A 67,733-nucleotide genomic window follows, 5' to 3' on the forward strand; every position below is an offset into this window, starting at 1 on the left:
TGTTAGTTTCCACCGGGCTGCTTTGGTCCAAAATTGGTTCACAGGTCACCCACTTTTCATCGCACTCAATCTCCCCCCCATATTCTCCGTTATTGAATCCTATTGAAGAATTCTTCTCTGCATGGCATTGGAAGGTGTATGATCACCAGCCCCACCAACGCATCCCCCTTTCTACAGGCAGTGGAGGAGGCTTGTGGAGACATCGATCAGGGGTCATGCCAGGCCTGGATATGGCACTGCGGGCGATACTTTTCCACTCTGCCTCGCTCAAGACAACGTCGCATGTGATGTGATGTTGAGTAAGCCTTATGGCCAGACCCACAAAGAAAGCAAGATTTAGCCTAATTGGGCGGCACAGTGGTGCAGTGGTTAGCGCTGTTGCCTCACAGCAAGAGGGTCCTGGGTTTGAACCCTGGGGTTGTCCAACCTTGGGGGTCATCCCAGTTTGTCCTCTGTGTGGAGTTTGCATGTTCTCCCCGCAACATGCGGTTAATACACCTTCCTGTCTGTGCCCCTGACCGAGTCATGGCGAGACCAACCGGAGTTGGTCTCCGGGCGCGGCACGGCGGCTACCCACTGCTCCTAGCTACACAGCTGGGATAGGTTAAATGCGGAGCATAATTTCCCCACAGGGCTCAATAAAGTGTCTCAAAATAAAAAATGTAAAAAAAAAAAAAAAATCTGTCCTATTTTTATCCAACACCAATGTTTTCTACTACACTACTACTACTACTACTACTACCTTGTACTACGCTTTTGGTTTTTTTGAGGAGTGTTAGAACATTTTGAGAAAAAAATAACTTTTCCCCCTTATTTTTATTGATAGTGTATTATGTTCGCATAACACACTATCAATACTTTACGCCTGTGTAAAGTATTGATACTGTGTAAAGTATTTATTGTACACATCCATGCTTTACACCTTTGTGTACGCGTGTTTACTACACGTGCGAAAAAACTTTATTGCAAACTGCTATGCCCTGCACACAGAAAAAGCAAAAGCCACAAGTGTTTTTCATTTGTACTACCAGTGCGTACTTGGTACTATATGTGCTTATTCAAATCACGGTTTGTGTGTACTGACTGTACTGACGCAAAGCACGTTTTTTTTAAAAGAGTTTGGCAAGAATTGTTTGCTTTTGCAAGAGATGTTTAATGTTTTGCTAGTTTGGTGTAAGATTTTGTGGTTAGTGTGTAGTTTCGCAAAAATAGCCTATACAGTTTCAAAGATAGTGCCTGGTCTGGTCTAGTCTGGTCTAGTCTGGTTTGGTCTAGTTTGGTCTGGTCTGGTTTGGTTTGGTCTAGTATGCTCTGGTTTGGTCTGGTCTGGTCCGGTAGGGTGTAGTGTAATGTAGTATGGTGTAGTGTTTATTAACCCTGTTTACGACCCCTGTAAATGAAGTGATTCCACAGGCATGTGAACGTGGGTCGGTGAGCTGTGACAGGAATAATCATTTTTATTTCACATTCTCCTCCTCATGCCGTTGTATGAGACTATGAAGGTGAAAAATACTCCAGTAGAAAACATTTATCACAAATATTAGAGACATGATTCTGTGTTCCCCTATTAGAAATACAGTTTTTAACATCCAACAAATCATGTTACGACCTGCTGAGATCGTCTCATGACCCCTCTGGGGGTCCCAAGAACCACTGCGGTACAGCACGGTACCGTACAGCATTCTTTTCTTTTTCTTTTGGATTTTTTCCTCACTTGTATCTGGCCAATTACTCCACCCTTCCCAGCCGTCCCGGTCACTGCTCCACCCCTCTGCCGATCCGGGGAGGGCTGCAGACTACCACATGCCTCCTCTGATACATGTGGAGTCGCCAGCTGCTTCTTTTCACTTGACAGCGAGGAGTTTCGCCAGGGGGACGTAGCACGTGGGAGGATCACGCTACCCCCCCCCCCCAGTTCCCCCTCCCCCCTGAACAGGCGCCCCAACCAACCAGAACAGGCGCTAATGCAGCAACCAGGAGTCATACCCACATCCGGCTTCCCACCTGCAGACACGGCCGGTTGTATCTGTAGGGACCCACCCGACCAAGCCAGAGGTAACACGGGGATTCGAACCAGCGATCCCCATGTCGGTAAGCAACGGAATAGACCACCACGTCACCCGGACGCTCCAGTATTCTTTACTATACTGTACTCTTCAAAACTCCTTTTCATCTCCAATGTCAGAATTCTCCCCTTGGCTGCTCTGGGCTCCCAAACTCTCACCCACATGTACACATGACACGGCCCCATTACATGTTATGCAATAACGCTACGCTGGCAACCGCTGACACACGACCGCTAACTGCAGTCAACTTGGTGACCCTGGAACCCCTTTCACTGTAAAACCAAGTTAGAACTGACACCTGGCTATAACAGTCAGTCACCTTGTGACCCATGGGGTCCCGGGGACTCACCGAATTATTTCCCCCAAGGCCACTTGTTACTGAGAGCATGGCGGCCATGTTGGCGCAGAACATGTGATTTACACAGTGCTATTTTACCACGCTAACAAAGTCGTCCTCTGAGTCACCCGCTGCGTTCTAAGAAGAATTACAGCCCTTGTGATGATGATGATGATGATGATGATCCAGCTGGGCTCTCCTCGCACGGCCATTATCCTGACGTTATAGCCGCTCCAGGGTCCGCTGCCAATGCCATAATTTTCAAGAGGAAAACGAAGTTTTGCCGGCAGCTTTACACCAGCTGAAATGCATCTGCCCCTGGTAATCACTTGTTATGGCAGCTGTGGCCTGCTCTCCCTCCCTCTTCAGATCCACCTTAAATTGAACATGACAACAGGAATCCTACTGTGTGTGTGTGTGTGTTCAGATATATTTGTTCTTGTTTTGCCCAGTCCTCACTTCTTTGAGTGTCTATTTTAGGGTTAGGATTTGGGTTTAGAGTTAGGGTTAGGATTTGGGTTTAGAGTTAGGGTTAGGGTTAGGATGTGGGTTTAGAGTTAGGGTTAGGGTCAAGATTTGGGTTTAGAGTTAGGGTTAGGATTTGGGTTTAGAGTTAGGGTTAGGATGTGGGTTTAGAGTTAGGGTTAGGGTCAAGATTTGGGTTTAGAGTTAGGGTTAGGATGTGGGTTTAGAGTTAGGGTTAGGATTTGGGTTTAGAGTTAGGGTTAGGATGTGGGTTTAGAGTTAGGGTTAGGGTTAAGATTTGGGTTTAGAGTTAGGGTTAGGGTTAGGATTTGGGTTTAGGGTTAGGGTTAAGATTAGGTTCAGATTAGGGTTGAGGTTAGACAGTTAGACATGTAGCCCTGATGGTTAAGGATTATAGGCAATAAATGTAGTTAATGAAGGTCCTCACAAGTATAGAAAAATAAATGACTGTGTGCATATATGTGTGATACGTTCACCTCTAAGTCTGTGTGTGTGTGTGTGTGTGTGTTGGGGGGTGGAGGTGAGAGGGTGTTGATTGCTCATTTACATAGTTTGTCCTTTCTTCTGAAAATGTGTTTAAGTGTGAATGTGCATAGTGAGGATTAATATAATCCTACAGTCACTTACCAAAGGCACTCCCCCCTCTCTATGTCGCCCTGTCTCTCTCTCTCTCTTTCGCCCTCTCTCTTATTCTCGCTCTCACCCTGTCTCTCTCCTCCTCTCTCGCACTCTCTCCCCCCACTTCTCTCTCTCGCCTTCTCTCCTTCTCTCTCGCCCTCTCTCTCTCTTTCACCCTCTACCCCCCCCTCTGTCTCACCCTCTCTCTCTCTCTCTCTCTGGTGGTTACATTAGCCCAGCAGATGCTTGCTCAACCCAGGCAGCGAGCGGCTGAGCGCAACGTCTCCTTGTGTCAGCAGAAAAAATAACGGACACGGATATTTTTATCACTTAAGGTCCAGACAAGGTCTGCCTCTGCAGACGAGACCAGAAGACATACCCTGGGAGTGAATCACATGATGGGGGTGAGACACTAAACACTGTTCAGGGCTGCAAACAAGTGGTCAGACCAGTGGTTCTCACCTGGTCTGGCCTTGGGACCCATATTTTCCCATGGTCATTAAGTCGCAAGCCACTTTTATGCAACTCAAACCGAGCAAATTTATTTCTCAAAAATGGGCTGCTAAGCACACATACGCAATGTCATCACGACTTTTTTTAACATAAAATAAATATTTTCATCCCTGCATTCAGAGCACATTACTCCAGCAAAAACAAACTGATCCGGATTAATAAACTGATGAGTAGGAACGTCACAACTGCACGCTGCCGATCCTGCCGAATGTGAACAACATGAACTCCATAACTGCACAACACACATGTTGATCATCTCTGCGAGCAGGCCAACTAAACGGGCTGTTTTCACTTACCAGCCATCTGGGGAAGCCGGGGAGATGGTTGGGGATGTGCTTTACTCCTGATAAGAGTTTCGAAGTCTGGGGTGATCACGCTAAGTGTCCAACCTGGTTCTCTGCTTTGACTCGCACCAAATCACACGGTAACGTACGCAGGCCCTTAGAAATACATATTTCTGCAAAACTAAAACTGCAAGAGGCTCCCATCTCCCATGACTTTTCCAAAAATATTTGTGATTTTAAGTGCATGTGTTCTTAAAATTAGGATAGATTTGGGGAGTCCGGGTAGCATGGCGGTCTATTCCGTTGCCTACCAACACAGGTTCGAATCCCCATGTTACCTCCAGCTTGGTCGGGCGTCCCTACAGACACAAATGGCCGTGTCTGCGGATGGTAAGCCGGATGTGGGTGTCCTGGTCGCTGCACTAGCGCCTCCTCTGGTCGGTCAGGATGCCTGTTCAGGGGGGAGGGGGAACTGGGGGGAATAGCGTGATCCTCCCATGCGCTACATCCTCCCTGGTAAAACTCCTCACTGTCAGGTGAAAAGAAGTGGCTGGCGACTCCACATGTATCAGAGGAGGCATGAGGTAGTCTGCAGCCCTCCCCCAGATCAGCAGAGAGGGTGGAGCAGTGACCGGGACGGCTCGGAAGTGTGGGGTAATTGGCCGGAGACAATTGGGGAGAAAACGGGGAGGAAAAAAAATCCGAAGAAAAATTAGGATAGATTGACTTTGACTATTGACAACCACTTCAGCCAGCGAATACGTGAATATGCGCGGTGTTACATCAAAATCTGCGACCCATCAGATTACGTGATCTTGCCCTTAAAACGCTGTATTTCGGCCGTCCCCCAGGATGCTACACCTAATCTTAACCACACCAAACACCAGATGTCTCCAACTCAATACCTTAACTTAACCAGCTTCAACTTTATGCCTAAATTTAACTTTATCTAAACTGCCGTTTCCTGTCTGAAATCGAGTGTTGGAAGGGTCACATAATCTGACGGGTCACATATTTTGGTGCAACACCGGTACCCAAGTGTGAATACGTCTGCTCTCCTCTTTCAGCATACTGTTGAAAAGCCAAATGGCCTCCTCATTCCAAACTGTAAGTGCCAAGTAAACAGCCAGCCACTGAAACTAACTTCATACAAATTATAACTGATATGCCCTTAGAACAATGGTGTCATGAGGATGATAAAGATTGTTCGTGGGAAAATGCATAATTGTGAGTGGAATTACGAAGAGGTAAAGCTCTATGCGCTCACCTAAGATAAGCACGGGACACACTTGGGAGTAAACAATTTGTTGACCAACACTTCGTCGTAGTGACAACAAAATGAATGATTCCACAAAAAGTCCCCATTCTGCTACTAGATTCTGTTGGATTAGCGGTGCAAGATGAGATGAGATGGCGCGAGATGAGATGAGATGGCACGAGACGAGATGAGATGGCGCGAGATGAGATGAGATGGCGCGAGATGAGATGAGATGGCGTGAGACGAGATGAGATGGTGCGAGATGAGATGAGAGGGCAGGAGATGGCATGATTTGGGTTGAACAGACCGTGAGTGAGGGACCAAGTAGGCTGCATTCGCACACTATCCCCCCCCCCTTTCCTCCCGATTGTACTTGGCCAATTACCCGACCCCTCCGAGCCATCACTCTGGCTGCTCCACCCTCTCTGCCAATCCAGGGAGGGTTGCAGACTACCACATGCCTCCTCTGTTACATGTGAAGTCGCCAGCTGCTTCTTTTCACTTGACAGTGAGGAGTTTCGCCAGGGGGAAGTAGCGCGCGGGAAGATCACCCCCCGAACAGGCGCCCCGACTGACCACAGGAGGCGCTAGTGCAGTGACCAGGACATATACCCACACCCGGCTTCCCACCTGCAGACACAACCAATTGTGTCTGTAGGAACGCCCGACCAAGCCGGAGGTAACACGGGGATTCGAACCAGGAACACAAGGATTTGAACTGGCGATCCCCATGTTGGAAGGCAACGGAACAGACCGCCATGCCACTTGGATGCCCGATTCGCATACTATTCTAATGCAGACAGCTCCAACTGATTGTGCCAAAACAAAAATATCCAGTAGGCTCGACAGCTTCCTTTGTTCATTGACATGGACATGCTGACACATGTCAGGGACTGTACTCTGGCCAAGGCGCACAGCGTCTATGTATGAACTAAAAGCTTTCCTTGGAACTGTAGATATTTGGTGGCAGAAACATGAATATTGAGAGTTTCTGGTCAGAGGTTTCTTCAGAGAAACAATAGCAAGGAACCACTTCAAACAAGTCATGAGATTTCTCTGTTTCGACTACAGAGAGGAAAGGCTTGAGTGTCTGACGAGTGGAGCAGCGATTTTAAAAGTGTGGGGATTCTCGGGGTGGGACATGAGTACCACAGCCCCCCCCCCCGCCTTTGGCCCCTGTTCCAGTCTCCACAACATGCCAAATCAAATATGAATGCCATGCATTTCTACATTTTCTTCACCACCATATGCAAATAATATTGAGGTCAAAATGTACAGTGTAGCACCACACCCTTCACTCCAACATACTAAATTCACCAGCATTTACATAGCATAGTATTAAGCAATGACTTTAGACTTGTTCTTCTCCTTCTTTTGGCTGCTCCCGTTAGGGATCACCGCAGCGGATCAGCTGTTTCCATCTCTTCCTGTCCTCTGCATCTTCCTCTGTCAAGCCAACAACCTATCTGCATGTCCTCTCTCACCACATCCATAAACCTCCTCTTTGGCCTTCCTCTTTTCCTCTTGCCTGGCAGCTCCATATTCAGCATCCTTCTCCCAATATACCCAGCATCTCTCCTCCACACATGACCAAGCCACCTCAATCTCGCCTCTCTTGCTTAGTCTCCAAACTGTCCACCCTGAGCTGTCCCTCTAATATACTTATTTCTAATCCCGTCCTTCTTCGTCATTCCCAACGAAAATTTTGCATATTCAACTCTGCCACCTCCAGCTCCGCCTCCTGTTTTTTGGTCAGTGCCACCGTCTCCAAACCATATAACATAGCTGGTTTCGCTACCATCTTGTAAACTCTCCTTTTCACTCTTGCTGGTACCCTTCTGTTGCAAGTTACTCGACACTCTCCTCCACTCCATCCTGCCTGCACTCTCTTCTTAACCTCTCTTCTGCACTCCCTGTTACTTTGAAGAGTCGACCCCAAGTATTCCAACTCATACGCCTTTGTCACCCCTACTCCTTGCATCCTCACCATTCTGCTGTCCTCCCTCTCATTCACACATGTGTATTCCGTCTTGTTCCTACTGACTTTCATTCCTCTTCTCTCCAGTGCATACCTCCACCTCTCCCGGCTCTCCTCAACCTGCTCCCTACTTTCCCTACAGATCACAATGTCATCCGCGAACATCATAGTACACGGAGACTCCTGCCTGATCTTGTCCGTCAACCTGTCTATCCCCATTGCAAACAAGAAAGGGCTCAGAGCCATTCCATGATGTAATCCCACCTCCACTTTGAACCGTTCCATCATTCTTACAGAACACCTCACCACTTGGCATCCTGTCGTATGCATTCTCTAAATCCACAAATACACAATGTAACTCCTTCTCTATACTTCTCCATTAACACTCTCAAAGCAAACATTGCATCAGTAGTGCTCTTTCGTGGCATGAAACCATACTGCTGCCCACTAATTGTCATCTCTCCTCTTAACCTAGCTTCCACTACTCTTTCCCATAACTTCATGCTGTGGCTGATCAACTTTATACCTCTGTAGTTACTACAGTTCTGCCCATCACCCTTATTTTTGAAAAATTGTACCGGTACACTTCTTCTCCACTCCCCAAGAATGGAGTGGAGAACAACACAATTGGTAACACAATCTTGAAAAGTGAGCACTTTCTAAGATTGTGTTAAACAATCTAGTCAATATCTTCACTGCCATCTCTCCTAAACACCTCCATCTACATGCCTCCACAGGTATATCATCTGAATCAACCATCTTTCCACCCCTCTTCCCCTTCATAGCTGCCCTCACTGCATCCTTGCTAATCCACCGCACTTCCTGATTCAAGTCAAGTCAAGTCATGTCATGTCATGTCATGTCAAGTAAAGTCAAGTCAAGTCAATTTTACTTGTATAGCCCAATATCACATATTACAAATTTGCCTTAAGGGGCTTTACAGCAATACAACATCCTGTCCTTAGACCCTCACATCGGATAAAGGAAACAACTCCTTAAAAAAAAAAACCTTTAACAGGGAGAAAAACATGGGAAGAAACCTCAGAGAGAGTAACAGAGGAGGGATCTCTCTCCCAAGAAGGACAATGTGCAATGGATGTTGTGTTTACACAATTTACAGAATACAATATTGAATGAGGATAAAGACTTATAATGGAATTATAAAAATATATGAAGAATATGAGCAGGATGCCAAGCAGTGTCCAGACTATACACTAGCCCCACATCATCCAACCTTCTCTCTCTCGTTTTCTTCATCATCAGCCCCTCAAAGTACTCCTTCCACCTTCTCAACACTCTCCTAGCTTGTCAGCACATTTCCCTCTCTAGTCTTCATCCCCCTAACCTGTTGCACATCCTTCCCAGCTCGCTTCCTCTGTCTAGCCAAAAGGTACAAGTCCTTTTCTCCTTCCGTAGTGTCCAACCTCTCATACAACTTGCCATACGCCTTTTCCTTTGCCTTCGCCACCCTTGCTCTCTTTCACCTTGTACTCCTGTCTTCTTTCTTCATCTCTCTGACTATTCCACTTCTTCTTCGCCAACCTCTTCCTCTGTATGCTATCCTCATTCCACAATCAAGTCTTCTTGTCTTTCTTCCTCTGTCCAGATGATACACCAAGTACCTTCCTAGCTGTCTTCCTTACCATTTCTGCAGTGCTTGCCCAGCAACTCTTCATTAACACTCAGTGCCTGTTTTAGCTCCTCCCTGAACTCCACAAATCAGTTTTCCTTCTTCAACTTCCACCATTTGATCCTTGACTCTGCCTAACTCTCTTCCTCTTCTTCTGACTTTAGACTTTTTAGTGTCTGTTTAAAAACATGCCCCTGGACCCTACTTCTTCAGAAACATCCTACATATAAAGTAAACAAAAAAACACTTATTGACATATTGGAACTCAATGTTAATATTCATGAGCATTTTCTTCCTCCCTCCCTCACCCCCTCTACCTCCTGCTGAATGCCTCTCTACAACAAACACGCTAACATGCAGTGATGTAAATAGGTACGCATTCTGTGTCTCATTAAAATCCAAAAAGACGCAGTAAACTCACCATCGGAGCATCCAGGGGACACACCCTATTTTTTCCCTGGTAATGCCACATTGGGAACAACAAATCCATGCTGAAATCATAGATGCAAGCTTCATAGAAAGTGTTACCAAAATAAGTGAGAGACACCTCGCCGCAGATGAGATCCCATGTTCAATCGCAACATGCTACTTTATGTGCAGCAAACTAGCCGCACAGATTTCATTTCAACAATCAAGGCTACACCTGATATTGGTAAATAATCTCACGTGGCCACTGACAGTCATGTCGATGATGACCGACGATCTAAGGCTTTATGCCATTCAATAGAATTCATTTTGGTGCTATAGACACCATTTTGTTTTTATCTGATACTCAACTGTCTTGTTTGATAATTGATTTTGGTGCTATCGTGTTGCCACAGACACTATTTTGTTTATTTGAATTTTGCAGTATGTCATGATGACATGACATTGTTTTAAAAATAAAGTGTATGATTTGGGATTTTTTTTTTTAATTTTCAGACACATGTTCAACACATACATGAATATAACCATAATTATAACTATACATAACATCAAACCCAAGTTTAACGCTACAATTTGTCGATTTTTTTTTCTTTATTGTGGACCCATTCAATTTCCCTGGGACCCACTCAAATGGCCGACCACCTGTGGGTCCCGCGGACTCACTACAGTGAAAACCTATTTACATCACTGAACATCTCCACAGCATTAACTATAAGATAAGGGCAAACCTTAAAACTAATTTGACTGCTCAGATGTGCAACATTAACGTCATCCTCCCTCATTGAGGTTGATGCTTGATACGATTGCCTATCCTAAACAAGTAATAGGGATGAGTTGATGTAGGGGGGAAAAGGGGGCTGTAAAAATTTTTTTTGGAATAGGCTTTAAGCTCAAACAAATTGTTTATGTAAATGAACACCTACATTAACGCAAGAACAAAATTAATGTACTATAAAATTAATGATTGCAAGCTAGCTTTCTGTTTCTTCCCAAAGCAAAGACCTAGCAAGCCCATGCCACTATAACTCCACTTACAGTGGCTTGCAAAAGTATTCATACCCCTTGAACTTTTCCACATTCTGTCACGTTACGACCACAAACATAAATATATTTTATTGGAATTTTATGTGAAAGACCAACACAAAGTGGCACACAATTGTGTGCCACTTGCAGTGTGCAAAAGTATTCAGCCCCCTTTTCTCTGAGGGCAACCAATTGCCTTCAGAAGTTGCCTGATGATTGCTGAGTGATCGAATGTTGACCTAATGACTAAACAGAGTCAACCTGTGTGTAATCTAATCTCAGTACAAACACAGCTGTTCTGTGACGGCCTCAGAGGCTTGTTAAGAGAATATTGGGGAGCAAACAGCGTCATGAAGTCCAAGGAACACACCAGACAGGTCAGGGATAAAGTTGTGGAGAAGTTTAAAGCAGGGTTAGGCTATAAAAAGATTTCCCAAGCTTTGAACATCTCACGGAACACTGTTCAAAAGGGGGTTCCACAAAGTATTGACTCAGGGGGGCTGAATACTTTTGCACACCGCACTTTTCAGTTTTTTATTTGTAAATTTTTTTTTTTAAATCATGTATAATTTTCTTTGTACTTCACAATTGTGTGCCACTTTGTGTTGGTCTTTCACATAAAATTCCAATAAAATATATTTATGTTTGTGGTCGAAACGTGACAAAATGTGGAAAAGTTCAAGGGGCATGAATACTTTTGCAAGCCACTGTACGTGACTATTGACTTGAAAAAGGACTCAGCCGGGACATCCGGGTAACGTAGAGGTCTATTCCGTTGCCTACCAACATGGGGATCGCCGGTTCGAATCCCCGTGTTACCTCCGGCTTGGTCGGGCGTCCCTACAGACACAATTGCACGTGTCTGGGGGTGGGAAGCCGGATGTGGGTATGTGTCCTGGTCGCTTCTGGCCGGTCGGGGTGCCTGTTCGGGGGGGGAACTGGGATGTTGCGCGTGATCCTCACGCGCAACATCCCCCTGGTGAAACTCCTCACTGTCAAGTGAAAAGAAGCGGCTGGTGACTCCACATGTATCAGAGGAGGCCTGCAGCCCTCCCCGGATCGGGGACGGCTCGGAAGACTGGGGTAATTGGCCAAGTACAATTGGGGAGAAAATAAAAGAGTCAGTCTTCTTCTGCCTTTTCTTCTTGTGTATTTCCTCATATCTTGCATAACAAAAAGAACAATGACATTGTTGAGCAATGTCAAACTCATTAGATGTTGCTTGCAAACGATCCCTAATACTAGCACATACTATCAAGCTAGCCAACACTGGTCTGCTACAGACTGCAGACTGCTAGCTTACTAATTTGCAAATTGCTGAGAAAAGAGACACTTTAAACTGCGGGTGCAAGAGATGTCCGCAAAACAGGGGGGCATTTAAACTTTAACTTGCTATCTAGCTGTGAAAACGCTATCTAGCTAAATAATGGCCGGCAGTCACACCATGTACCCTGGTCCTGTCGAATGATGGAAGCTAAGCAGGTGTGGGCTTGGCTACTGCCTGGATGGGAGACCTCCCGGGAAAATGAGTTGCTGCTGGAAGTGGTGTTGGTGGGCCAGTAAGGGGCAGTCTTTCCTCTGGTCCTAATAAAAACATCAACAAAAAATCCCAGTGCAGTGATGGGGACACTGTGCTGTAGGGCATGCTGTCCTTCGGGTGAGACGTTAAACTGAAGTCCTGACTCACTGTGGTCATTAAAGACCCCATGGAAGAGTAGGAGGTTCCCCGGTGTCCTGGCAAAATTCCCAACCTAGCTCTCTCCATCTGGCGACCTAATCATCCCCCTGTGTAATTGGCTCAATGATTCCTCCCTCTCCACCTCAAGCTGATGTGCAGTGAGTGTTCTGGCACAAAATGGCTGCCGTGCATCACCCAGGTGGGTGCTACACATTGGTGGTGGTTGAGGCGTTACCCCCTTCACTGTGAAGTGCTTTGGGTGTCTGGATAAAGCACTATATAAATGTAATCCATTATCATTAATTTACCACCTGGCTTGCATTTGGAATGATTGAGGTAGCACAACGACTAGGATAACCTATTTTATCTTATGTTCAATGACTCATGTTAGCTGACACATGACATAACAAGACAGTTACAAAAGAAAATTCTACATTACTAACTAGTTAACTAGCCGTTTCATTAGAGCCGGCCCAAGACTTTATGGGGCCCTAAGCAGAATTTGATTTGGGCCCCCCCCCGCCTCACGCTAAACCCACCTCCCACCACCGACAATATTATGTCCATGCTTGATCGTTACCATACCATTGTCATGACTTACTACTGTGCTGGAAAGTCTTAAAATAAACCAGCAGACAACGCATTTACTGAACAAGTTAACTATTTTAATTGCTTTTGAACTGTGTAGAAGTGCAGAACAGTAACTCTTACATAAAATGCAAATGCAAAAACAGACAATATTAAATAAATTAAATAATGACATACAATGAACAGAGGAACCTCTGACATCTAACAATATTTGTTTGACATTTCAAGCGCTCTTGGGGGCCCACTGCTGGCGCGGGAGCCCTAAGCGACCGCTTACTTCGCTTATGCCTTGGGCCGGCTCTGCGTTTCATACCTCTGGATCTGTTACTCACTAATCAGAAGCACCGTTTCTGAATGCACGCACATGTAACTTTACCGTACTTCAACTGTTTACTCTCCCCTGGCCTGGTGGGTTGGTCAAATGGCTGCGATTGGCTGGATGGCTCGTCAATCAATCTAAATTGACCAATAGGTTTTCATGTATCGGGAACTCAGTTTCGTTTCATCAGCGACCACCTCAGGAAAAAGTGTGGGGGGGGGGGTCATATTTCTGTGAATATGCGAGTATCGCAACACCTGTTAACACCCGGGGCTACGACGCGCCTGGTGTCTGTTGGCTCATAAATTATCATACAAACTCGTTTTCTACAACATAAAAGTGTTGACGCTGATTTGGTTGTGTTTTTGTGTTTGAAGAAAATTACCAACAGGATTTATTGATTGCATCTTAAAAGCATGGTGTTTCATACTTTTGCATTAAAAGTAGGTAGTAGATATTATTTTGACAGCAAACATTTGCTGCCAACAGCGCCCCCTGCTGGTAGACAGGGGATGTTTTCGCACACCCAGTTTGCCTGGGCGTTGATGTAGAATTAAAGGGCTGGCTTTTCTTGTGTTAAAATATGTTTGTTTTTGGGTTGTTTTTTTTTTTGGGGGGTTTTTTTACCGTACACACTCATTCAGAACGAGTCCGTGACCCACTTTTGGGTTGCGGCCCACCAGCTGAGAAACGCTGGGTTTGACCATTATGTTACTCCAAAACTCACTGGTACAATTCCAGTAACTTCCACGATGATGTCATATCCTGTGGTTAGTTAAGATATCCATCGTTAGCTGACATGATAGCTCATTTGCACACGTCAGAGGTCATATTGAGAGGTTTAGGGTCTTGAACAAAGAGAGAAAATGGATGCTGACTAACGGATGCTCGGACCATTATCACATCACCACTAACTATAAATGACAATAAGGAAAACAGAAAACAATATGTTTGGGACGTCCTCAGAAGAACTATATCGAACCCTTCCCTGTTTAGTCAATCAGAGATGCTCTGGATAGCTTAAAGCTGAAAACTGGGATTTTTCTCTATTAATATATACTTGTTTCATCCATCTGGATAGAGTCAGGTTGTATAATGCGAACTCATCATTACGACGGTTGGAGACTCTCTCCATAAACTGCTGTTGAAATGTTTGACTGGGTAGGACTAACACTGGTGCAGCGGGAAACACCTTCCTACAGAAAAAGGATTAAAACACGATGATGGTGGTGTGGCGATGCTTCTGTTGGACAGCTAATCTATCAACTCTACAATCAATAGCACAGTACAACAGTGTTCCCATATAGTCTGGTGCAGTTTGTAATACATTAGGCTGTCTGTGTTAACTTTGGCCCCACCATCCATGTTAACAAGGGTGGGAACTTTTTCCTGCTGAGCTGATGGCACACCAGCTACAATGGCTGCCGCACCTGGCTTGTAGTTCTCACTGCCAGAAGGAGAGACAGATGGGAGAAATCATTGACTTCGGCTTTAAGAGACGAAACAATGTAAAAAAAAAACAACCCCAAAACAAACAAACAAAAGACATACAGTGCTGTATCACATTTGGCCTTGAACCCAATCTTGTGTGCCGTCACTATCTCTGTTGAAGAGTTACAACCCAAACTGTTTGGTCAGATATGTGCTGTTCACACTGTGTACACTGTGAGAGTCGGTGATACCGCATACACACTGACCCTGTATCAAACCCCAACAGCACCACGCTAGTGCTAACTGATCCTGGGCTACCACTTGCACTCTCGTCCTTTCGTAATCCATTAGCTCACAGGCAAAACTATATCCTGTCAGTTCTTCGCCATAACCTCCACCGTAGGCCCCGCGGCGCGTTAGAGACGTCGCGTTTTAAAGGGGATGTTATTATGGCGTAGAAATTCAGAAATCACGTTTAGACATCAGATATCGGGGGCGTCCAGGTAGCGTGGCGGTCTTTTCCACTGCATTCCAACACAGGGATCACTGGTTCGAATCCCCTGTTACCTCCGGCTTGGTCAGGCATCCCTACAGACACAATTGGGCCGTGTCTGCGGGTGGGAAGCCGGATGTGGATATGTGTCCTGGTTGCTGCATTAGCACTTCCCTTGTTCAGAAGGGAGGGGGAACTGGGGGGAATAGCATGATCCTCCCACGTTGCTACGTCCCCCTGGTGAAACTCCTCACTGTCAGGTGAAAAGAAGCAGCTGGCGACTCCACATGTATCGGAGGAGGCATGTGGTAGTCTGCATCCCTCCCCGGATCAGCAGAGGGGTCGGACAAGCGACCCGGACAGCTCGGAAGAGTGGGGTTATTGGCCGGATAAAACTGGGGAAAAAACGGGACCGCCCCCCAAAAAAAAGACATCAGATGTCTGATGTCGCCACTCCCTCGCCCACAATTTTAGTCATTTACAAATAAAAACAAGTTGCAGAATGTCTTTTGCCACATTCGAGGTTTTTCGAAATTAAAAGTGAAATCTCGTTACTGATTTCGGTTGACTTTAAATTCATGCACCTCCCAATTATATTACAAGCGGATGATAACAGGCCGCTAGATATAAGTTGCACTGATATCTCACTTGACCCCATGAGATGTCAGCCCAGCTCTCCTTTTGCTCTCGATTCTCCGCCCCCCTTTTTCTCCCCAATTGAACTTGGCCAATTACCCCACTCTTCCGAGCCGTCCCAGTCGCTGCTCCACCCCCTCTGCCGATCCGGGGAGGGCTGCAGACTGCCACATGCCTCCTCCCATACATGTGGAGTCACCAGCCACTTCTTTTCACCTGACTGAGGAGCTCCAGCAGGGGGACGTAGCACGTGGGAGGATCACGCTATTCCCCCCAGTTCCCCCTCCCCCTTGAACAGGTGCCCCAACAGACCAGAGGAGGCGCTAGTGCAGCGACCAGGACACATACCCACATCCGGCTTCCCACCCACAGCCACGGCCATTTGTGTCTGTAGGGACGACCGACTAAGCCGGAGGTAACACGGGGATTCGAACCAGCAGTCCCTGTGTTGGTAGGCAACGGAATAGACCGCTATGCTACCCAGACGCCCATTTTGCCCTCAATTTTCTCTGCTCATTCTTTGCATAGTTCTTCTTTGATACTTGTTCATTTTTTGGTGATATCAAATCCGAGCTACTCTTTCAGTCATTGCAGGCCACGCTTAATAAGAGAGTCATCTGTATGCCTTGAATTGAAAAATGTAATTCATTATGTTTCAGTTCAATGGGTGTGCAAAAATGTGCACGTGTGTGTGTGCACATGTGTATGTTTGTGTGTGTACTGAAGATAGTATATCAGTGTTCGTGCTGTTGTTACACAAAGAAGTGCCCTGAATTGTGTAGAGCGCTGGAATGCAAATGTTATGACAGCGAAAGGGGGCGTTCACTGTCAATAAAAAGGCCTTTCTGGACAGACATGTGAGGTGAGGACGGTGTCTGTCGTTCATCTGTTTATCCCGTTCACACGGACAACCCAATCTGGAAAACAGGGTGAGAGCTCCACAAGTGTCCCTCCTCTCCGCTATCTATAGATATAGATAGATAGTAGAAATTTGGTGCCATCAAAATACGACTTCGCCTCCAAACGTCCAAATACAAAATGAATTTGCATTTGGATGGCGGTTTTCAAACTGCACCAGCCACTCAAAGCGCTTTACAATCAATGAATGCCTCACATTCACCCACACTAGCAAGTTCATCACCTCAGAAAACAAGTCCACCTTCATGCATACTTACATATGCTGTCTGGCTGTCTGTATGTCTGTGTAATATTAACACTATGTTTCTGTCCGTCTGTCTATAACAGTCTGTTCTCTCTCTCTCTCTAGTGTTGGTAGGTGGTCGATCACTGATTGACACAGTGTATTCTGTACTTGTGGTTTTGCATGCCGTGGTTGTATGGAATGTGTTGGAACACTTTACAGCCTCTGGTTCAGCGCTGCTGTGTGTGTGTGTGTGTGTGTGTGTGTGTGTGCGCACGTGCATGCTTAACATGTTAGCGTGTTTTTACCCAATTAGGCAACGTGAGGCCGATCTGGCCCTCTGCTCCAGCCACCGCTCCCCTGCTGCCGTGCTCTCCACAACCCTCACAATGTCATTCCACTGAAGCTTGACCTGCATTTCATTTTCATTATTACTTTTTTAAGTGAACACAGTGGGTTTTGCTTAAACAAGATCAAGAGGATTTTTCCCCAGCTTTGCATCATTTATTAATTAACATGTGGTAAGTGTGCCACTGCAATGAAACAAGTCTAATTTTGAGTGTTCTTAGATGAAAAATAACAATTTCACAATTTCAATTTCCAGCTTTGTGTTTTGACTGTGTGTTCATTATCTTGTTCACCCGACCCCAGAACGCTCTCCAACCAATCCCACCCCCTCCTCTTTTTACGTTTAATCTCATTTCCTCATTCAGAATACACTTTTATACAAAGCAACTTACATTAGAGTCAGCAAATATGGTCTATATTTGGGTGATTCTTCAATTTGGGGCACTTTTGGCTTTTGAAATTTTGAAAAAAAAATCCTTAAAATCAGTTTTTTTTTTCCAAAGGCTCTATTAAGTGGTCTGGAACAAATATCTGCATAGCTTTGACGGTCCTACAAAATAAGCTTGATGTTATGATGATTCTTTCAAAGTTGTAATGGCAAAATGTGATGGTGATGACACGTGATGGTAATAACAACTTTCACGTTTTGGAGAAACAGTTGGCCAAGTCTTAGACTAGCTAAGCTAACTTGTTAGCTAGCACACAATGTACAATGACTATACGTGAATGAAGTGAAACTTCTTATTTCTGAACTAAAATACTCAGTAACTTGTTTGGTAATGACGCCTAATAAACAGGGTCTCAGATCAGGACATACACGTCTTCACATGACATTTGTGGACATGAACAAGTCACGCTTCTGCCACGACTGCTCATGCGTCTCTGGCACTTCTCGTTTCCATGGCAACCACGTTGCCATCGCTCTCTAAAACGCTGGGTGTGATGGTAATGACAGATGTATGAGGGACGGCGATATTTAACTATAAAAATTTTGCAAATTGCACTTACATGAACCATATGAATTTGAAATATGTCTTTTTAAATTATTACGAAAAAAATGCCAAAAGTAAAGCTTGGATGAATCCAACCATTTTTATGACTTTATTATAGAGGGGAAGTTAAATAGTCTGGGCTGGGGAAAAGCCCAAAACGGTGAAATTCTGGCACGTTTGAATTTTCAACATACTGAATGTCATCACTGAGACACAAATCTTGTTTTTTCATAGCTAACACAACCTAACTCTAACAAATACAATAATTGTTTTTTTTTGGAAAAAAATTTTTTTTTCCCCCTGCGACCCTGAGAGCAGGATAAGCGGTTTGGATAACGGATGGATGGATGGGGGTTTTTTTCTTGAAAATCTGGCCTGGGGACCGAAAAAGTCCCTTAATTGAAGAATCATCCATTCACGTGTCGACCTACAGACACCGTGCGGCATTACATAGCAATCATATCACAGCCGAGGGTACATATGATGTCAAGCACAAACAGAGCGAAATAGATAGGTCACCGATAGTGACGTCAATAACAGGGGGTTTATCTGGACAACGCCATGAATCAGCAGTATCACGGACAAACCTCGAGTACGTCCACGGCAGGCTGGAGAAAGTTGTTGGCAGGTTGGAGGCGGGTCTGTTCTGAAAGCTGGATTAAGGTCAGGCGTGTTAAAATGGCGTCCGACAGGAACGGCGCACAGACTGGGAGTCCGCCATTGAAACGGCGGCACGGAATGTAGCCACCCTGTACTGTGGGGAGCGCTGATTGGTCGGAGTCATCGCCTCCCTGCTCTCTGCCAATCACATGAATGCATGGTATGCGAGCCAGTGTGCTTGCCTGTGGTTGGTGGAGCGGATGTGCGTGGTGAGGGGGGGGTGACTCACGGGTTATTACTTCCTGTTCTTCGCTGTTTTTGCGTGAATGGCTTGTTGAGTTAATGGCGAGCCATCCGGCGTGGCTGTGGCCAACAACAGCCGAGAGTAAAGACGTCGTTCGGTTGTACATTCTGCGAGTGTGATCTTTATAGCGGTGAGTGCTGTTTTATTTCAAAGTGGTGCCTGTATACAGGCTGAATTCACCTACATACTGTAGCGAATTCGGGGGGACGACGCAAGAACAGGAACTGCCGCGGCCGGCTAGCGTTACGCTGGCCGGCGGGTCTGACCCTTTAGTCTAGCGGTTAGCGATGCCTCCTACGGTGCGGGCGATACGGGTTCGCTTCCCGGCCGCGGCAGTTCCTGTTCTTGCGTTGTCCCCCCGAATTCGCTGCATTGGTGTCAGAAGTGGGATGGGGCGACCGTAAGGCCATCGGAAGCGTAGGCGTCCTGAGGCGTGAAGGCGCTAATATGCTTAAGCTCGGAGGAGGAGGGTGGGGGTAGTGTAACCTGCATGGATAAGTAGACACGCTGGCCGCTGGTTGGCGGGTCTGACCCTTTAGTCTAGCGGTTAGCGATGTCTCCTGCGGTGCGGGCGACACGGGTTCGCTTCCCGGCCGCGAAAGTTCCTGTTCTTGCGTTGTCCCCCCGAATTCGCTACAATACATGTATTGGAAAATTACTTGTTACCCAGTGCAATATTCTCAACATGGATACTGCCTTATGTGTATATTGCATAGGAGTAGAGCCCCTACCTCATATGTTTCCTCACCATTGCACATTTATTTATTTACTGTTATTCTTTTAAAAGGCAATTAATACTTGCACACGTTTTACTTTGCACTCAAGAGTTCCAACATTTCATGACTCCTGCTAGAACTCCACTGTTGAATACATGTAACTTTATATATTCCTTTTGGTTTTACTTATATTACCGTTACTTTTCTCGTTTTCTTAGGTTTCATGTTGTGTTTCGAGACAGCGAGCAGTGCACCAAGTCGTGTTCCCGGGAATGTGAGAAGTCAGATAAAACTGACTGTAGATGTTTAAAATGCAGAGAAACGCTCAGGTTCTTCGGCCTGTCCTCATATGTACCTAAGGTCACCCGCCCGGCGTGACACAGTTACAGCTGACCCACATTGCCACAGCACAATGTGACGTAACCAGCGCTGGTCCAGGTTTTAACTTTGGAGTATTTGAACGGCGATAATACACAGCCCTGAGGCAATGAAACAGAAATCATGGTGGTAATATGTAATAATAAAATAAAGGCAGTGAAAGTAGGTCATTTTTATAGATTCAAACAAAAACAATGAGACAAATAAATATGCAAACAGAAGGATAGATCGATCAGTCAATTGATAGACACAGATTGATTGATTGATTGATTGATTGATTGATTGATTGAACAGCCCAGATGGCAAAATTCCTGTGGCCCGGACCCGTACAACACCCGACACTTCATCTGGCCCACATACTGCATGGAATACATGGACGGTCTGTTCCTGTTTGCCAGATCTGGGCCAGAACCAAGCCATAGCAATGCCGCATGTGCCACATATTTGCCAAAGGTGGCCCATATTTGTTTTGTGATATTTGGGCCATATTCACCATTTACCACACGGGCCACTTCAGGGTCACATCCAGATTACATGTTGCCGAGAGCACCGCATCTTTGCCAAAAAAGGTCCACGTTTGATTTGGCATATTTTGTCCATATTTGCTATCATGAATGTGGGCCACTTCAGGCTCACATCCATTTTGTCAGGGCCAGAAGAAGGCCATCGGTGCTGCATCATTGCCTGAAGTGATCCACATCCGGATGCTATCTGGGAGGCAGACAAGCCCATGATTCATACATACAGTGCTGCTTGAAAGTTTGTGAACCCTCCAGACATGGTCACTGTTTTTGTAAAAAACATTAAAATAAGCTTATTACACATACATCCAAATCCCAATTTGTAAAGCACACCTTCCAAATAATGGACACACACACAAAAAGAGATATATTTTCATTATTTAATTCAACAAAGGTGGTTTATTTCACAAAAACTGAAAATTTGACATGTGCAAAAGTATGTGAACCCTTGTATTAGTAGCTTGTGGCTCCTCCTTTTGCAGCCATTACTTCAGCCAAACGTCTTCTGTAACCACTAACCAGTCTCTCGCATCTGCTTATGGGGCTTTTTGCCCACTCCTCCTTGCAGAACTCCGCCAGTTGAGAGAGGCTGGAGAGACATCTGGTATGTACCAACTTCTTCAGGTCTCACCACAACATTTAAATTGGATTAAGATCCGGACTTTGACTGGGCCTATCCAGAGTATGAATCCTCTTTCTCCGAAGCCATGCCTTTGTAGTTTTGCTGGAATGCTTTGGGTAATTGTCTTGTTGCATAATTCATTTTCGTCCCAGCTTCAACTCCCTGACTGATGGCAGGAGATTCTGGTCAAGAATTTGTTGATATGCCGGAGAATTCATGGTTCCTTGGATAATGTGGAGTCGTCCAGGTCCAGAAGCAGAAAAGCAGCCCCAGACCTTCACATTTCCGCCACCATACTTCACTGTTGGGAGGAGGTTCTTTTCTTCATAGGCAGTGTTGGCTTTTCTCCAAACATGTTGGTTTTGATTGTGACCAAATATTTCTATTTTGGACTCGTCTGTCCAGAGAATGGACTTCCAGAAGGTCTCTGGTTTGTCCAAGTGCTCTCTGGCAAAGTTGAAATGGGCAGCTTTGTTCTTTTTTGAGAGCAGAGGCTTCCTTCTAGCAACCCTCCCATGAATGTCATGGCTATTCAATTTTCGTCTGATTGTAGACGCGTGCACATTTGTCCCAGATGCTACCAGAGAGGTCTGCAACTCTCTAGAGGTGATGTGTGGGTTGGCCTTTACCTGATTTATTATTTTTCTGGTGCTTCTGGGTGATAGTTTTGATGGGCGTCCACTTCTAGGCAGAGTTGCTGTCATGTTGAAGGCCCTCCATTTGTAAATTATTTGTCTTACAGTGGATGGATGGAGCTGGAATCTTTTGGAGATGGTCTTATATCCCTCCCCAGACTGATGGGCTGTCACTACCCTCTTCTTCATGTCCTCCGATATCTCCTTTGCTCTCGGCATTGTTGATTTGTATGGGACCACAGTGGTTTGGTTGGTTTCCTCTCTCTTTTAATTAGTGCAGGCCAAACCCTTTCCCAAGGATGTCTCATTTCATTGGTCTGCTTAAATGATTAATTAAGCACCCAAATGTGTTTCACCACAGTCTGTTACCTGCTTGACTTAACCAATGCAGCTGGGGGTTCACTTACTTTTGCACATACACTAATTCCATGTTTCATGTAGTTTTTGGGCTACTTAAACAAGTCCCACTAAATGAGTACATGAAATTGATAAACATATATCTGACATTTCGTACATAAAAACTGGTGACGATAAAATAAGAAAATCATGGTAAAACAACAGAAACATCTAAACTGCTCAAGGGGTTCACATACTTTCAAGCAGCACTGTAGATGATAGCTACTCATCGGCGGTCACTCAGGGTCAAGTATGGCTGTTCTTCAGGTCACCTGTGCGTGACAGCTTTTTACATAGAGTGGCTGATGCGCCTGCAGCCACCACGCGGTCCTTGACACGGGGTGGCCAGAGTCCAATGGCATGGGGAACCAAGACAATTGGGGACCACCCTCTGTTGCAGCCTTCACCCGCCTTCATTGCCATCGGGATCTGAAGACATCTTCCGCCAGTTCCACCATTGAGGTCTTTGTTGGATCGCGCTTCGTCTGGAACCTCCCTCTTGACCGCTCTGCCTTGGGTGACCCTGCCAGGAGCCAAGCTCCGGGTGGCATAGCTCTTGGGGATCATTAATACACGCAAGCTTCTCCACCACAGCAAGGTGGCAATCCAGGAGCAAGATGATAGATACTAAACGGACAGACACAGACAGGTAGACATGGATAGACAGACAGACACATAGATGTCGATATATAGATGGATGGATGGATGATAGCTAGATGGACAAATAAAATCGAATACTCAGAGGAAGTGAGTGGAATAATGAGTTAACTGTGTGTGTGTGCACGTTGGTCCATGCAGGTATGTACATGATACTTGCCACGTCTCACAGATGCCCCTCGTTCGTAGTTGGTACAGATGACGACAGCAACAACAGCAGCTGCTCTTCGTACTAAACTGGGGTTTGACGAGTCTGATGCATTGCATCAGAATTTAACCGTTGAGGCTTCCAGCTGTGTGCTGTGTGTCCTGGGTCTAAGCCGCGCCAATGGGCTATAGTACGTGACTGGGGGCTGCCCCCGTGGTAGAACCAATGGCATACGTGCTCCGCTACCCAGTCCCCCGGTGACATCTGACCCTGATTACTGCATTGATGTCAATCCTAAATTGCACAAGCAGTAGTTTCATCACATCCTGTGCATTGCTGAGTGGCGATATAGCGACCTTGAGGATGACTGTACAGTTTCCCAATATTACGTGAAGAGTTGTTATTCCAGCTAGCAAAAAAATAATACCAGATGGATTTTTTTTATCAATTATTAAAACTCTCTTCCGCCCCTTCCTCATGCCACTGCATCTACCAATCATCTGCAGGCTGTGTTGTATATTTCTGACCAGCCCCCCCCCCCCCACACTGTCGGCTCTATTGCATATTTCTGACCAGCCCCCCCTCCCCACCACTGTCACTCATTAACGCTGACCAGTCACGAGACCTGCCCCACTAACGCAGGTCCTGGATCATGTCCTCTACAAATCGTTTACAGTCATTTCACCCTTCTTTTTTCCTGTTATGCCACCTGTTAGGTTTGGCATTCAAGGACTTGTAATGATTAACACGTAAGGGGACCGTTGGGGGCAACCCGTGTTGCTGAAGAGCACCACCCCACCAGGGGTGGTGACCATCACGCCAGCAACACGGCGCTGTGAGGAACGGGTGGCCGCAGTTCTTCTCAAACACTGAATATTTGTTTTGTTTTCTGGAACCTTGAATCAAAGCTGAAATCTGTGATTTACCCATTCTGTCCTTCAGTCTGTCAGTGAGAAACTCCAAACCGGGTGCAGCAGCCGTTGTGGCCGGTGTGCCGGCAGCTCAGCAGGAAACAGTTCCCACCCTTGTTAACGTGGATCCTGGGACCAAAGCTAACTCAGGTTTATCTAATGTATCACAAACTACGTCAAACTGCATGGCAACACTGATGTACTGTAATATTGAATGTCGAATATGCAGATTAGCTGTCCAACAGAAGCATCGCCGCGCTGTCGTCGTCACGTTTCAATTCTGTTTCCTGTTTCAGTAGGAACGTGCTCACCGCTGCACCAGCATTCGTCCTACCCGGTCAAACATTTCAACAGCAGTGTATGGAGACAGTCTCCAACCATGGTTAAGACGACAGTATTGTAACGACCACGGGCTGTGCGGACTCGCTAGCCGGTTGGCTAACGGGTCGGGCCCTTTAGTCGGCGGTCACTCAGGGTCGAGTATGGCTGTTCTTCAGGACACCTGTGCGTGACAGCTTTTTACATAGAGTGGCTGATGCGCCTGCAGCCACCACGCGGTCCTTGGCACGGGGTGGCCAGAGTCCAATGGCATGGGGAACCAAGACAATTGGGGACCACCCTCCGTTGTCGGGTCGGGCCCTTTAGTCGACTGGTTAACGTAGTCGCTCGTGGTGCGGTCGACCCGGGTTCGCGTCCCAGCTGCGGTAGTTCCCGGCTGCCCCCCCCCCTGAATTCACTACAATACAAATGAAATGTACTCTGCATTAATGCACTCGAACTGTGTAGCTAGGAGAGGTGGAGCACCCGGGGACCAACTCCAGTTGTTTCTTCCCATTGCCTTGCTCAGGGGCACAGGCAGGAGTATTAACCCTAACATGCATGTCTTTTTGAGGTGGGAGGAAACCGGCGCACACCCGAGGAGAACATGCAAACTCCACACAGGAAGGGCCTGGGACGGCCTGGGGTTCGAATCCAGGACCGTCTTGCCGTGAGGCAACAGCGCTAACCACTGGGCCACCGTGTCAGCAATGGTAGCTACCTGTGACATGTCTCACGCATATACACGCGCACACATACACACACAAAAACACAGCCTCACAGTGAGACAGACACACACACTCATAGACTGACAGATAGACAGACACACACACACACACATAGACTCAGACAGACAGACACACATACACACAGACAGACAGACAGACACACATACACACATAGACTGACAGACAGACAGACAGACACACAGACTCAGACAGACAGACACACATACACACAGACAGACAGACAGACACACATACACACATAGACTCACAGACAGACAGACACACACACACACACATAGACTCAGATCGACAGACACACATACACACAGACAGACAGACAGACACACATACACACATAGACTCACAGACAGACAGACACACAGACAGACACACTTTCGTAAATCAGAAGCATACTCTATACTTAGTCAACTACAGTTCCATTCTTTATTTTACAGAGTGAAGGACATTGTAAAACAGTCACATTCTATCTATAGTTAAGATTTTTTTTCCTCTCCGCACATACATTTCAGGAGCAGCGGAAAACACAAGATAAATAGCCTTTGGTGACATACAGATATTAACATAAAAAGATAACTTAAATACATAATCTTATTTTAAATAGTTTTTTTTTCCTTTTTCTTTTTTTTTTTCCGGAGCTAACGATATTCACAATCTCGCTACTAAGATAACCAGGATGGAGTGCACGAACATCTTCAAACACATTCGCAGAGATCCTCATCTAACGCAGTATAAAAATATCATCCGTCTTTCACAAGTTAATTACAGCTGAGATTCAAGTTGCGAGATACTAAGATATACACACACACACACACGTGTTTGCATTAAAGTGCTTTCCTGTGGACCCATAAGAAGAAATCTGACCTTGAAATAATGAAAACAAAACACAACAAACAAACAAACAAGTGTAATATTGGTATTAGGCTGAAGAGTGTCTTAGCACACTGACGCATAATCGAACATCGCACCCGCTTTCTGCACAAGGCATCAATCTTGGGGGTGTCTTAGCAAAATAGGCAGCAGTGATGACGTCACTCACGACATCTGTAAAACGTTGCTCCCTCTACAAACGGGGATGGGGGGGGGGGGGCGCCGCCGTGACGCATGCGCGCACACACGACTGTACAGAGGGCTCGGTAATAAAAATAAAACAGTACACGACCCCCGATCAAACAGCAGGAGAGATACGTTCCCCCAACGTGTCGCGCGCCGCAAGTCAGACACACATCTCGGTACGCTAACACACACGCACAAGCGTGTCGCACTACGCGGTTTTCAATTTAGAAAGTAGCGAGATCCACCAGGGTTTTCAGCGTTTTTTTGCAGAGCCTTTTTAATGATCGGTCACGAGACATTGATTAGCTCCATTACAGCGGGAGAATGGCATGTTTCATTTCAGCAAGCCTTCTGACAGATTAGACTCAAGCATAAAGGAACCACTGATTGTGACCCGAGGACCTCGGGGCCCCACCGTGATTATAGAGACAGACAGACAGACAGACAGACGGAGAGGGAGAGAGGAGGGGGGGGGTGAGAGACTAAGACTGAATATAGAGGAAAAATCCCACTGTTGATGGAGAACATTAAGGCAAAAAAGGGTGAAAAAAATAGAAATTAAGATTAAGAAAAGCGCATAATCACATGATGTAGATCACATATTGTAAAATAATTACTTCTGTCAAGTATCATCAGGTATTTGGTGAGTTAAAACCACTGCTCTCTGAGCAATACCAGACTTCTATAAAAGTAAAAAAAAAAAGAAAAGTAAAACAAAAGAGCTGCAAAGGCTCCATAGATATTCCTCCTGGTTGTGAAATGGATTTGATTTGACTACCGAGACAGCGATCTAAAAAATGAATGCGAACGAAAGCAGACAGAGGAACATTATTTTGGCCTGCGTTTCTGGGAAGCCGCTGTTACGATCGGGTGGCTGTATAGCGAAAGGCTTGGAACAGCAGTTTTTCATTATATAAATACATAACATTTATACACGTTTTCACCATAAACATGGATTTTAAGTTTAGCAGTTGGTCAGATTCTGGGATGATGATGATGATGATGAGGGCAGCTTGCCTTGGGTTATTCTGAGTCAATCATCCGCCCACCATTTTCAGCAATGGATGTAAATAGAGAGAAGGAAATCTGGGGTCAGGATATTTTAGATGGTGTTATGATTTTTTTTTGTCCTGCCGATTTGCAATTGGGCACTCTCACTCCTAGCATTTTGGTCAGCCTGGTCTCTCATTAGAAACCCACAATGTGACGGTAGAGTTTTTTTTTTTTTTTTTTTTTGGGCAATGGTCTCGGCACTAATTTAAACCCTGCGAGTTAACAACGGGCACGCCAGTGCCAACTTTGCTGCCGTATGCAAGGTGTTGCCATGTACTGCGCTTTGGGAATGTTTGGAATGGCGAACCTGGAAACGGCTTGGTGTCGGGCTGTTTTGTAATTGAAGCATATTGTGCATGAAAATCAATGCAACCTGTCGCACGCAGGGCGAGGGTGTATTGGTTGAAAGGCTGGATTTGGGATTTGCTTGCTCTGAGATGTTATTAGCTGAGAGATTATCCCAGCCTCTGACTGGGCAAGGCAAAAACGGGGGCGTCCGGGTGGCGTAGCGGTCTATTCCGTTTCCTACCAACACGGGGATCGCCGGTTCGAATCCCCGTGTTACCTCCAGCTTGGTCGGGCGTCCCTACAGACACAATTGGCCGTGTCTGCGGGTGGGAGGCCGGATGTGGGTATGTGTCCTGGTCACTGCACTAGTGCCTCCTCTGGTTGGTCAGGGTGCCTGTTTGGGGGGGAGGGGGAACTGGGGGGAATAGCGTGATCCTCCCACGCGCTACATCCCCCTGGTGAAACTCCTCATTGTCAGGTGAAAAGAAGCGGCTGGTGACTCCACATGTATAAAAGGAGGCATGTGGTAGTCTGCAGCCCTCCCCGGACCGGCAGAGGGGGTAGAACAATGACCAGGACAGCTCGGAAGAGTGGGGTAATTAGCTGGATACAACCGGAGAGAAAAAAAGGGGGGGGATCGGGGGGGATCCCCCCCCCAAAAATACAGCCGATGTTTAGAAATCACAAACAAAAAAAATGGTGTTCTCAATCTCAAGCCCAGAAAAAGACATCTCACAGGCACACAGCCTTTTTGAGACATGCAGATTGATTTACATCCCCCTGTTAAAACCACGGTGAAGCGTTCCTGTCTTTGTCCAAGGTTTTCATTCCTGCCTTTGCTAGCAGGTGGCAAACGTGGTTTGGGGTTTTTTCATGCCGACTGGAATTTTTGCTTTTGTACAAGAACCGAGTCATGAGTCACGTTTGCAAACCTAAAGTCAAAAATGTGTGTGTGTGTGTGTGTGTGTGTGTGTGTGTACGTGCGCTCTGTACTTTTATGTATTCGGTTTGTGTGTGAATGTCTCAGGAGGCCTCCAGGACCCCGACTGTGGCGGCACATATGACCAAGGTGATAAGGTCAGGTTTATTATTAAAAACCGCCGCCAACCGAAAGTCCTGACTCATGGGAGGAACTTATGATTCACGTGAAACGGCTAATATTTCAAACTTGGCCCCTAGGGTTCAGAGGGAGCCGTTGGTGGGTTGGCAGTGGTTCAGCTGTGCCGTGATCTGTTCCTCCCAGCTCACTTTGCCACCAGCTGCATTGTCCGGCCAGCCGCCATAATGCAAAACTGAAACCGATCCTCGAGGGTGCGAGTCTGGGTAAAGATGCCATCCAGGCCTTTAGATCTTAACCCTCTACTTTCCTTTTCCACTGTGCGGCGTGTGTGTTTGTGTGTGTTTAGTCCTGACTCAGTGCTTTTAAAATCTCTGGTTTCGCTCAGAAACTGTGAGTGATCTCAACTGCAGTCTGTGGTCATGAAAAATTAAGTCCCAGTCGGAGACAATCACCAACCCACGACGAAGAGGAGACCATTGAGCCGGGGTGGTCTGGAAGGTGGGGGGGGGGGCGGTGTCAACGTCAGTCAGCCATGTTGAACATGTCTGGTGAAATGGCGCTCGCGGTCGATTTGGGACTTTGGGAATGTCGCAGGGTAAAAGGGTTCACAGGGACTCTCTTCCCGGGATTCTTTGGGAACATCATTGGTTTCGACAGGACCGGAGCTCCGGTTTCAGGTTGAAATCCACATTAGGGGGGTCTTAAGTGTTTGATCAATGAGCTGAGAAGTAACCACTGCCGGCAGGGAGGGAGAGCCGTCGGCATTACACAGAGAGGAGCAGGCCACTCAATGGTGTTGAAGAGAGCAACAAGCCAGACAAGCCTTCGGTTTTACATTAACAGGATTAAAATGTCAAACGGGGGCACTCCCTGCTCCTTGAAGGGGTTGGGAGGGGGGGGGGGCAAAAGACTTTGACAAGATCTAAACGTCCTTTACAAGGTGTATGTTCCCAGGGTGGTGAGAGGAATCAATGTGGGGGATTTCTTCTAAAAAGAGGATTCAGGCGGTCATGATGGTAACCTTGAATTCTTCTTTTTTCTCCTCAACTTGTCCTTTTCAGTACAAAGAGCACAGAGGCACAATAGTCATCCTAGAAGAAGGGAAGTTGTTGACTACATCAAAACTGTAATGCAGAGACTATCAGAAATACATTAAGAGATAAATATTGGGAGATGTCGATGGACTTGCTGCGGGGGGGTGTTTGGAAGGGACTCATCCGTAACTGTGAGGACTCCTGGGGTTGATGGGGGAGGAATCTTCTCGCCCACTCTGGCCAATCAGCTGGTAGAGCCGGTGGCTTAGGTTCTGCACCTGGCATGTACCGAGGACGCAGCCCACTCTCATCAGCTGGGCATGGTGCGACTGATGGTGGCCGCCCCGTGACCCAGAATGGGCATGGCGACGACCTCTTAGTGACCTCTGCTGGCTCTCTGGATCTTGCTCAGTGGGCCGAGCCCATACCAGGCTGGGCAGGGTCGCCCTCAGCTTTGTCAGTGCCGCGTGTCTGAGGAAACCAGGCGGCTGTTTCGTGGAGGGTTGGGGTGACGAAGTGGGCGGGGCATCTGAGGAGCTCGCAGCGCTACGCTGGGACGCTGGAGTGATGGACTTGTCGTTTGTCTGACCGGTGAGCATCTGGAGGAGGTCTGACCTGAGGGGGGAGAGAGAGAGAGAGAAATTTGGTCAACAACTCCATTCAGCAAATAATAATAAAACAAAACGATATAAAAACAAAAGAGTTCAAAATGTCATAGAGTATAAAAAGCACTAGGACTTAATGAAAATAAAAGCGGAGACATGGATAAAAGACAGGGATTGATATCTGTATAATTCCATGATTGATATCGTGCCTAAGCCTCTTAAGACTCCCCTCAAATCCTCCGGAGTCTATTGGAGCCAAAAAAAATAGCTCTTTTATTGGATGTTATTCAGTGAAGCATTACAACTGAAGCTAGCTAGCTAAGTACTGAATCAATTTAAAGCATTCTGCAACCCATCACTCCTAACGGTAGGAAAACAGGGCTTGGGGGCTTAAAGAATACCGGAGTTTTCCTTTAACACGAGACTAAATGGCTTTGTTGAGGTGGAAATGTTCTGTGGCGAGTTCAAACAGGCAGTAACAGGGGGAACAAGCCGTTCAGCAAACAGAGCTCGGTGCTGTGGCGGCCACCCGGCCATCTGTTCGTTGTTTGGAAAAGACATGAGCTGCTCACAACTGGACTCGTCCGCTCCGCTTTTAACCGTCCCCGTTGTGTTTGTTCAGAGCGCCGCCGTCTTCATCCGCAACGACCGCTGAAAGTCCGGAGGGCTCTGAATAGGGACACGCCGGCGCAACCCGATGGCCAGAGAGTAAATACAGTGAGCATGTGGAGTATTATCAATAGCGCCTCTTCTTATACTCGAGTTAAAATACTGCGGGGCAAATTTATCTTCTGTGTTTGCTTTTTTTTCCCCCCGTCAAAGGAAACATCTTTCCACAATGTCAGGACTTGGCCCTGTTTCCAAAAGCTATCCTTTTTTTTTTTTTTGAATGGGGGGAAGGTTGTTATAATAGTTGGTTTAATTATTAGAAAATACATTGTTCCCCTGGTGAAACGCTGACTTGTGCTCGTTTCTTCGCAGACGGCCAGTTGTGATTCCCGTACGGAGAGGCTGGAATGTGAGAAATCGCAGGGTCCAACGGAACCTCTCATTCTGTGCCGCGGGCTCGGGTTCCCTTTTTGTGAAACCCAAGCGTTTGATTCAAATGGTGTTTCGGCCATCTTAGCAGGTGGGCAGCGAGCGAGCAGGTGTGGCGGGGCCTGTCGAGAGGCAAAACGGCCCCGATGGTGACCGGCAACGGCGGCTTCCTGATGCCCAGTAATGCCTGGGAACAGAGAGCGGGGACACTATTTCAAGGACGGACCTCTTAAAGCCAGACATTCATCTCCAAAACCGAGGTGCCACATCACCAAGTTACACCCACCTGCTCTGCCAAGAAAGAAGAGAGAAAAATATGTTTTCATATTCCCAGCACAGCGGCCCTCGCCCCGCACAAGATTCTCACTTTGTTCTGACCAGCCCATTTGTATGCGACCCCTAAATATAGACAAAGAATAAAATGTTCCTTCCCCGGAGATACGCGTAGTCTTCTACGCCTTGTTGACTGTGCACAGACTTGTGTGATTTGGGCCTTGGAGGGGAAAAAAAGGCAACCCTGTCAAAAGAGGATGCAGAATGTGAAGTGACCAAGAAGTGACCAAAAAGGAAAAACAACACTGAGGAAAAAGTTTGGGAACAGGCTGAAATGTAATCAAAACTCAGCCACTGTTTTATCATCCTCCGCTTTTTCACCAGGAGGTCTTCAACCGAGAGCGTGGGTTGTGAAATCTTCTGAATTTACATTGTAGGTATTTCGCTCATGTTCTTATCCCGAGAGACTAACAGTGAGAACACACACCCTTACGTCAGCCCCCGCTCGAACCTGTCACTCAAAGGTCAGTTCATGAATATTCATGAGGACTAGACCACTCCCTCGGTTACTGAGACAATGAAGAACCGTTATGGATAGGTGAATAGGAAACACATTATTACTCATTTATTAAAAAAAAAAAGGTTGCTGAATGTTTGATTATGCTGTGCTCAAGGATTTCAGACGTGAAAAGTTAAATCTAAGAATTGATTTTGGATCGACTTTAATGTAATCTCTTTTGGTTTTGCTGTACAGGGGCCAGGCCTTTGGACCGAAGGTGTGAAAGCGAGTCAGCCTGCCCAGATTCCTTGCCGGTTTCACCCTAATGCTCCTCTTTCCCCCGAGTAAGCCCTTTGGCTGCCACACATTTTCACTTGCAGCCTGGAAAAAAAAGGAAGACCCATGTGGGAATTCTCTGATTCCAATTCATCTGAGCTCACAAGACAAGCTAATTTGTCAATTAAGAGACTAATCCTGCAAATCGACCTGAATTGAGTCCTTCGATTGGCAGGGGATCAAAGATAACCCGAGCTCCCCGCTTTTTAATCATCTGCTCGGCTCTCCGTGCCTTGGCTGGTCCTAGCTTAAAGGGCATTAGTCCCTTTGAGTGGAGAGGATGTCGGGGATTTCACAGTTCGATAGAAGGGTAAGCCAATCTGTTTGCACAACAGCCCCTGCAGTGGAAAACCAAAATTGATTTTGGGCCACGGATCCAAAACATCTCCAGATCAATCCAGTGCCCAAATCCAGCCAAGCCACTCACAAAGATGGGTTTGGTCTTATTCTGTCTCATTCAGTCTTTCGTGACTATGTAAAACTCTGGAGCTTACCACGTGCTGCATTATAACCAGTAGCGAGCATGGCACGTTGATCAGTAATCCCGCGCGGCTCGCTAACAGTAGGGATATTGTAGTCAGCCAGGGGACAGAAATAAAAGAAAAGGCGATTTATTTCCAAATGAAACATTGTTTTCCACTTTTCCCGGAGCCGTTTGTGTTTCCATAACCTCTCCCAAGCTGAGGATAATGAGCACTTTGTAAAGGCAAAGAGGTGCAATTGGACTGCCGGGCTCATTATAATGACACTGTACTGATGAGCAATCTACAATCAAGGACATCATCCAGAGAGAGAGAGAAGAGAGAGACACAGAAGAGACAGAGAGAGAAGAGAGAGAGACAGACTGCCACGTTAAGAAAAGAGATAGGATGGTGAGTCATCAGGTACTCTGCCTTGTTTGCAGAGTACTACATCTGGGATCAAACCACCACATCCACATCCTGGGCACCGCACATTACGGTACAAGAAATGCTCTCATGATGTCTTCTAACGAGGACGTCATGCTTCATAAACTTAACCGCCAAACGTTCACAATCACCATCATCAAACGGTGGCTGATCCCCATTCCCCTCCTGAACTCCCAACTGTTTTCTTTAAGCCTTTCCATCTGTCCTTCCTAGAAGCTGTTCTCTTCTACACAGTCTACAAACACATTCTGCCCCCCCACAAAGAGTATGGCTTTCTTTTTGTGGAACGGAAACCTGTTCTCCATGTACTCTGAGAGGGGGAATTTAGGTCTTAGCCACTAATCCACACTGGAATTCTCTGCCTCTCCCCATAGCCCGGGTCTGGTCTGGGTGACCCTCGCGGATACGTCTACATACAGACCAGGCTAAGATTACTGTTTACGGCCTGCCCCACATCACAGAGAACATTCGGACCTAAGGCAATTCACAACAAAGAAGGGATGCCTGGTTTGAAATCTTTCCATGCGGCAGAGATGCGGTTTTCTGGGATAACATCTTTGAAGGAACATTCTTGTTGTTCTGATAGGTTTGCAAACATGACCAACGTGGAGATAGCAAAAAAAAAAAATCTGTGTTGACGGTAACGGATACCGACAGCATGCACTCAGCTCATTCTGTGAGATGAAGATCAGTCTGTTTCTGAGGTAAATGTTATGTTAAAACTTGTCTGTGATGGATGTCTAGATGAACGGTACAAAGTACGTTGTCCTACAAACTCCACAAGGAGTATTGACATTTGCGCTAGGCATATCACAAGACTGGTGATATGTACGCACATCGCAAGTAAAAACAATATAAAAGGCTCATATTATGGTGCTCTGTAATCAGATTTGAAGAGGTTACTGGTACGAATGGCTCCGTTGAGTCATAGCCTTAAGAAATAAAGCCAAAAAAGCAACAAGATTATTTTCACAAACAATTTCTGTCTTAGGCGAAGATGAATTTCAATTCTGAGCCTCTGCAACCCCATTTCAGCAGTACTTCAGTAAATCTGACATGCGAGGCCTCTGCGGGATACCAGATAATGCGTATATTCCAAAGTGTTTTGAATATGCAAGAGCTTCTGGGCTTTCAGTTGGAGTACGTCACTTTTGGCCTTGACCTCAGAAATCGAGGGGCCGTTTTCAACGGGATACAGAAAACGAGTTAATGGTTCAACACGTTTTTTTGGGAAAAACATGATGTTGTTTGGCGATGCGGGGGCCTGAACAAACATCGACCCGCAATGTACCTGCACACAGACACATGCACCCACACACACAAACACCAGGACACACAAATCTATAGACACAGATCGACACACAAGGATGCACAAACACACACATGCATCTAGCGAGACACACACAAACACACAAAGACTGATCCATCATTCTTGTCACAAGTGACAAGTGTCGTGTCATGTCACAGAAACCCGGGCCCAGACAGAAGAAACGTAGAGTGGGTCAAAGCAACAAAAGCCTCGACCGCAAATCATCAAACGTTAGGGCCGCCCTCGCAGCAGAGCTCCGCTTCCCACTGCTGGAATCTATAATGCAAATCCCGCCTCGCTTCCAAAGCCATATTTATGTTGTTGTTTGGCTCCAGCCCCCCCAACTATTTTCCCTTAAGAAAAACCTCAAGATGTTATGTAAAACGACAATGAAGGGTATGTGTTGCGCACAATCCAAGGAACATGCAATTTCTCCTTGTTTTGGAAAGCTCCATTGTCAGCCATTGTTCCCGCGCCTTTATGGGAGATTCTTTTTGGCGTTAACAGGACAAAGACGGGGACAACATGGGCACCATCAGGGAGCGAATGAGGAAAGACAGAAATATCAGTTCAGGCCCCGGGGCCTGAACGGGAGGAATAAAGCGGAGAGAGGTGCAGCGTCCCGTTGCTATCGGCTCATCAGAATGTGATGGTAGAGGAACAGGATGTGCTCTATGGCGTTTGGAGAATTTACTGTCCCCAATAAAACCCGGAGAGTACATTTATGAGGGACATGCGGGTATCGACAGAAGGGCCTGTGGAGACAGAAAGTGAGACAGGAGGTTGAGAATTTCTCTCATTCTCCAATTAGACCAGTGTTTCTCAACTCAGTCCTCAAGGAACCCCTATCTTGCAGATTTTCATTGTAACCCTGCATAGGTAGCCCTGCTTGTACTTACTCGACCAATCATCTCGCAGCACTTAATTATGCAAGGTGTGCAACGTCTGACAAAATTCATTGCTGATTGGTTGAGTGACTACAAACAGGTACCAATTCAGGGTCGCAAAGAAAATATGCAGGATAGGGGGGTCCTTGAGGACAGGGTTGAGAAACACTGGATTAGACAGTCCTCAACCGACAGCCTCTTCTTAGAACCGGTGGTGTACCTGACAAGACACTTTTCACAAGCATGGCCGACGCAGTTCCGCTCAGTCTCGGCGGAGCGGAGATTGACAGCGAGGTTAAGAAGCTAACTCTTCGTCGCTTACAGCTCTCTCTGCGATCGCCTATTTTTGGTTTTAATAAAACACAAAAGTGTCGTCATCGACGTGTATTTCTGTTTCTGTTGTCGGACTGCTTAGGAAAATGATCATTTGCTACTCGAAGCTAACAGCAATGGCTGCCCTGTTAGCATTGTGTGACCCTCAATCAAAATCCCCATTTTAAGGTCACGCAGCAACCTGATAAGAGAAAAGGCGTCAGTGAGAACGTCTGTGTTATGTAATCGGCTGCACTGACACACAAAGCAAACGACCGCGAAGCAGAGTTACACATGACGGAAATTTCACTTCTTACCTTGGCCGGCAATGGCGCGACTCGACTTCTCCCCGCCAAAATGAAGCGAACGTCGGCCATGTTTATGGAACGGGTCATTAAAACTGCGCTCGTTGTTACGTCACTTCCTTAGGCGCGCGCGCGCGCACACACACACACACACACAATGATCCAATGCGCGATGTCCACACGCTCATCTGCCTGCACACATCGGTGGAGGAGAGTGTACAGTGATAGTTCTCAGAAAGTCGCTGACTCCAAACCTCCATCCCCGAGCTCACCACCACCGTTCAGTACACGAGGCCAATTCTGCAAACACGGCCATTAATTTTGGACCACCCAAACTGAACTTCTGACTCAGAACCCAGCGGCGGGCAGAGAGGCTGCTTTCTACAGGTAGGTGTTGTTTTATGGTCCGCCAGAAGAGGGCGATCCTACACCGACTCTCACAAACTCCTATCGCCGTAACTCTGTGTGCGCGTGCGCGCGCGCGCGTTAGTGATGGCAGAGTGCTGTTGTGCCGTTGCCCAATGTTTCATGTAGGATTTTAGGATTGACAGCTGTGCCACTTTCCTAATGTGGAAAAGTACAGGTGCCAGTTCACCCTCAACAGGGAACGTTTATAATAGCCAGTGATGGAATTTCTGCCTGGTCGCATGCCCCAGAAAAACTGGTTTTCCCACTTTGGAAAAATAAAAAAAAACCCAACTTTATCACATACCGAGTTAAAGCAATATCTGACAAAACTTCTATAAACATTAATATGTAACCACCCACCCCCTCCCCACCCCGCCACGAGACACGCGCGCGCGCGCACGCACGCATACGCGTACGCACGCGGCTACTGGGATCGACGAAGAAGAGGCAGGCGGATAAGGAGACGACGATTAAACGTTCACATAATCAGACGTGTTTTAATTACAGACCGCGATCCATTTTGATTTGTTGTTGTTTCTCCGCCGAGAGCAGCGCGTGAAACCGCCTCCGTTCAACTCTCACGAGAAACTCCGCAGGTTACTTGAACCCGTTCAACCCAACAGCTGGACCCATTAACGAAGCGCGCCGTGGCTCGGCAGAATCGCTGGCCGCGCGGGCCTCTAGCGAGTCCTCGGCGGCTCCGCGCGCCCTTCAACCTCTGGAACCACTGGAAAAGCCCCGCGTGTCGCCGCTCGTCGGTCTCTCCGTTTGCGCGTCAGCAATCTCAGGTATTTCTGGGTGGACCCCATTCCCGCATACTCTCAGAGGTATCTCCGAGTGACCCATTCCCGCATACTCTCACAGGTATCTCCGAGTGACCAATTCCCGCATACTCTCAAAGGTATCTCCGAGTGAACCCATTCCCGCATACTCTTACGGGTATCTCCGAGTGAACCCATTCCCGCATACTCTCAGAGGTATCTCCGAGTGAACCCATTCCCGCATACTCTCAGAGGTATCTCCGAGTGACCCCATTCCCGCATACTCTCACAGGTATCGCCGAGTGACCCATTCCCGCATACTCTCGCAGGTATCTCCGAGTGAACCCATTCCCGCATACTCTCAGAGGTATCTCCGAGTGACCCATTCCCGCATACTCTCGCAGGTATCTCCGAGTGAACCCATTCCCGCATACTCTCAGAGGTATCTCCGAGTGACCCATTCCCGCATACTCTCGCAGGTATCTCCGAGTGAACCCATTCCCGCATACTCTCACAGATATCTCCGAGTGAACCCATTCCCGCATACTCTCGCAGGTATCTCCGAGTGAACCCATTCCCGCATACTCTCACAGATATCTCCGAGTGAACCCATTCCCGCATACTCTCACAGGTATCTCCGAGTGAACCCATTCCCGCATACTCTCACAGATATCTCCGAGTGAACCCATTCCCGCATACTCTCACAGATATCTCCGAGTGACCCATTCCCGCATACTCTCGCAGGTATCTCCGAGTGAACCCATTCCCGCATACTCTCACATAGCTCGGACGTGTCTCGCCCCCCCGCCAGCCCGGCGCAATCACACGCTTCTAATACCGCGGCAACCCAACGCCCGCGACCTTGTGTATTCTGCCTCGCTATCTGCCCGGCGCAACGCTGCGCCGCTAGCTTTACGCACAGAAGCCGGGAGGCGATAGCTTGCGATAAAAGACGCTGATATTGCTGATACGACCATCCGCCCGCCTGACAAACTTGGTCAAACCGAATAGGAAAAAAAAACGCCAACAAGTTCCAAATGGGGAATAGCGGCAAAAGTTCCTTCCGGAATATAAGTGCCTTCTTCTTCTCCCCCCCCCCCACCACCACGCACACGCACGCACACGCAGGAACGCGAGGTTTCGGCTGACCGGCCCCGCAGAGTTGACAGTGGGGCTGTAACGTTTGTCTTACCTGTTCTTCTCGACGCGGCGTCCCGCCGGCAGGGCGGACAGCTGCTGGAGGCAGAGGAGGCTGATGCAATACGCGGCGAGCGGCAGAAGGGAGCGCATCTCGGGGGGCCGGTTCACGCGCACGCACACACGGTGCTCCCAAAACCACCTTGGACGAGGGTTCCCTTCGGGCCCTTAACCCCCTCCCCACCTCGAGAATCCAAACTTCCCCCGCCGCTGACAGCTGGATGCGCACCGGGCAACGCACGGCAGATTTAAACCTGTGAAAAGAACAGAGAGAGAGAGGTGGGGGGGAGGTGGGGGTGGGGGAGGAGGGGGGGAGCGACCTGTACATTAGCCTGTTGCTGCAACGCAAATCGAAGCATTCACACAAGAGCCCCCCCCCCGACCTACACGCACCCCCTCCTCGCACATAAGCTGTCAGAGAAGTCTCTCTCGCTCTCTCTTTCTTCTTTTTATATGTTGTAGCAATAGCAAGCAAAGTTAGATTGAAAACTGCCACTGCACCTCTAAACTTTTGCAAATGAGCCCATTACCAAAAATAACGAAATAAACTTAACCAAATCAGGTCATGAATTCCACGTACACATGGACTCTCCCCCGCTCCCCCCCCCCCCCCAAAAATGCAGGCTTTATGGGGCCATTATGGAGAGAATCACGCTCCTAAACCGGCATGCAGATAAACTTACACGTGGTTCTAATGACACGGAGATCATCCTTACCTTCTCAGGACAGAGGACGAGAGAGAGAGAGAGAGAGAGAGTCTGGGTTTTGCGTCTCGGGTATTTTCCCACGGATTCGGAGGACTCGGGAAAAGACTCCAGAGGTGCCGGTCAAGATCAAGTTGTCGGTGTGAAGCGGAGCGCCAGACGATATTACGCTTTAAATACAAGTGGGCGGAGCGTCCGTCTACCGCGCTGTCAAATCAGAGCCACACTCCATGCAATTTTGTGGCTTTTTATTTTTAATTGGTCGTTTGAGTTTGTTTTTGTTTTTTTTAATCATCTTTTCTTTTCTTTTTTTTTCCCCCCTCCGCATTTTGAACACGATAAGAACGGCATTTACGCGGTAAAGCCTTGCGGTGCGTTTAAATTATAACATCATATTCAGAACGGGCGTGCCAGCTATATACGGCCTATAGCTGACGACGGAGACATATACTTCAGAGACCTTGACGTCATCTTCTGACGTCATACTCTAAGACGACCGCCGCGTCCGCCCTTGAACGCGCGCATCCAAAACAAGCGGACGGAAGTCGCCGCGAAGCTGCCCCCCCCCGGCCCTCGTTGTTCTCGACATCTTCTAATAGGACGCACCCTCCATCGCTACTCTGACAGACACGCTCATTATCATTAGAGTTGAGGCTCGCGCTGTCGGGGCGATGAATACATTTTTCCCTTTGTGCAGTTTGCAAGGGAACGCGTCTTTACGCGTGCTCAATGATCCGTGCAAGAGAATCAGAGAAAAGCCAATTGGCTCACCCGGACGCAACGCTGATTGAGAGAGAAGTTGCGTCACTCATCTTCATCTTCTTCAACATCATCTTCAGTCTAAACTCACTGCAGGTATCCCCCCCCACCCCACCCCGCCCCGCCCCTTATAAACAATAGCGTTGCGTAACGCGTGAAGTTTGCAGGTAACGAACCCCGCTTCAGAGGAAGAGGTTTCAATTTCAATTCTTCTTTAAGTTATCGCTTCCACATTCTCCTCCTCGGAATTACAAGGTTATCTTCATGCAGCAGGCACTCCTTGAAATAGCCCTCTTTCTCGAGAAATTTTGTTTAAGTCTTCCGGCTGGCCACCCTCTCCTGTTTCTTATCCCAGCTTGGTGGAGTGTTGGCGATAGATAGAGAGAGGAAGCCCCCCCTCAGACACGCCTAATACCCACGCACCGTCAGAGAGACCATTGATACAGTTCCAAACTGAACAGTTTCTTGTTAGTGGCTGCACCGGCTTACATTATTGCTCCTGCAGTAGCTTCCCGAATGGCCCCTAACTGGGAAATAAGGCTCTCGTTGATGTGACTCATAATGCGCAATGGTCGTTATTATTCCCCCTTTACGCTTTTTTATCACCGAACACATGTTTCACCCTCTGTGGAAATGTACTACTGTACTTGACGTTTGAGGCCTCCAGAAATGTCACATGTCCACACATGCATTCTGCAACACTGTTTTGTGACTCATCGGCCATTTATATCCCCCCCTCCCCCCCCCCCCTCCCAGTTGTATTTGGCCAATTACCCTACTCTTCCGAGCCGTCCCGGTCGCTGCTCCACCCCCCTCTGCCGATCCGGGGAGGGCTGCAGACTACCACATGCCTCCTCCTCCGATACAGCCACTTTCCACCAGACAGTGAGGAGTTTCACCGGAGGGATGGATAGCGCATGGGAGGATCACGCTAGTCTCTCCATTTCCCCCTCTCCCCCCCCTGAACAGGCGCCCCGACCGACCAGAGGAGGCGCTAGTGCAGCGACCAGGACACATACCCACATCCGGCTTCCCACCCGCAGACAAGCAGGCGGTAACACGGGGATTCCAACCACCGATCCCCGCGTTGGTAGGTAACGGAATAGACCGCTACGCTGCCCGAAGTGGTAGTATTTGGAATACTATGTAGCGGCTGCAGCATGGCAGTAGTACTGTTAGTAGCTGTTGCTGTAGTAACAGCAGTGGTATTTGGTGTGGCACGAAGCTTGGCAAAGATATGCAACAGCTTACTTCTTCCTTTCCCCGCTTCCGCGTTGGCACGACTGGTTGTTTTGGCCTCCAGTACATGTTTAAGACGCACGCCTGATCTTGCATGTTATACAGTTGAATTTTGTGACTTTCATTTCTCAGAAAGCCATTACAGTGAGTTGTCAGCACCGCACAGGAAACCCTTCGTTTCCTGGAATTGGAGAGATGGGGCAGAACGTAGCGCAGGGTCGTCCCGGGTCGTCCTCTGTGTGAAGTTTGCATGTTCTCCCCGTGTCTGCGTGGGTTTCCTCCCACAGTCCAAAGACATGTAGGTCAGGTGAATCGGTTGTACTAAATTGTCCCTAGGTGTGAAGGCCCTGTGATGGACTGGGGGACTGTCCAGGGTGTCTCCCCGCCTGCCGCCCAATGGATTTTGTGCTGGGATAAGCTCCGGCATCCGCGCGACCCTGAGAGCAGGAGAAGTCTAGCCAATTCAGGGGGGGCAACCGGGAACAGCCGCAGCCGGGACGCGAACCTGGGTCCCCTGCACCGCGGGCGACTACGTTAACCAGTCGACTAAAGGGGTCCGACCCGTTAGCCAACCGGCTAGCGAGTCTACTCATTAATGGGCGTTACACGAGCGGTTTGGATAACGGATGGAGAGATTCTGGATGTTTAGGGGGGGGGAAATGCCAAGTTAGTTTCACTACACTATGTGCTATACATGCACCCACACTATTCCGTGTAAGGCTTGTATTTCAGTTGTGTTGCTACTTCCTTTTTTGTTTGGTTTTGTTTCATGCACTCTTCAAGTTTGCAGAGATGCAATGTGACTTTGGGGGTTAATTAAGTTTATATTTTTCTTATTTCATCTTTAAGCCAGGGCAAGCATGTGTGTGTGTGCGTGTGTGTGTGTCTGTCTAACATCCCTGGGACAGAGATTCTGTGAGAAATGTTGGGACGCTGTGTTTGTTATTTCAGAGTGTGATCCCTATTTTGAAAAGCATCTCGTTCTCTTAATGCCGTCTCTTGTCCAAATATAAGTGAGCGGGTGCCCCCGTCGCAGGGAATGGTTCCCAACAGGGGCGTAGCACAAAATTCTGGGCCCTACAGAGGCAGTCTCTGTGGGCCCCTTTCCTCTTTTGTCTCTCACGCATCTCTTTTTCGAGTTCTGGCATACTGTCTATTATTTACAATCGCAGTGCATTAATCTATTTTAACCCTAACTAAACTGTCTTGCAGTGATTGGAAGAAACGTGCTCGTGCTTGTTATCAGCAGTCACTCGCGACAGGACTAGATGAGCTGCACTGAGAGACGCTCGTGAGGGGCGGACTAAACCATTTTGCACCTTTTGTAAGGGGTGAGAGGGGCCTCAGAGACAGGTAAGAGGGGCCTCAGAGGGCCTCCACTAGTCCCTCGACCCATGTACTGAGCCAATTTTAACGGAAGTTGTGGCGCTAATCAAACAGAAATAAAAATGTGTAAAACCAAAACAAACTTTTAATTCCAGGCTTCCTGAGGCCCCTCCCCCCTTTCTGGGCCCTGGTAGGCCCCCCCCCCACTACGACGCCGCTGGTTCCCAACACTGAACTGGACCGTTTTCGCTTTCAGAGGTACACAGCTTCTGACCCAAGGACCGACAGCATGGGCGGGTCCAGAATAAGTTTGGTGATTTCTGCGTGACTGCAGATCACGCTGAAGACATCCGAACCGACGCATCTTCTCGGTTTACCTTACCGGTCAAGGTGAAACACAGCGGATGTCTGCAGCCGGGCACACATACACATACATACACATACATACACATGTCCTGACGAGCCGGTATGGTACAATTTGTAGCCATTATTGATGAACAAAAGAAAAATCAATGAATCGCTCAAATAAACTTGATATATTATCATAGTTTGTATAGAAATACAGTGTACCTCACGTGAGAACCAGTTAGAGGCCAGGAAAAACAAAAAACGGGCATTTACCTGTATGTAGCATGAGACAACATGTGTGTGTGTGTGGTGTGTAAGTGTTTGTGTGTGCAAGTGTGTGTATGTGTGTGTGTGTGTGGTATGTGGTGTGTGTAAGTGTGTGTGGTGTGTACGTGTGTGTGGGTGGGAAAAACACCCCTGGCCACAGCCAAGTGCTCTTGTGACTGTTAACATTATCGAAAAATCCCCATTTTTGGGCTCGGTGGCGGCGCACAGGACGCGTTTCGTGAGTGATATTCCAGGAGACGGGTCTGTTAGTGTCGGTTGCCAACTTCTCACCTTCACCGCTGTCGTCTTAGCAGCCGGCTGTGGCGAGGGCTTTGAACCTCTTCTGTTCGTTTCTCACGTAGTTTCCCTCTTGAAGTTATAATACCATTAGAGTTAACGCCACAATCTGACCAGCCGGTGCAAACCTAATCCAGGTTTGGCTGAAATGAAAGGAGCGTCTCGCTAACCCCTGGCACCTCTTGAATTTTCCCAGAAAAGAATGACAGCAATGGAATCAGGCCAGTACTTGTCACCAAATTATGAAAGTCAAGCCAGGTTCGTTTACGTAGTCCTCAACCACAGTCATAGGAAGAGTCTCTCAACTTTACATGACTGCAATGAGAAAAAGGTCCACCATGTCATGGACCTTGGGGTGACACCCAAAATCCTTAGAGCCTCGATCTGGATGAGGAACGACTCTCACGGGAAGACGTCAGGGAGAACATTGGATCCTTATTTGTGCCGAAGGTGCAAAGTGGGCAAAGAAGGCGATGGGGTAACATACTGTAATGACCACGGATTACTAGACTCGTTAGCCCTTGGCTAACGGGTCGGACCCTTTAGTCGACTGGTTAGCGCAGTCGCCCGTGGTGTGGGGGACCCGGGTTCGTGTCCCGGCTGCGGCAGTTCCCGACTGCCCCCCCCAAATTCGCTACTTTGGAAGTGGGATGGTGAGACCGTGAGGCCATCGGAAGCACGTACGCCCAGAGGCACGAGGGAGCTGATATGCTGGCGCTTGGCGAAGGAGGGGGGTAGTGTAACGACCACGGATGACTAGACTCGCTAGCCCTTGGCTAATGGGTCGGACTGTTTAGTTGACTGGTTAATGCTGTCACCCCTGGTGTGGGTGACCCCTGTTCGCGTCCCGACTGCCTGCTGAATTCGCTACAATATCCAGAAATAGGTTCAATTTCACTTTATCTATGAGACATCATCGATGTCACTGTCCTCTGAATTATTTAGATGGGGACGTAGAAGGTGTTGAGGAAGATGGATGGGAGAAGACGTATGAGGCATTACGTGTCTAAGGGCCTGGAACTAGTTTTTTTTCCTCCAATATCTTTTTATTGAAAACCAGTTATGAGAAATATGACGGCGTTCTTGACATTCCAGGAATGTTACAGATGTTTTTTTTAGGTCATAACCCCATAACCCAGAACTAGCCATAGCTGTCAGGTCAGAAGGTATTCGGTCTGTGCACCATCTGGTTGAACCACCAGGACACCTCAGCGTTGGGTTTCTTAATCACATTTGCTATGTTTTTTTAGTGAATGTTTTACCTGTATTCATCCATGACCTGTTTAATATGGAAAGCTTCAACCAGTATTTCCCAGCACAGATGTCTGACAGTGACTCATTAATTTGACCTTTCTGTAAACAAGGACACACTTTGTCATAGATGAGAAGCACAACTGTTGTGTGACTTTTGTTGTGAGCAAAACAATACAGGATCATTGTCTTGAGTTTGTAATCGGAAGCAGGTCTAGTATTGATTGCGAATTATCAGACCGAGCAGCTGACGTTGCATATTAATTACATCTTATCCTGACTGGCCGCTTAACACCGGCAGAGGCTAAACAGGGCTAAAGATAGCTTATTTGGTGGCGTGGCGGTCTATTCCATTGCTTACAAACACAGGGATTGCTGGTTCGAATCCCCGTGTTACCTCCGGCTTTGTCGGACGTCCCTACAGACACAATTGGCCGTGTCTGCGGGTGGGAAGCCAGATGTGGTTATGTGTCCTGGTCGCTGCACTATCACCTCCTCTGGTTGGTCGGGGCGCCTGTTCAGGGGGGACTGGGGGGACTGAGGGGAATAGCGTGATCCTCCCACATGCTACGTCCCCCTGGCGAAACTCCTCACTGTCAGGTGAAAAGAAGCGGCTGGCTACTCCACAGGTATCGGAGGCGGCATGTGGTAGTCTGCAGCCCTCCCTGGATCGGCAGAGCGGGGTGGAGCAGCGACCATGACGGCTCGGAAGAGTGGGGTAATTGGCCGGGTACAATTGGAGAGAATAGGGGGGGGGGTTAGCATATCTGAATCACGTTTTTAGCTAGCCGACAACACAGAAAAGCGAGCTGAGAAATCAGAAACACTTAAAAAAAAGATTGATTTGTTTGAACTGGTTACAGGTGATGGAAGACGTCTTACTTACATCTCTGTCGGTGGTGTTTCTGTGAAATCCTACCTCGGATGAAACCACATGGGCAATACCAAGTGATAGAATACGAGGGAGAGGCTAAGAGAACTTTAACGCTGGGAGTGTGGAAAAAATATATTTTGCCAATTTTCGTACCAATGACAATTAATCAGCAAAATCTTTAACGCATCTGACAACAGCACATATTTTTAGATGAACTCACTCACTTGTTTTTGGAGAGGTCGCAGCCCCCACCCAACCCAATCGAATCTAAATAGATGGTACAGCTAAACATGGGACTGTCTATATGTCATTTTGTGAGTGAGTTGGAAGCCAGGTTCAAGAGGTGCTTCACCTAAAAAACAACAACGACCCCCACCCCCAAAGAGCAACACAAAACCGTCCCCTGTCTCGTATCCGCTGGCGCTCTGCTGGCTGTGAAAACAGGTCAGGTCTCCCCAGATTCTGACCCGTTTATGTAACAGTCACGGGCATGTGACATCGGCCCCTGTGAATCAGTACCCACGGGGCGCCGAACACAGGCCTCTCGCCTGGTTTTGATCTATCATTCGTGCACAGGCCTTACCTTTTGTCTCAACGTGGCAATTAGCAGACATGAGAAAGTGCTCTCTAGAAAGACGGCGCTTAAAAAGAGCCCCCGTCGGCTCCATGCGGCTTTGAAACCGCCTGAAAAATTTGGGGGGGGGGGGATATAGTCAAATGATCACAGAGAGGAATGGACCTTTGATTGATTGTGCTGTTGTCTCTTCCTCTTGTGTTTCGGTCAGTCTGAATCCTCTGATTCGGTCAGATTAGGACACAAGCTGTTCGGGTGGGTTGCGTAAACGGTGCATATGTACTTCAAGAGCACCGATGGAGACATGCCGTTCTCAAAGAGAGACAGACTTTCTGCACCTGTTTTGTTTTGTGTATGAATCTTTGCGCTTTAATACACATGTGACTGGGGGGGGTCCAGGCAGCATGTTTCGAAGCAGGAAATCGGCCCATAAACATGGCAGCTAGAAGCTCGGCTGTCCTGAATCCTGCTCTCAAACATCGGTGCCTTCCAAACACAAAACAAATTAATCATCTTAGCATCGGCAACGTAAGGTGAAGTGGCTTCAGTGGCTGTAGACAACTTTTCAACCCCCCCCCCTCCAGAATTTCCAAGTGTCGCAAAGACAACCGGATCGCTTTCTGTTTATTAGCAGGCTGGCTGCTGTCCAAAGCAAGAAACAACCCTAAGAATCCCAATTTGACCCAGAATCCCCAATCTCAGTGTTATGATAAAGGCAGAGTAAAACAGCCGGTAGTATTGTAACCGGTTATCTTTTTGCCCGGTGCGGGATTCGATACGGGGTGTACTGCACCACAGGGCGACATCGCTAACCGCTCGGCTAAAGGGTCAGACCCGTTAGCTAAGGACTAACGTGTCTTATTAGTAGTTTACAGTCGTCACCTTCCCCGGAAGCGCGCCCTCGCGCTTTGTCATTCCGCGCTCCGAAGAGACTTCTGAGGATCTGCACACTTCCGGATCCAGCCGCTGCCACCAATGTAACCGGTTATTTTCTTGCCCGGTGCGGGATTCGATACGGGTGTACTGCACCACAAGGCGACATCGCTAACCGCTCGGCTAAAGGGTCAGACCCGTTAGCTAGGGGCTAACGTGTCTTATTAGTAGTTTACATTATTAATAAGTAAGCCGGTTGTGTTACTTACTGATCCAGTGGAAAGAATGCCAACTGAATGTCGGTTTGGGATCCTCTCAAGTCCCGGGTGTTGTACCGAACTCCCTTTCCCCCGTCGAGATCCGTTTCCCCTAGCTAGAGTTCGATACAACGCCTAACCTAACCCTAACCTGACGCGTACCTTAACATAACCATAACCAATAGCTAGCCTGTTTCCGTGCCAACGCTTCCGTCTGGTCAGGGGGAATCAGATCTCGAAGGGGAAACACAGTCTGACACAACACCGGAGCGCGCTCCATCGAGAGAATGTCCGTCCCAGGTTCCCTCTTGTTTGCACCTCCGTTTCGCCCTCCCTCTTCAACTTCTTTGCCTCCTCCGTCAACGGGGTTCTTTTTCTCTTGCTGGGTAAAGTTCCCGCTGTCACTTCGACCGCTCCACTGTCCGCCATTTCCGCTACTGGGGCTAGCTAACGCTAGCTACCGCGCAAAACAAAAGCGCGCTGTCCCCTTCCTGTTTTGGTCGCGCCACGGTTGACGCGCTTCCTCTGTGCCGTAAATCGAGCCTTAATTTTCCCGCGAGACTGTACCCAGTCACGGGGAACCAATCAAAAACGCCCGACGATGTCATTATTCTGTAGCCCATAGGCGTTTCTAGCCCATTTTTGGGGGTGCTGCAGCACCCCTAAATTGAACCCCAGCACCCCTAAAATTGAAGAGATTTTTTTATTTTTTGCTGTATGTCCACGTTTAATAAGCTGAAGAAATGTCAAACCCATATCCAGTATATGGTTTAAACGTAATATTTTAACAACAAAAATACAGCACCCCCCATGCTTCGAAAATGGTTTGAGCCACCCCCCCCAAATTTATCTTGCCTGGCCGGCCAGCGCTCTGGGTGCTCAGAACCCCTAAAGCTCTGATCCTAGAATCGCCCCTGCTATAGCCGCCACAGTGCGCGAGCGACATTTAATTCATAATGATAAGTCAAAGCAAAAAGAGTTCATCTTCAAGCAAAAACGTGACGTAGCGCCGCTTTAAGGGCTTCATGCACAAACGCACGAGTCCTGGCTCCACCGGGGGGACCTTAACGTTGCTCCTGTTTTTGACAAAACAACTGCACCATCTCCGTCCAAAGGAGAAGGTTACCCAACGCCTCTGTTTGTCTCCCCTCGGAGTCATGCGGACTACCTGGAGAGGCAGGAAACTGGACTGTCCCCTCAATAACCCTCGCTCTACATTACACACGCGCTCGCGCACACACGCACACACGCACGCACGCGCACGCACACACACGGCGTCATCAGATATCAGATGTCTGTTTGCTCATGCCCACTGCCAGAGTCACGCTTGTTCAAATATAGGTCCATAATGCATAACATCCTTGTATGTATACTGAGACCGGTTATGCAGATTTCATATTCATTGAAAATCTTAGCTGTTGATTTTTTCTTTTTTTTTTTTTGCATACTTGTCTTTCCAGATCCCTTTACTTATATTTGCAACCGGGGTTTTCTCTAGCATATCGATGATTTCGTCTAGATATTCTCACAAACTCTCGGTTATTTTTCTATGTAGGAACATTCGCCATTTTATGTACTTCAGCCCAGCAATCTTTCCCCCTCCCCCCTCTCTCGTACCTGTTCTGTTTTCTGTGCTGCCTGCCTGCTAGGCCGGGGTACACCTGTAAAGGGGATCTTTTTTAATTGTCGTTCGGCTTTCCAGGTGAAATAAAGGTGAAATCGAAATAAAACGTCATTCCCCCCCCCCCCCGTGTGGTTCTGTATGTTGAACATTCCATCATGTCATACTCCTGGTATGACATGGTGAAATTCCTGCAAAGATGATGATTGCACTACCCCTGTCCCGCCCCCGCCTTCACCGAGTCAGCTTGGTCATTTATTTCCCATTTAAATTCCTGCAAAGACGGCGATCGCGCTACTCCACCCCAACACGCATACACGCGGGCGGGCGGGCGCGCGCACGCACGCACACACAACCTCTTCACCTGGTCAAATTGGTCTTTTTTTGTTGCTGCACGCTCAGGAACCGTGGACGGCCGTTCTCGAATGATTGCTGCCCCCTAGCGAGCACATTTCAAAGTGAAACTCGCCTTACACCTCGACATACGTTACTACATGACCCTGCGGGCCCCTGCTGAAACAGGGGAGGTTGGATCAATTTAGACCTTTCTAGGACGCGAGAGTGAAGCGGCACGGCGATGTCCCCGTTTTCAGACGGGGACATCGTGAATCCTGGGGCTTTCTCTGGGCCCCCCCACCACCACCCGGGCCACCCCCCCCCCCCCAGATACAAAACAAATATTATTCGCCAGCATGGTTGGGATATGAAAACAAACATTCGAATATTAGGGACTTTTCTCTTGTGTTGTGGGGGATCGCGTCTGTCCATGTTTGAGGAATCCATTTAGAAAGTTGTTTTTTTGGGGGGGGGGGGGTTTGCCACGCCGCCGCCGCCGTCCCCCCCCCCCCTTTGGCTCGCCCCGCGGCGCTTTGCTTACACAGCGCTCGCTCCAGACAGCGTGCTGCCCGGCTTGTCCTGACGTCCGCGCCCAGGGCTCCTCTTGCGCGGTTTGTTTGGCATGGCCGCGTACCAGCTTAGCGGAGCATGGGAGGAGGTGAGACTTAAGGAGGAGGTGGGGGGGGGGGGTCCAGGGCACAGCCGCCTTTGCCAGCTCGACGGTTTCGTGGCTGAAAGGGGAAAAGGCTCTTATTTCAGCGTGGGAAAGATGAGAGCCACAAGACACAAAAAAAAAGAAAAGAAAAGAAAAGAAGAGAAGAGAAAAGGCGCCGGTGGCTGAGCGTCACGGCGGAGGCAGATAACGGCAGCCCGCCTGCACCTGACCCCAAACAACGGCCGCCCCGCAGTCCGCATGTCGACGCGGTGCTTCGTTAACCCCACGTTGGCTGACTCCGCCGTCGCTTGCTCCTCTCCACGAAGAGGTCAGAGGTCAGCTTCAGCCACCAAGCGGCGGCGGCCGTGGGGGGGTCGCGGTCTCTTTTAAAGGGAAACAAGTGTAACCGGTTATTTTCTTGCCCGGTGCGGGATTCAATACGAGGTGTACTGCACCACAAGGCGACGTCGCTAACCGCTCGGCTAAAGGGTCAGACGTCTTATTAGTAGTTTACAGTCGTCACCCTCTCCCGGAAGCGCGCCTTCGCGCTTTGTTATTCCCGCGCTCCGAAGAGACTTCTGAGGATCGGCACACTTCCGGATCCCACCGCTGCCACCAATGTGACCGGTTATTTTCTTGTCCGGTGCGGGATTCGATACGGGGTGTACTGCACCACAAGGTGACATCACTAACCGCTCGGCTAAAGGGTCAGACTCGTTAGTTAGGGGGCTAACGGGTCTTATTAGTAGTTTACACAAGTGTCAGATTTGGGACGTCGTCTGTGTTCATATTGTAGCGAATTCGGGGGGACGACGCAACCACGGGGACTGCCGCGGCCGGGAGGCGAACCCGTATCGCCCGCACCGCAGGAGACATCGCTAACCGCTCGGCTAAAGAGTCAGACTGTCCAGCCAGCGGCCAGCGTGTCTTCTTATCCATGCATATATATATATATATATATATATATATATATATATATATATATATATATATATATATATATGTCGTAGGGATAAGCCACCATTAGCGGCTGCAAAGCGGACTGCTGTGTGGCAAACGGCGCCAGAATTATCTGCCCGTGACGTGATTGGCATCCAATCCGTGACTGTGAGAACTTGACTTCCTGGTTTGCAGATAGGCTGCATTGCATAAGACATTGCAAGTACCAACGCTACACACAGCTTCGTAAGACAATACAAATAGCAACATAGCTGACCTGTGGTGGCCTGGCGGCCTGTCCAGGGTGTCTCCCCGCCTGCCGCCCAGTGACTGCTGGGATAGGCTCCAGCATCCCCCCCCCCCCGTGACCCTGAGAGCAGGATGTGTGGTTTGGATAATGGATGGATGGACATTACATAGCTGTATGGAGAGATAACATTGACAATCGGGACGGTTTCCCTTTAAGGACACTTTTAGCAGTGTGTGTGCGTGTGTGTGTGTGTGTGTGTGTGTGTGTGTGTGTGTGTGTGTGTGTGTGTGTGGTGTCTCCATTTCCACATGCCATGCAACAGGTGAGAAATGGGGGGAAAAGTGGTTTCAAACGGTCATGTAGTCATGACACCGTGAGTTTAAATCTCTTGCCTGTCACCTTCCCATATTCCTGTCTCTCTGCACTGTCTGCTGCTGACTGGAACAGAGACACCATATGCACAACAAGTGGGTTTCTAATCACTGTGGAGACACCATAACACTGGTTCTGCTGCTCTCTTGTGTCTCCAGACTATATATAGGCCTTGATCATTCACCTGTTTATAACTTGAAGTCATCCATCCATTATCCCAGCCGCTTATCCTGCTCTCAGGGTCGCGGGGGGACGCTGGAGCCTATCCCAGCAGTCACTAGGTGGGAGGTGGGGAGACACCCTGGACAGGCCGCCAGGCCGTCACACAGGGCCGACACACACACACACACACACACACACACACACACACACACACACACACACACACACACACACACACACACCTAGGGACAATTTAGTATGGCCGATTCACCCGCCCTACATGTCTTGGACTGTGGGAGGAAACCGGAGCCCCTGGGGGAAACCCACGCAGACACGGGGAGAACATGCAAACTGCACACAGAGAATTAACCGGGACGACCCCCAAGACTGGACTACCCCAGGGCTCGAACCTGGGACCTTCTTGCTGTGAGGCGACCGCGCTAACCGCTGCACCACATGCCGCCCAGTTTGCCTGGCGGTGCGGTACACCTCGGATCAAATCCCGCAGCGGGCGGAAAATATGCTCGGTTAACTTAAGTCAACTCAATTTTATTTGTTTAATCCAATTTGCCTCAGTGGGCTTTATAGCAACACAACATCCTGTCCATAGACCCCCCCCCCTATCAGATAAGGAACAGGGAGAAAAAAATAGGGGGAAAACTCAGGGAGAGCAACAGAGGAGGGATCTCCCAAGACGGACAACGTGCAATGGATGTTGTGTGTACACAATTTACACAATGCAACGTTGAAAGAGGACAACACAATTATAATGGAATTATAAGACATATGAAGGATATGATGAGGAGGATGCCAAGCAGTGTCCAGATGCCAACGGAACAGCTGAGGACCCCCAGCCACGTGACCACCATCACCATGTAGACCTGACAGGAGGACAGACCACATGTGCACACAGGGGAGACTCAAAGGGGGATGCCAAGCAGTGTCCGGGTGGCGACCACCGTCACCATGGAGACCTGGGAGGAGGACAGACCACATGTGCACACAGGGGAGACTCAAAGGGGGATGCCAAGCAGTGTCCGGGTGGCGACCACTGTCACCATGGAGACCTGGGAGGAGGACAGACCACATGTGCACACAGGGGAGACTCAAAGGGGGATGCCAAGCAGTGTCCGGGTCACTGCACTAGGGCCTCCTCTGGTCGGCAGGTCGGGGCGCCTGTTCAGGGGGGGGGGTGTGACCCTCCCACGCGCTACGTCCCCCTGGCGAAACTCCTCACTGTCAGGGGAAAAGAAGCGGCTGGCGACTCCACGTATACTGGAGGAGGAATGTGGTAGTCTGCAGCCCTCCCCGGATCGGCAGAGGGGGTGGAGCGGCGACCAGGACGGCTTGGAGAGTGGGGTTGATTGGCCGGGGAGAAAAGGGGGCGGGGGGGTTTGGATTTAAAGGACTCAGCAGACTCTGATTGTCAGGTTATTCCACAAGAGCGGGGCCTGGCGGGAAGAGGCCCTGCCACCAGCTGACTTCTTTTTAACTTTGGCTCCACACAGGAGCCCGCCCTGTATTTTGAGAGCGGAGAGCTCGAGATGGACGGTACGGTTTAAGCAGGTCAGGCAGGTAAGATGGCGGCGAGCCCATTTAGGATTTTACAAGTCAGCAGACGCGTCTTGAAGTCTTTTTTTTATTTTTACTTTTGTTTATTGGATTTTGAAAAAAAAATACAACCGTGTCATCAGAGCATTTATAAAGAGTAAAAAAGTATATATTCCCTCTATATAGAGACATAAAAAAGTGAAAATTGACTTATTGCTAAACGCCATAACAACTTATAGAAACTAAGAAAACAAACATAACATAAACAAACAAAAAATAAAATAAAAAACCGTCAGTCAGCCAATAATAAACCGTGTCCGTAACAGACACTAGTAGTCAGTGCAGCAGCATATCACCCCGTCACAACAACCTCAATATTAATACCCCTCTAAACCCCAACAGTACCCCTCTAAAGCGCAACTGTACCCCTCTAAAGCGCAACAGTACCCCTCTAAACCGCAACAGTACCCCTCTAAACCCCAACAGTACCCCTTTAAAGCGCAACAGCATCCCTCTAAACCGCAACAGTACCCCTCTAAAGTGCAACAGTACCCCTCTAAACCCCAACAGCACCCCTCTAAACCGCAACAGTACCCCTCTGAACCACAACAGTACCCCTCTAAACCACAACAGTACCCCTCTAAACCACAACAACACCCCTCTAAACCGCAACAGTACCCCTCTAAAGTGCAACAGTACCCCTCTAAAGCGCAACAGTACCCCTCTAAACCCCAACAGCAACCCTCCAAACCCCAACAGTACCCCTCTAAACCCCAACAGCACCCCTCTAAAGCGCAACAGCACCCCTCTAAAGCGCAACAGTACCCCTCTAAACTGCAACAGCACCCCTCTAAAGCGCAACAGTACCCCTCTAAACCGCAACAGTACCCCTCTAAACCGCAACAGCACCCCTCTAAACCGCAACAGCACCCTATAAACCCCAACAGTACCCCTCTAAACCCCAACAGCACCCCTCTAAACCGCAACAGCACCCCTCTAAAGCGCAACAGCACCCCTCTAAACCGCAACAGCACCCCTCTAAAGCGCAACAGTACCCCTCTAAAGCGCAACAGCACCCCTCTAAACCGCAACAGCACCCCTCTAAACCGCAACAGTACCCCTCTAAACCCCAACAGCACCCCTCTAAACCCCAACAGCACCCCTCTAAAGCGCAACAGTACCCCTCTAAACCACAACAGTACCCCTCTAAACCCCAACAGTACCCCTCTAAACCGCAACAGTACCCCTCTAAACCGCAACAGTACCCCTCTAAACCCCAACAGTACCCCTCTAAACCGCAACAGTACCCCTCTAAACCCCAACAGCACCCCTCTAAAGCGCAACAGCACCCCTCTAGACCGCAACAGCACCCCTCTAAACCGCAACAGTACCCCTCTAAACCCCAACAGCACCCCTCTAAACCGCAACAGCACCCCTCTAAACCGCAACAGTACCCCTCTAAACCACAAAGTACCCCTCTAAACCCCAACAGCACCCCTCTAAACCGCAACAGCACCCCTCTAAAGCGCAACAGCACCCCTCTAAACCGCAACAGTAACCCTCTAAACCACAAAGTACCCCTCTAAACCCCAACAGCACCCCTCTAAAGCGCAACAGTACCCCCTCTAAACCGCAACAGTACCCCTCTAAACCCCAACAGTACCCCTCTAAACCGCAACAGTACCCCTCTAAACCCCAACAGCACCCCTCTAAACCCCAACAGCACCCCTCTAAACCGCAACAGTACCCCTCTAAAGCGCAACAGCACCCCTCTAAAGCGCAACAGTACCCCTCTAAACCCCAACAGCACCCCTCTAAAGCGCAACAGTACCCCTCTAAAGCGCAACAGCACCCCTCTAAACCGCAACAGCACCCCTCTAAACCGCAACAGTACCCCTCTAAACCGCAACAGCACCCCTCTAAAGCGCAACAGTACCCCTCTAAACCGCAACAGTACCCCTCTAAACCACAACAGCACCTCTCTAAACCGCAACAGTAGCCCTCTAAACCCCAACAGCACCCCTCTAAACCGCAACAGTACCCATCTAAACCGCAACAGCACCCATCTAAACCCCAACAGCACCCCTCTAAACCGCAACAGTACCCCTCTAAACCGCAACAGTACCCCTCTAAAGCACAACAGCACCCCTCTAAACCGCAACAGCATCCCTCTAAACCGCAACAGCACCCCTCTAAACCGCAACAGCACCCCTCTAAACCGCAACAGTACCCCTCTAAACCGCAACAGTACCCATCTAAACCGCAACAGTACCCCTCTAAACCGCAACAGTACCCATCTAAAGCGCAACAGTACCCCTCTAAAGCGCAACAGTACCCCTCTAAAGCGCAACAGTACCCCTCTAAAGCGCAACAGCACCCCTCTAAACCCCAAGAGTACCCCTCTAAACCGCAACAGTACCCCTCTAAACCGCAACAGCACCCCTCTAAACTGCAACAGTACCCCTCTAAACTGCAACAGTACCCCTCTAAACCCCAACAGTACCCCTCTAAACCCCAACAGTACCCCTCTAAACCCCAACAGTACCCCTCTAAACCCCAACAGCACCCCTCTAAACCGCAACAGTACCCCTCTAAACCGCAACAGTACCCCTCTAAAGCGCAACAGTACCCCTCTAAACCCCAACAGCACCCCTCTAAACCGCAACAGTACCCCTCTAAACCGCAACAGTACCCCGCTAAAGCGCAACAGTACCCCTCTAAAGCGCAACAGTACCCCTCTAAAGCGCAACAGCATCCCTCTAAACCGCAACAGTACCCCTCTAAACCGCAACAGCAACACTCTAAAGCGCAACAGTACTCATCTAAACCGCAACAGCACCCATCTAAACTGCAACAGCACCCCTCTAAAGCGCAACAGTACCCCTCTTAACCACAACAGTACCCCTCTAAACCGCAACAGTACCCCTCTAAACCGCAACAGTACCCCTCTAAAGCGCAACAGTACCCTCTAAACCCCAACAGTACCCCTCTAAACCGCAACAGTACCCCTCTAAACCCCAACAGTACCCCTCTAAACCCCAACAGTAACCCTCTAAACCCCAACAGCACCCCTCTAAACCGCAACAGCACCCCTCTAAACCGCAACAGTACCCCTCTAAACCCCAACAGCACCCCTCTAAACCGCAACAGTACCCCTCTAAACCTCAAAAGCTGCTCCAGTCAGGGATAAATGGGGAAATTCATTTTCTGAACTGAAAGAATGGACCCCATATTTTCCCAAATTTATTGGAGGAGCCACTTAATGAAAATCTGACTTTTTCCAATCTAAGGAAACAGAGGATGTCTCCTATCCAGCGGGTATGAGAGGGACATGCGGTTGATTTCCACTTGGTCAATCTTCTCGCCAGTAGGGCGATAAAAGCTAAAACATCTTTGTTGGATTTAGAGAGGGAAGGCAATGTTGGGGGGGGGGGACCCCAAACCAAGCACTGCATTTGGTTCCATTTTTCAATGATCTCTGAAAGGGTGTCGAAAATCTCAGTCCAGTGTATTTATGTAGGGATGGGCAAAGCCGAGACACGGGTATGAGGTTTGCAGGGGATCCCCGACACCCGTCACAGGCGGGTGATACACCGTCGTGGATCTCAGACAACCGAGTCTTCGTGTAGTAAGTACGGTGGACCGCTTTACACCGAATAAGACCATGTCTCGCACAAACAGATGATCCATGTACACGGTCTAAAATCTCAGCACCTTGAAATCTGATCCAACATGGATAGGAGGCCAATGACGAGAGGCAAGAATTGGCGCGATGTGGCCAAACTTTCTAGATATAGTTGGGATTCTAGCTGCGGCATTCTGAACCATCTGAAGACTTTTAGTACTAGCAGACCTGAAAACAGAACATTGCAGTGATCTGGATGAAACAAATGCATGTATTAGAGTCTGCGTCAGCCATGGACAGGGAAGACTGATTTTGGCTATGTTACGTAAATCAAAAAAGGCAGTCTTGCTGATTTCTTCAGTGTGCTTCCCGAAGGAAAGGCTGGGATCATCCATCCAATCCATCCATTATCCGAACCGCTTATCCTGCTCTCAGGGTCGGGGGATGCTGGAGCCTATGCCAGCAGTCATTGGGTGGCAAGCGGGGAAACACCCTGGACAGGCCGCCAGGCCATCACACAGGGCCGACATGCACACACACTCACACCTAGGGGCAATTTAGTGCGGCTGATTCACCTGACCTACATGTCTTTGGACTGTGGAAGGAAACCCCAGCACCCCGAGGAAACCCACGCGGACACGGGGAGAACATGCAAACTCCACACAGAGGACGACCCGGGACGACCCCCAAGGTTGGACTACCCCGGGGCTCGAACCCAGGACCTTCTTGCTGTGAGGCGACCGCGCTAACCACTGCGCCACCGTGCCGCCCAGGCTGGGATCAATACCAAGATTTTTGGCTGCCACACTTTGTGAAATCACAGAGTTGTTGATTGCAAACAAATTGGACTGACACACGTGGGCCCTAGTTAATTCCACCAATTACTCAGCAAAACTGAAAGGGAGGGGGGCATCCGGGTGGCATGGCGGTCTGTTCCGTTGCCTACCGACACGGGGATTGGCGGTTCAAATCCCCGCGTTACCTCCGTCTTGGCCGGGCATCCCTACAGACACAACTGGCCATGTCTGCGGGTGGGAAGCCGGATGTGGGTATATGTCTGGTCAGTCAGGGCACCTGTTCGGGGGGGAATAGCGTGATCCTCCCACGTGCTACGTCCCCCTGGGGAAACTCCTCACTGTCAGGTGAAAAGAAGCGGCTGGCGACTCCACATGTATCGGAGGAGGCATGTGGTAGTCTGCAGCCCACCCCGGATCGGCAGATGGGGTGGGGCAACGACCGGGACAGCTCTGAAGAGTGGGGTAATTGGCGGGATACGATTGGGAAGAAAAGGGGGGGGGGGAAACTGAAAGGGTCAATAAAGATTTCAAAGAATTGAAATAAGTTTAAAAAAAATAAAATGAAATAATCTGCCCTTGGATGGGAGTTTGATGGGAGTTTGCAGGTTTGCTGCTTTCAGTGTGTCAAGAACTCCAGTGCTGCGGTTTTTTTTGTTTTTTTTTACATGTTTAACTGTGACCCCTGTGACCCCAGAAGGGTTCACCGGTCCAGACAGTGGTCAAAAATGGCTCACTGACAAAACAGCTCATAGGAAGCGGGTTCAAATTGTGCAGAGCAACAAACAAACCACTTCCACCACACTGCAAGTCGACATGCCATCAAATAGACCGTCCAGTACAACACTGGTGCTGACAGACAGACAGACAGACCCATAAAAGAATACACAACTTTGTCACATCTCGACACAAATGCAGTGTGGCAGCCGCCAACCAAACGGAGTTCCACTTACTCACAAAAAACAAACAAGAAAGTGCAGCTACAGGAGGCTAAAAAGACCTCATTGTACTCCGTACCGGGGATTTGACGAACATGGTCTGGTCTGATGAATTCTGAGTGCTGCAAGTTCCAAACCGATGGGGTGAAGTGTATGGACTCCGCCACACGAATCGACATGGCAGGCTGCTGCTGATGGTGGTGTGACGGTGTTTTCACAGCACACACCGGGCTGCTTGATGGAAGTGGTGCGATGTTTGAATGCCACAGGATGGCTCGTTGTCACCAGGTCTCGAGCCAATCAAAAGATGTATGGGCTCAGACGGAAGGCGTTATTCGGGGTGAAGAGCCACTACCAGCTAACGTCACGGAGCTGTGAAGGGCATTGGACCTGTCAACACCTGGTTGAGGCCATTCCCTGATGAATTAAGGTTGCAAAATAGGGGCTGCAGTGCAGTATTGGGAGGGTGTCCTAGGTATTCCGTACTCTCAGTATATGTTACACTCATGGAAATGCAAAGCGCCTTATAATTTAAGGCAGAAGCAGTACTGCATATTGTAAACACTGACACACCTTTTGTCCTGAGGGGCGTCTTCCCTGGGCGTTATGACTCAAAACATGATTTGCTACAATGCAGGAAGATAAAGTTTACGGTATACAAACGCCATTGCTACACCGCCTTGACTAATGCAGGTTTGAGTGCATTTTGATTTCAGCAGCAAGCTATGTACGAGAGGGATCGGTGTTTTTTTCCATTTGCATGAGGTAATGCGGTCTAGCATTCAGCCTGTCACAACTTACCGTGTTTCGCAAAATATCTTGCAACTACGTGCGTGAGTTCAACTCAGTGGAATGACTGCGTCAGGTGAAATGTCCCTCTCTCTCAACCAAAACCAGTCTGCTCTCTGCTTGTCATAGACATGTGGAAGTGAAACCAACGGGTGCAGTGTCTGCTCAATTAAGTCTTTTCATGCGCCCTAATTTACTTTGAGTAATTGAGTGTTGGATGGCCCGCGGAGAACTGTGATATGCAAGGGGCCTTCAAACCACTTCCTGTCTCTTTGTTAGTCTACAGGAAGTCACATGATTCTTGTATCCGGCCTAATTGTGGTTTTGTGCTCTGAGTTTGATGAGATTCACGGAATCCGTGACAGGATGGGAACCTTGTCTCTCATCTTATTTTCCCTGCGTTGTACCTTGATTTAGCAAAGGTGAAACAAAGTGCACTATAAAGGACTGAAATGGCTGGGTGGGGGGGGCTTCTAGAGCCAGTGAACTGGACATCTTAATTTCCAAAGTTCCCCCAAAGTATGTCTGTAAAGTGGCATTTATTCTGAAGAGGTCTAGGTCCTCCCAGGCTTCTCTCTGCCTCATCCACATTTAACCTAGACCCCTCTTGGCCTCTAGCTTGAATCTAACGAAGAACGTTGAATTAAAATGTTTTTACTGTCTTAGGGGAAATGTCTGGGAGATTGCACTGTTCTCGTTTCTCTGCTTAAAACTGCATTGGCAATTTGTCAAGCATAGTTCAAGGTTAAGATACAGTAAACGTCAACAATGAGAAGTATGATCCCCGCCTCCCGTGACCTCATTGACTCCCTGAAAATAGCGTTCTCATAGCAGCTTGACAACATCTTATCTGGCAACACGCTATCGCCCGTTGACATTATGTTCAATGTTAGCAACAGGGTCAATGAGAAATGGTGCCAGCTCCTCTCTGAAGCCAAAGTCAGGCAGATACCAGCTGTGGGAGAAAAGTGGGAGAGAAGTTGTTAATGATAATTGTACAAACATAACTGAAAACAAAGCGAAATGAAAATGTCATAGCTGGAGTACTTTGGGTCAAAGGTCACAGTTCAGGAAGTGTTGGAATTCTCTCAGGGCCGGCACAGTGCTGACAGCCAAGGACAGGCCACACAGAGCCTCTTGTTTTAAGGGAAGCCCGAGTCCAATCTCACCAAGCCTCCCTCAGGTTTTGTGTACATATTAGCTACCTATCTATATCAGGAAAAAAGAAACACTTGCAGTCTCAAGCCAGGATTTTCTCAAGTCCTGCATAAGCGATCTTACCAGCGAGGTACTTATTTGCCAAATTCTAGTCGACGTACACGTTTCACATTGCTGCTATTGCCTCTTTAGTGGCGCTGTTGCATCAACACTGAAGAGGTGAGATCTTTAATTACTGCAGAGAGTTGTTAGCCAGCAGTGGTGGATCTAGAGATTTTTTCCTGGGGTGGCAACAGGGGTGGCAAGACTGTGTCCCAGAGGTGGCAGCTGCCACCCCTTGCCACCCTGTAGACCCGCGCCTGTGAGGGGGAGGGGGGATTCTAAATCGGCGACTTCTGTTTGAGATGAGTTTGGTGCGGGTCTCATTGACCTTCGCCATGCACGTACATAAAATATACATTAAAAACATATTATCTGATTTATAAATGGGGTGGCAACAGGGGTTGGCAAGACGGTGTCCCAGAGGTGGCAGCTGCCACCCCTGTTGCCACCCTGTAGATTCGCCCCTGTTAGCAAGCGCTCGTTCTTAGCCAGTCTCCAGCCACTCACGTTTATGAAAAGGATAAGAGGGGCGTAGATGATGAGGAGAGTGATGGCGGCGGCAGCGTTGCAGTAGCAGAACATTTCGTCCCAGCTTCTCACACGTTTGCCCAGAGCGTTTAGTTGGCTAACGCCTTTTGCACTCACCTCATGTTTTATTGGTCTGACACACTGGAGCCCACGTGCGCCGCCTTCGGCAAATTTTGATGCTCCCGTATGACGTAGGCGAGGTGGGGGTTGAGGGTGATGCGCGTCCCCCCCCCCCGGACGTAATTTGAGAAAGCATAGCGTCTTCTGTCCCAAAGCGCCAGTGTGACGTGTCTTGTTTTTTTTTTTAACGCTGTTGTAGACTTCATCATGAGGGGGAATCAGCTCTATCGTCATGCATTCTGCTCAAAAAAACATAAATCTAAACTCAAAGGTTTACAAGAGAAAGAGAGAGAGAGAGAGCGATGACAAATGTATTATATTTATGCACGCATTGTATTTCATGAGCAAACTGATGATACTCCACAACCGTGCGCCCATGCTGTCGGTCGTCCGCCGGGGCGGTTGGGCTCCAACGCTGCACGCAACGTCGCGGCGTTGCGGGACATTCCCGTGACGCGCCCCTCCCTGGGAGTAACTGCGCAGGCGCGTCGCCCTCCGCTGTCAGGGCACGGCAGAGTGACAGTATGGCGGCGGAATACAGCTGGAAGGATGCTACTGTCGCCCGCGATGTGTCACTCGCCGGCAGGACGTACTAAATGGAATATTGACGTCGAAAGAAGAGGATTTTAGCGAGGCAGGCCTGTCACCTTGAAGTCCGAGATGGCCAGGCTTGCCGACTACTTCGTGGTGGTCGGTTACGATCTCGATAAACGAGGTGAGCCGCTGGCGGTTAGCCTGCTCTGCTAACAGCGTATTAGCCGCCGTCCGAGCCTGGTAAACAGGAGGCGGGGAGGGAGGCGGGGACCGGCCGGGCCGCGGCTAAAGCAGTTGCCCGGTGATCGGGCTTGTCAGACGGGTCCTCGCTTTCAACTATAGACCGCGGATGCGTGGGCCTCACGGGATTAGTCCGCTTAGCTTGTTAGCTCGTCAGCTGATGTCCCCGTATCTCTGACGGCGGGGGGGGGGGGGGGGGGAGAAGTTGAATGAGTGTGTGCAGCTTCTTACGTTACTTTCGCGATTTTCTTCGCAACCGTTAAATCGAATTGAGTTACGGTAACGTTGCCTACGGCTAATTTGCTTCCCATAGACCTGGTTTGGGTGTCTTGTCTAGGGAGGACCGGTTGTGCTCTCCGGCTGTGTTATCGGTCGACTGCGAGTTGGGACGGAGTTATTGACCCAGTGCGCCGTTTTAGCGCGGTCCTCTTGCAGCTGAAGGTAGACGGCGGGGCAAGCGCCTCTCTCGGTGTCAAAATTGGCATTTTACAGTTAAGATTCAACCCCACTGGGGGGGAACCGGGGCTGACTGCGTCGTTGGTTGCAAGATTGTGAGCAGCCTGGTCGCAGCACCCATTCAGTGTAGCTAATGCATCGCGAAACCTTGCACATTTCCCCCTTCAGACTGTGTACTTTCAACGGAAGTCGTGGCTCCTTTCGGCAGATTTTTTTTTCTTTCCCCCATTGTTTTCTTTGTCCGTTTTTTGTGTGGATTAACCTAGATGGCTTTGCCCCTCCCCGAGCCCCCTCGACCGCGGACCGGAGAGCTCAGCGCCCCCACTGTTGTCTACGTAGTTGTTGGGACTGGGAGTGTTTGGACCATTAACTGAGTCCCCCACCCCCACCCCCACTTTCGCTTGTGCCTTGGCCTAGATCTGTGCAGTATAATGGCCCGTTAATCATGAAATATTCAATCTGCCTTATCCGATGGAAGCGTGTAGCTACTTGAAAACCTGTAACGTAGAGGTCTTTTATTTATAGAATGGATTGTGCCCATGATTTATTCAGGAGAGGCAAATCTTAACATGACAAGTCCTCTGAGGCTAAAAGCAAGGAACGAGTCAAATTGCCCTGTGCTTTTCATTGCACAAGGCAATTGGACAACATTTGGAAGATGTTTCTCTCTGCATCTTGTTTTTCGGAGGGGAATAAATACATGCGAGGGGGATTGGCAGGATGTTACAACGTGGATGCTGCAAACTCTGCAGAATCTCTCTCTCTCTCTCTCCTTCCTGTTTCTGCTCTGCTGCTTGTTACTGAAGGCAGAACAGACCAGGCCTGTAAAAAGCATCTGGGGACCAGACACTAAAGCCCCCGGTGACCTGGGAATCAAGGCTTCTGTGCCTTGTAAAATGAAACACTCGAGGGTTGATGATTATTGTTAGTTACCCCAAAATGTTGCCATGGTGCCATGTTTACAATATATGACTTCCGTCACAGGTTTCGGGGGCAGGGTCATTTAGTAATGTTCAGCTTTTCCAGTGGAATAAAATAGATGAGGGTTCCTTCTCAGTGCCTCGCTGTTATTGTGCCACGCATCATTCGACGCAGTTAATGCCAAAAACTAATATCCCAAGTAGATCCTCTGCAAGCAAATCAATGTGTCATTTTCCACCCGGTCTTTGCCATTGATATTTTCTCAACCACATTGATTTATGGCTGTGTCCTAATAGACCATTAGCTAGACCATTATCTGAGCCTGGTAAGAGAGGTCGAGTGAGAGCGAGGGAGAGAGAACTGTAGAATGGGAGGGCCTGACGGTGGTTGAATGTATGTATGCTTCTCTGTGTGGTCCTCTTGAAAGTGCCTACACAAATCAGAAGTGTCCTCAGCAGGGTTTCCCGCGGATATTTTAATGTCGATTGTTTGGCTCTGAGGCCCAGGCTCAGTCCTGCACCCATTCCACGATTAGCTTATGTTGTTGTCTGAGAGTTGCTCGTGCAATAAAAACAATCGTTTTTCAACGATGCTATAATTTTTCAGCATATTTGCACTGTTAACCAATGTTATGGTAACTCTGGTGCACACATCAGGATTGAACTGTAGCACAAGTAAGAACATCGAGACTTCTATTTTGGAGTGGCATATCCCTTAAGTATAAATCTTTTATGCATCCTTTGTGTGTGTGTGAAAAGTGCTTTGTGTGTGAGTATGTGTGTGTGTCTGTGGGTCGGTGTTACTGTATCTAGTTGGTGCATTCTCTGTCAGTCAGTCAGTCGGTGGCTGTTTTGATGGGTACTGACAGGTCTCCAGGGCTGATATGAGCATTATTTCATGAGCTTGTCCTGTCGTGGCCCTTTCAGAGCTCCGTCACAGTGAAAAATACCTTGCAGGTGTTTACAAGAAGAGAGCCCAACACCCGGATCAACCTCCCCCTCTTGCTTCGGTCTGAGCAGTTCAGGTTTGCTAACTATAAGCCTGCCAAGCCGGCGATGGCTACGCTTGTGGTGAAGCCTGTTCTGAGGGCAGAGCCTTGAAACTCTCATTCATCCTCTCTATTTGTCACCGAGGTGTCAGGTTGCACACATTGTACTCAACCCGAGACATCCAAGACGTTATTCCAGTCGGCTCTTCCTTTGAGTCAAGATGGTCAATTGTGGCTGGAAAGGAGTCCCCTGTTGCAGGGGTGTGGTCCCTCTTGCAAGGGTCTCTTGTGAATCTCCCCCCCCCCCCCCCCCCCGTGTGTCGGTGTGTTTTGACAGCCAACCCTCTGTAGCGTCGAGAAACTTGCCGGCAAATCGGATACAAAGTCTGCGGCCCAAACAGGAAATGGGGGGGGGGGAGGACTCGAGGGAGTTGTGTTTAGAGTGAGAATCCAGATTGTCCCTCTATCCTCTATGCGTTTCTGTGCTCTCTGAAAACCAGGAAAGGGGTGTGAGTGTGTGAGTGCATGTGAGTGCATGTGCATGTGCATGCGTGCAAAAGGCCCTTATTCAGAAGACTGAAGAGTGACACAATCACAGACACACAAACACTCGTCGACACACAAGTCCACACACACTCGCACACACGCACTCGTAAACAAACAGACTTACATTCAGGGAGCAGTTCTGACTCCATCTGCCTGCCTGCCGGAGGTGCGGTTGGTGGGATGTTTGTGCATGCTGTGGTGGCCCAGACTGAATGCAGGGCTGTTGTTTTGTTTCAGCCCAGAGTGACAGCTCTGGCACAGAGGTCCTAAACCAGAGCCCAGCACTCTGCTTACCTCCTCCACCCTCCGCCTCGCTCCCCTCCGCTCCACCCAGCGTCTGTCTCTCTGACGACGTCTGAAGTCAGACCAAGACCATTCACACCCGTGAAAGAGCCAGGGAGGAAGCAAAGCGACGCACACGGGGTGTACCTTCTTGTGAAATGGAGAATCGTGGCCGTTAAAAAACAGATTCCAGATGGGCTTGGCATGGGAACCCTTATAATTCCCGTTTGTGGAATACTGTCAAGTTGCATTGCATCCTTTCCCCAACCGCTTGTGCGCAGGTGTGTTCAACATCCGTTAGGCCAACATACGAGTGTGCAATTTTTACACGAGGGCGAGAGAGGAAAAGCTGACCACTCGGGGCGAAGGTGTAATTCAGAGAGAAGGAGTGAGCGAGCGAGCGAGAGACCCAGATAGAGAGAGAGAGAGAGAGAGAGAGAGAGTGAATGAGTGAAAGCGAGAGGAGTGTCTGTACTGGTGCCAGCGATGCCTGTCTGTGTTTGTGGGCTGCCACTTCCTCCATCGTTCCAGGGTTAGGGCCACAGCCTCTCAGGCTCTTCTAGAAATAGACCTCACAATTTCATAGGGGACAGAGGGACACTGGGCACTGCTGCTGGTAGGGGTGGTGGTTTGCTAGGATGTGTGTGTGTGTGTGTGTGTGTGTGTGTGTGTGTGTGTGCGCACGTGCATGTGCATGTGCATGTGAGCTGCTTCCCTGTCAGTCAAATAGTTGATAAATTTGACCAAATGTTATGAAGTCATGGGTTGGGATCATAAGAGGAGAAAGTAAAAAAAAAAAAAAATCCCAACATAACAAGAAGTTCAAAATAATTGCATTAAAATGCACTTGTGGATTCGATAGGGTTCCATTCCATTATCCAAACCGCTTATCCTGCTCTCAGGGTCGCGGGGATGCTGGAGCCTATCCCAGCAGTCACTGGGCGGCAGGCGGGAAGACACCCTGGACAGGCCGCCAGGCCGTCACAGGGCGCACACACAATTACACATATACACCTAGGGACAATTTAGTACGGCCGATTCACCTGACCCGCATGTCTTTGGACTGTGGGAGGAGACCGGAGCACCCGGAGGAAACCCACCCAGACACGGGGAGAACATGAAAACTCCACACGGGACGACCCGGGACGACCCACGAGGCTGTACTACCCCGGGGCTCGAACCCGGGACCTTCTTGCTGTGAGGAGACCGCGCTTACCACTGCGCCACCGTGCGGCCGATTCGATAGGGTTGGGTTTTATACGACAAAAGGATTTCTCTGCCGCTATGATGTAACGAAGCAAAGAGGAGCGCCCCCGTGGAAGGGCAAACAAACACTTGAGCCTACATTGTAGGTCACATATGTTGGCTTGTGGGCACGCGTAGACTCCAGTCTCAGTGTGTACTCGGGAATGGTGGTCTCTGTTCAGTCAGCGTGTTATCATGGGAGCTGTTCCGTGTGCCAGAGCTGGTTCTATCAAGAATGCGGTTTGAAATGGGAGTCAGTGGCGTAGCCTCATCAAGGGTTTGACCGTGAATTCTCCGTGCAAAATGCTTTTCCTGCACCGTGAACATTGTCCAGTCACCCCAGCCTTCTGCCTCTGCCCCCTGCCTGTGTTGCTGCTGTGGCCCTGTGTGTGTGTGTGTGTGTGTGTGTGTGTGTGTGAGAGAGAGAGAATTACAACAGTCTGTCTGCGATTCTAAATGCTTGTTATTCATAAGTGAAACGGTGGCCCCGGGGCCCCTCTGCCTGCCCTCATTGCCTCATGCCTCCCACACAGATACACACACACATGCACACACACATTCATTCACACAATTCTGCATATCTGCTGGAATGTGCATTTCTGTTTTATGTATGTATTTCCTGTTTGTGTGTGTGTGTGTGTGTGTGTGTGTGTGTGTGTGTGTGTGTATATATATATATATATATATATATATATATATATAAATTTCTAGTTGGAGGCTTCAGTTAACAGAACTTCTGCTTGAGTCTGACTGTGATGCTCTTTGTGTGTGTGTGTGTGTGTGTGTGTGTGTCTGTATCCATGTGCTTTTTCGTGCAAGTGTTTGTTAGGGGTGAAAGTGATCTGGGACCTGGCTTTTGCCATGTCTTGGCCTAGATTTAGATTTAGCAAGCATGTACTTGCTTTGCAACTTTAGAACATTAGCCGGCTCCTGTTTGTAAGCACCAGTCAGTGTCCGAAATTAACTTTGTGACTCACCGGCCAAGGTGGCTGGCTGGTAGAAGAGAAAGTCCAACGGCCAAGCATATTTTTTACCAGCCAAAATTATATATGGGCGGCACAGTGGCCCAGTGGTTAGCACTGTTGCCTCACAGCAAGTAGCTCCTGGGTTTGAACCACAGGCCGTCCCCAGGTCCTTTCTGTGTGGAGTTTGGATGGTCCCCCCGCGTCTGCGTGGGTTTCCTCCGGGTGCTCCGGTTTCCTCCCACCACCAAAAAGACATGCACGTTAGGGTTAATACTCCTGCCTGTGCCCCTGAGCAAGGCAGTGGGAAGAAGAACTGGTCCC

At 48.5% G+C, this 67,733-nt stretch overlaps 3 protein-coding genes across 6 annotated transcripts in view; 2 read left to right on the forward strand and 1 right to left on the reverse strand.

Annotated features, from left to right (window-relative positions):
- Positions 1-25,604: 25,604 nt before the first annotated feature.
- Positions 25,605-39,358, reverse strand: adm2a (adrenomedullin 2a). Its single transcript, XM_056276973.1, has 3 exons — positions 39,243-39,358; positions 38,522-38,780; positions 25,605-30,303 (listed from the first exon to the last, which is right to left on the reverse strand). The coding sequence occupies exons 2-3, from the start codon at positions 38,617-38,619 to the stop codon at positions 29,868-29,870; spliced, it is 534 nt and encodes a 177-aa protein (XP_056132948.1). The 5' UTR covers positions 38,620-38,780; positions 39,243-39,358; the 3' UTR covers positions 25,605-29,867.
- Positions 39,359-50,165: 10,807 nt separating this feature from the next.
- LOC130109100 (DNA-directed RNA polymerase II subunit RPB1-like) lies at positions 50,166-56,153 on the forward strand. The gene is made up of 6 exons (XM_056275843.1): positions 50,166-50,242; positions 53,584-53,771; positions 53,870-54,065; positions 54,653-54,755; positions 55,409-55,596; positions 55,850-56,153. Exons 1-6 carry the CDS (start codon positions 50,166-50,168, stop codon positions 56,151-56,153), a joined length of 1,056 nt encoding a protein of 351 aa, XP_056131818.1.
- A 5,593-nt stretch (positions 56,154-61,746) lies between these two features.
- The window catches only part of sbf1 (SET binding factor 1), an 82,570-nt gene continuing 76,583 nt past the window's right edge, over positions 61,747-67,733 (forward strand). For all 4 annotated transcript variants that reach the window (XM_056275761.1, XM_056275765.1, XM_056275764.1 and 1 more), the window contains exon 1: positions 61,747-61,950. In XM_056275761.1, the coding sequence (XP_056131736.1) occupies positions 61,896-61,950 (55 nt within the window). In that variant the 5' untranslated portion in view covers positions 61,747-61,895. The remainder of the gene's footprint in view (positions 61,951-67,733) is intronic.

The sequence above is a fragment of the Lampris incognitus genome, chromosome 3 (genome assembly GCF_029633865.1).
Source record: "Lampris incognitus isolate fLamInc1 chromosome 3, fLamInc1.hap2, whole genome shotgun sequence".
In the NCBI taxonomy this organism is placed as follows: Eukaryota; Metazoa; Chordata; class Actinopteri; order Lampriformes; family Lampridae; genus Lampris; species Lampris incognitus.

Coding starts and splice junctions, on each gene's coding strand:
- LOC130109100 (XM_056275843.1), top strand. CDS start 50,166: ATGTCGACGCGGTGCTTCGTTAACCCCACGTTGGCTGACTCCGCCGTC. Junction 53,772..53,869: donor CACCCCTCTAAACCGCAACA/GTACCCCTCTGA, acceptor ACCCCTCTAAAG/TGCAACAGTACCCCTCTAAA. Junction 54,066..54,652: donor TACCCCTCTAAACCGCAACA/GTACCCCTCTAA, acceptor TAAACCACAAAG/TACCCCTCTAAACCCCAACA.
- adm2a (XM_056276973.1), bottom strand. CDS start 38,619: ATGCGCTCCCTTCTGCCGCTCGCCGCGTATTGCATCAGCCTCCTCTGC. Junction 30,304..38,521: donor CGCCGCGTCGAGAAGAACAG/GTAAGACAAACG, acceptor CTCCCCCCTCAG/GTCAGACCTCCTCCAGATGC.